General features: G+C 37.8%; 1 long non-coding RNA gene across 1 annotated transcript; it reads left to right on the top strand.

The window, feature by feature from the left end:
- The first annotated feature begins 21,721 nt into the window (after nucleotides 1–21,721).
- LOC113970945 lies at nucleotides 21,722–38,599 on the top strand. Its single transcript, XR_003535393.1, has 3 exons — nucleotides 21,722–21,797; nucleotides 35,942–36,017; nucleotides 38,474–38,599. It is a non-coding gene; the product is annotated as an uncharacterized LOC113970945 (long non-coding RNA).
- The last annotated feature ends 33,490 nt before the right edge of the window (nucleotides 38,600–72,089 follow it).

Here is a 72,089-nt window from a genome sequence, read left to right as displayed (position 1 = left end):
TCTTGGACAGACTCAAAATCTTGACCCCTAGGAGTCTTCCAAGCAGATGGCTGTACCAAATCTATTTAAGATATCTTAATTTATTATATAATATTTTAGTATTGATTCAGTTTGTTTAATTTCCAGAGCATTGATATGGCACTAGATCTATGGCATATGTTGAGCACAAGTTCTTGGGTCCTTCATCTGCTGAACCTGTGACAGACTTCCTTTCAGTTTCGTGTTCACTATGTGTATAAAGTGACCAGTCAATCTACATATATATATGTTTGTTTGCATTTACCTATCTTTTGCATTTCTGTCAGTATATTACACAGTATTTTGCTAAGCAATAATGTAATATTTTTACCAAGGTTCTCAACTGTGCCTCAAGGAAAAGGGAGGCTAGTCTTAATGCAGTGTCTATGAGCATTAATCTGAAGGCATTTTCAGAAGTGGAGGTAGGGGAGATTTAAATGTACACTGCAAACCCTTAGTAAAAAATCCACAGGCTGTGTTTGAGCCCTTATGTAAAAGGTAGTTTTTAGACACTAAAGGGAAAGCACACAGGTTTTTTAGACACTAAAGGGAAATATGCTGAATTGTACAATTATTTCTGTGTGCTCTGATTCTACACTGGTAGAGAAAATGAAGAGTAGTAGTTGCAAGAAGATGTTATAATTCATTATCGGAGCAGACTAGGACTACTCATGAGAACACTGGGTTTGGGATGCCCACCTTTTTTATTACAGAAATAAATACATACAATGCTGAAAATATCCTACAAATTTACAGTTTTGTCCTAAACTGTTGACATTTTGACCTCAGAGTTACTTCAGGCTTTACAAGAACTCAATTATCAGATGGTGACTACCCTTCAGAATTCCATGGGTAGTTAATAGTTGTCTGTTCTTGTGCCAGTATTGTCTTGCTGTCAGTTCCTCCTTAGCATTTATAATCCTGTAGTACTTACAGAAAGCAGCAATATATTTTTACAGCTGCTATTTTGTCAGTTTGAATACATCAGGCTGTTTTAGCTTTCATGCCATAAGGAACTCCTGAAAATGACAACAAATGGAGCTTACATTAAGTAAGTGCCATCTTAATAGTCTTGTTTTTTGGGTTGATGACATGCAATTTCATGGTGTCTATAAAGCTAGGAATGTAGCATCAACTATTAGATTGACATGATTTCTGCACAGTCCGTACTTACTAGGACATACAGGTTATGGAATGAAGCACTGGCAAGAAAGAGTTTTACAGGTAAGTAATCTTGAGATAGGAAGGAACAGTGAAAGTTACATTTCAACTGACCTCCTAATCAAAAAGAGTTAATAGTCCAAAAAAAGTAAAAGTCTTATGAATACTGAAATGTTTGTCAGGCATCCAAAGAATTTGAAAAACTAAAAAAACCCCAACAATGCAAGTAGTTTTCCAAAGCTAGGTAAAATATGAAAAAGATCTGTATTCTCAAGTCTTTCTTTGATAATTCAAGAGTCCTTCTCAGCCAGCTCTTAACTGATTGATATAAATTGGAAGGGACCTTTGGGATTGTATTTTGTAAGGCTATATCACAGAGACAAGGTTCATTTCTCAGACAGAGTTCAGATGGTGGGCTATGTATTACTCCCTAAGACATGACATTAAGTGTATGAAAGATACCTAGAACAAATAAGGAGGTTTGCTATTATTAAGTGGAGTCTAATTTTGTGTATTGATTATTGGGTGGTGTTTGTTTGTTTCTTTTCTTGGTTGGCTTTATGTTTCCAATTTGGGCAAACAACAACTTTAACCTTTTGTATTTTCTCTTTTTTTTGACATTCTTAAATTTCCAAGTGTAAGTTATGTCCCAGGTAAACTTAAACAACTGGGGTGCACTACTTCCTATAAATCAGTAAATCCCAGTCAGTCAATTTGTTTCTTTAATACCTGAACACTTGTATAACAATTGCAGTTATCATCTCTAAATGCTACTTGACCACTACAGATGTAGAGGCAGGAAGAAGTGCTTGGAGGAGGTACAAACTTGCATGGTCCCTTCATGGAGAAAGCTCCAGAAAGCAGCTGTGATTGTCCACATCCACTATCATCATCTCCTCTGAAAAAGTAGACTCCTCATTTTCTCAGTGAGCCCAACAGTTCTTGTCTGTTCCTGTTTCAGTTTGAATTTTGATTTTTTAAGTAGCACACAAAATTGTACAGTGTATCTACTGTGTACTATGCCATTAACACTGGACTGCTAGATACACTTTACATAATTCACCCTATGATCCTTTTCTCGGAACCACATAATTATTCTGTGATAGACTAATATTTCCAGCTCATGAGTTATGGCATCGCAACTGCTTGTTTATTAGTTTTCAATTTCATTGCATGCCAATATGTGAGCTCATCCAATTGTTTTTGTATTCTGGTCTGCCTGTGTTTTAATAAAGCCTCTGTTCAGGCCATCTGCAAATTTCATTAGCACACACTTTTTTATTTCCAAGCTCATAATTAAAATAGTAAGTAAGATGAAATCTTAACTGTATCTAAGACTTAGCTGGAGCTATGACTGGGTCTTAACTGCACTTTCAGGATCTCCACTAGAATATTCTTTATTTCTCCCTCTCCTGTGATCCATCTTATGCCTATTTATCTTCCCCATTTAGGACTTGAACAAACCCCCTTCTTCTTCTTCATATGTAGTAGTAACGTAACGTATATCAAATGGTTTATTAAAGGAACATAGATTTAATCTTTGTTACCTCCATCTAGAGAACAGTTTTCTTATGAAAAAGTGGTATATGCTAGCATGATCTCAGGAATGCTGATTTATGCAACTGACAGTTTTTTTCCCTTCCCTGTGCCATATGTTGCCCCTAAATGCCTTTTCCTTTCTCCTATCCTAGTTGGTATAAAAGTCAGCAAAATTGTTCCTGACCAGTTAGCACCAGGAAGACATCTTTGGGCCCAGAAATGGCCACTTCCAGCTGATTAGACTTTTGATGATGCACAGTAGAATTACAGACCAGGAAGCCAGCTGAAAGTGGTGCTAATATAGCTCAAAATTGGGACTATACTAGTGAAATAAACTCTCATGTTGCCATTTTTCATACCACATAGTGATCTGACATACAGGCTGGCAATAGCTTGTGCTGAACTGCTGTAAATAAGATACAGGAGTCACGCCTCAGTAGCCTTAGAGGCATTCTAGTCTCTGCTTCTCCACAAGAAGAAAGCCTCCTGAGATTGCCAACAGTGGCTTGTTTGTTTTCCTGTTTTCCTCCTTTGACCGATGCTTTAAAACATGTTTCAACTTACCACTTCTGTTTTGCAGGGTAGTTTAATCTAAACAGACAAGAGGAAATTCTTATCTCGTATTTTCCCTGTTTATTTTTATATATATTATGTAGACCATTAGTATATATTAGTAAAACAAACAAAGAAAAAGAGTTTTTTTAATAGCCATTGTGAGTAATATTGGGAAAAAACCAGTTACTTATGCTTGTCAGATGAATGTGTATTTATCATTGTCAAAAAACCTTTACTGCTGCTCTCATTTCTTATTTATGTTTCATGGAACAAGGAAAAAATTTTGAGGGACATGTATTGGCTGTCACAAAGGAAGTATAATATTATTGATCATGTAGTCTTACAAAATTGTTGAATGTTCTCATCAATTAGATGATTTTGTTCATTTTCCAATGTGATATTGATGATTAAGAAAATGACATGAAGTAAGTAAGTATGAAACCTTCAGGAAGTGAAAAAGCAGTTAATATTTTCTTCTTTCAGCTGAGGCAGTAATACCAATTTTATTTTTTCTTTCTACCCTGTAATTTAAGAAATCACTGTTTTTAAGTCCACAGCTAATGTGCTGACACAGCATCAGCTTTATTTTGAGTTTGTGAAACACTGATAATAGGATAGAGACCTATCCTTGTTGAGTTTTAACTCTCCCAGTAAGAGTATGACAATGCCTTTGACACACTATGACCCTGAAGGCCTACTGTGGAATAAAAACACAGCACCATGCTGAAAAGTAACAGCCCATCATGTAGCTGAGAGCATGACTCAAAAACATGCTAATAAGCAGGTGTCTGTGTTGTTCATGCGGCATGGAAGGCTTATGCATTTGCCCTCTGAGCAGTTTTCACTGCCTTCAGTTCAGGCTATGACTGCAGCTGTGAAGGAGTGGGAAAGGCAGTTTATCTGACCTCTGTACTGAAATTCTGTGCTGAAGCTTTGTGATTTTCCCAAGCAATGTAGAACTGGACTACTGAACACAGGCTGCTTGCTTGTCATACATTTCTGTGGAGATGCAGATCCAGACTATGGAAGACAGAATTAATGACAAATATCCAAAATGCTTCATGATCCTGTTGTCTCTTGGCTAAACAGCCCAAATAGTACTGTTTAAAAACACGGTCCTGTTGCATGTGTTCAGGCAGGTCTTGGTTGTATAGGTGAGACCAATTTAAGAGATTTCCATCCCTACTGTGAGCTCCACAGCTTTTGTGAGTCTCTGGAAAAGTGATGGTAGGGTGAATTTGGAGTTCAGGCTGTGAACTAAAGCAGAAAAGGTGATGATTCAGATCTGCTACAGCTGACTCAGCTCCTGAAGCAGTGCACACAGCAAAAAGAACAATATTAAGTGTGAACTTCTTATATCTCCCTGACACGAATGACCAAAGCTCATTTGAAGGCATCTGAAGTGCATTACTTGCCAACTGGATCTTCTGACTTGTATTAAGGATCAAGTGGTACACACAGGAAAGGAGCCTTCTATTTCCGTCTCTTTGGGAATAGGCAGTAAAACAAGGAATATTAGTATACTTGTACTATACTTTGCCCATATCCCATCAGAAGAGCTTGTTTCCCAAGTTAAGTAGGATATAGTAGAGTTCAGGTTCAGAGAAGTGTGACTGGTGTGAGTAGAGGTACGTGATAGATTCCGTATAGTTTAGTGGGCCTCAAAATGGCCTGAAAAACAGCCAAGTGGGAGTGGTTGGGGATGTGAGTGTGTAAAAAGGGGTGACCTGGAGAGTGATACTGGGGAGAGGCTGTTCACTCTCTCTTCCCAATGAAGAAGAGTTCAGTAGAAGGCATATTCATAACAAAAAGAAAATGTGAGTTTTTTTCCACACAAGAGAACTTAAACTGTAGAACTCCTGGCAGCTGGTTGTTGTGGCTGACAGAAGTGGTCGCAGAATTCTGGTGGGTTACTAGATACTTCACAGTTATGCCTAGTTCAGGAAATCCTGAAACCATAAATAGGTTGAGACTCTATCTGAGATATGTTACTGGATTAGGTAAACTCTGGCTGAGAATATATATTTTTATGTTTCTAAAGTTCCAAGTTGTGAGAGCCTTGATGCTGTAAGAAAGGAATTGATTAAGTTTGGGAATGACTCCAACTGGAGGGCAATGTCAGTACTCCTGTGTTTAAGACTGCCATTGAAATGGACCTGAATGTGCCAATAGGAACCTCATTAAATTCAACAAGGATATATCCAAAGTCCTACATCTGGACAAGAAGGATACCTGGCAATAATAAAGTGTGGTTTGGGTTCTTCCTGTACAAGAAAGACATGAGGAGACTGGAGTAAGTTCAGTTAAGGGCCATCAGGATGGCTGGAATATGTGGCCTTTGAGGAGAGACTGAGGGAGTGGAACAGGTTGCCCAGAGGGGTTGTGGTATATCCATTCTTGGAAGTTTTCAAGAGCCAAATGCACAAAGATCCAAGCAAATATTGTCTGAGTTCAGTGTTGTACCTGACTAGACAAACTCCCAAGATCCCTTCCAACTGGATATACTCTTTAATTCTATGAATTTTCAGCCAGATTGCCTCCCTGGCCTAGGTCAGCGCATGACCTCTGAGAAACAGTGCCTGTGCGAAGCAGGGGACAGGGCCACGTTATGGAAGGAGGGGCTGAAGCTCATCTGACTTGTGCTGTAGATCAGGACAGTGTTCTAAAGGTGGAAAAAAACACTTGGAACAAAACCACCTGCAACCTGATCTTGTAGAGAACAGGTCTGCTGCCTTCCTTGGACCTGAGTAAAGATGTGATGAGATCTGTTATTGATTTTTCATGTAGGAAACAGTGAAGTTGCAACGAGAAGTCCGAGGGCAATCAGGAGAGACTTCAGGGCCTTGGGACAACTGATTAAGGGATCAGAAGCACAAGTAGTGTTCTCTGTCTGTCCAGTTGCAGGAAATGATGAGGGAAGAAACTGGAAGAGCCAACAGATCAGTAACCTGGCTCTGAGCCTGGTGTACCTGACAGAATTTTGGGTTTTTTGATCATGGGTCAGTCTACATGACATCAAGCCTGTTGGCAACAGATGGGTTACACCTGTCTCAAAGGGGAAATGATCTTTGCATAGGAGTTAGCAGAGCTAATTGAACCAGGCTCCCTACAGATAAGTCTGAGGGTGGTATGCCAATGGACCACATTTGAAATGTCCTCATACAAATGTGTACAGCCTGAGGAATATGAAAGAAGAGCTAGAAGCTTTGGCCCTGTCCCAGAGCTATGACATCATTGGCTGAAACAAAACCTGGTGGGATGAGCCCCATGACTGTGATGGACAGGATGGTTAGGCAGGGCAAGCAATTTCAAAATATCAGAAGTCAAACAAGTGGTACAGAAGACTGGCTTGGATGAGCAGGGATTTTCTTCTAGAACTTAGGCAGAGGATGAAAGTATATGGACATTGGAGACAAGGGAGTAGTACAGAGATTCTGTTCACCACTGTAGGGAGAAAATTCTCATGGCCAACACTTGATTAGATTTGTGAAGCACAACAAAAAGGGCTTTTTAACATATGTTAATAACAAAAAGAGAATCAGAAGTAATGTTGGTCTGTTGCTTAAATAGGGACACAGACAAAGTGGAAACGTTTAATGCCTTTTTGCCTCTGTTTTCAACACTGATGATGGTCCCTGGAACCCCTGGAGCTCAGTGTTGGAAGGGCATGACTGGCGGATGATGAACTGCCAGCCAGTGATGACTTCCTGCTCCAGCTGGATATGCATAGATCTATGAAGCCTGATGGGATTCATCCCAGAGTACTGAAAGAGCTGGTTGATGTCATGTGGGACCTCTCTCCCAATGGTCTTGGGAGTCTGGAGATGTTGCAGTCAACTGGAAGCTGGCAAATGTCCCACTTTTCAAAAAGGGCAAGAAGGAAGAGCCTGGTAGTTACAAGCCTGTCAGCCTCACTTCAGAGTCTGATAAAATTATAGAGAAGGTTATTCTGGGAGTTATTGAAAAGCACTTCAGAGGCAATACAGTCATTGGTCACAGCCAACACAGGTTCATGAGGGGAAAGACCAACTTAATTTCCTTTTTTGACAAGGTCATCCATCTAGTTGACCCAGGGAAGCCAGTAGATATGGTGGTTTGAGATTTTAGCAAGGCTTTTGATACGTCTCTCACAGTGTCCTTCTGAATACAATCTCCAACATAGAGCATAGTAGTCCATAATAGGTTGAGTAAGCAATTGGCTCATGAGTCAGCGTGAAAGTTATAGTAAATGGGGTTACATCAGTCCGGCAACCAGTCACCAGTGGGGTTCTTCAGGGGTCAATTTTAGGGACAGTGCTCTTTAATGTTTTTATAAATAATCTGAATGCATGAATCAAACATACATTGTTTGACAACTATACTAAATTAGAAAGAGCTGTGGACTCCCTCAAGGGTCTGGAGAGTAGCCCAGAGTAAAGAGATCTGGGGATTTGGTTGATGGCAAGTTGAATATGAGTCAGCAGTGCCCTGGCAGCCAAAAGGGCCAACTGTGGCCTGGATTGCATCAGGCTCAGCATTGCCAGACGGTCAAGGGTGGTCATTTTCCTTCTCAATGCTGCAATGGTGTAGCCCTGACACTATTGTGTGCAGTTTTGGGTGCCTCAATATAAGAAGGACATAAAAGTATTAGAGTGTCCAGACAAGGGTGACCAGCATGCTGAAAGATCTTGAGGGCAAGACTTAGGAGAAGCAGGTCACTTGGCTTGTTTGGCCTGGAGAAGAGAAACCTGAGGGGTGACTTTGTGGCAGTCTACAACTTTCTCAAGGCAGCCAGCAGAGAGGGAGATGCTCATCTCTCTCTCCTGACCAGAGATAGGACACAAGGAAATGGAATGAAGCTGCGTCAGGGGAAGTTCAGATTGGAATTAGGAAAAGGTTCTTCACGGAGGGATTGATTGGTCATTGGAACAGGCTTTCCTGAGGGAAGTGGTCACAGCACAGAGCCTGTCAGAGTTCAAGGAGTGACTGGTTGATGCTCTTAGTCATATGGTTCAGTTTTAGGTAGTCCTGTGAGGAGCAGGGAGTTGCATGCAATGATCCTTCTGGGTCCTTTCCAATTTGGGATATTCTATAATTCTATGAATACTTTACCATTGGGAATGGTGTCTTCCAGGATGCTATAAAACACTTAGTTTTTAGTGCAATATTTATAAAAATTACTGGATAGAGTCACCTGGAGTTCTCATTATTTAGTATTTTTTTGTGCTGCATTTTCTAATAAAATTATTGATCTGGAAAATTGGTTGGTTGGTTTGTTTTAATTCTGCTTGTCGGTTTCCCCCTATATGTGCAGAGACCTTTGGAAGAAATGGTGAGGAGGGAAAGGGTAACACGTGCTCAAAGAAACTTTTGCTGCCATGAAAGGGCTTTAACTGGGAAGGAATTCATTCTCATGCAGGATGCTGTGTATCTTTATTTGTCTGCCGAGAGGTAACTCCCTTGCTACAAGTGATAAAATTCTCACAGACATGCCTGGGGGCACCTGCAGGTGGGCCAGGCAGGCCATAGAGCACAGGGGGAGAACATAGCCTTGGGTTTTATTGCACATGCAAAAGGTGGTGTTATAAAAGCACCAAAGTGGGTTTCCGCTTTCACCTTTTGTCTTTTTGGCCACAGCCCGGTGCCCGGGGTTACCTGTGTGCATCTCAAGCCTTACACCCCTCTCCTTTTCAAATACGTTTAAACAGCATCTAGACTAAGACCTGCAAAAAAGTTTTTCGCATGCCTCTAGCTTTGCTTAGTTAATCTGTTATCACAGTAAATTGAAGAAGTGGAAGAAGTGCAGCAGAACTAAGTGTGACTCTCAGTGCTGCTACATGTGAAAGCAGATTGTAGGCAAGCAGAAAAGGAACAAATGACAAATGTTAGATAGATGTCCATTTATGTTCAAATAGAGCAAACCCATTTTGATTTCTTTGATTGCTCACCGTATGTTTTTGGTTATTGAGGATGAAACTAATCTTTTATGCAATTCTAGTGAAGCCAGTAGTGAATATGGTCCATCTAATATTAAATGGAATAAAATTCAGGAATGGATTATAAGGAAGAAGTTAAATGGCAGATGGGAGACTTGAGAGTGCTAAAGATTAACCCATTTGCTTTTCAGCTGTTTGAATTTGGGTTCTAATTTCTCTTTCATCAAGGCAGAGATAGAATATATTTGGATCATCACGATACAGTGAAACCTATCAGAAGAGTAAGCAACTCTGTCAGACTGTTCAAAACATAACAAAACAAGATAAAAGGGTGCTCTGCAGTTAAGAGTGAGCTACAGATACAGAGATCACTTAGTGGGGATTTGCAATATGAACTGTATTTGTTATGCAATAACCCAATGGATGCGAAAATTTAAAGTGACATATAGATCTGCTGGAAAAGCTGTAGAGATCCACAGACTGGAAAATACTGAAACCCACAGACAGATAACAGGCCTGTTATTTGACATTTATAAGACATCCTAAAGTTTTAGATCAAAGATTGTTTTGTACTAAGTCCAAGAATGGGATCACCTTGAGGTGGCTATCTAACTACTTTAGTTTCTCTATTCTTTCACATAATGCAGTTCTGATATAGTGCAACACAAAGCTAGACACTATATGAACTAAGAGATTACCTTGTTCTTGCTGTATTATGTTAATTTGCCACATGTATATTACATTTCCATATACCTGTTGATAAAGTTGAAAAACCATTCTTTTGTGAAGCCCAGCAGCTCTACATAACATTTCCAAAACTGATTTCTGTTCATCTAGTTGAAGTTTTCACATAAGTTTTTGTTGACTGGAAATTAGGGCCTGAGACTCACAAGCATTTGGCTAGCTGTTAAAACAGTTTTGGCATGAGTAGTAGGCTCCAGACCAATGATTAGCCTTTTTATGATAATTTTGGGTGCCTAACTTTAAGTGTGGCTACTATACAAAACATTTTTGTTGATAAAGTATGGACCTATAGAGCAGTCATTATAGAATACATCTGTTAATTTATAGCATAGCAGCTTGTTCAATAGCTGTCAAAAAGAAACTGCTCTTACCTAGGAGCAAGTGAATGATTGATTACCCTTTCTCACTGACCCTCGAGAAAAAGTTTACAAGAGGCAAAGTATGCACATGAGTTTTTACAGCCGAATGACAAATTCATTGCTTGCTTATGGCCTATGTTAACTTCTTTTATCTTGGTAAGTTGCTGATAGTCTTAGAAAATATCATCTGCCTCTGAAACAAGACTTGTAGGGAAGTTTGGATTGAACATCTCAAACTGTTAATTGGTTTGGAAAAATGAGACCTACACCTAACATTTTCAAAAATGGCAAAACATTGGGGCGAAGAAATAGCTTGTTACACTCTCATGTAGGACTTGCAGATAGTGTCTGACAAAATTGTGTCACACAAAAAAGAAGTGAATATATTAGTAGGAAAAAAAGTTGCATCACTATGCTTGCTTGAATAAAAAGTACTATATAAAGTCTCAAATGGGATTGTAAAAGGATTCATACACTAGGAATATAGTCAGTGATGTGGAATTCATCTGCTTTGCCTTCCAGTTGGAACAAGGAGTTCTTACTGGCAATGTCTTGGATCATAAAAAGGATTTTAATGTCTCTTAAGGCTGAGGAAGAGACAAAGTGTTCTTACAGAAAGAAACTTCAGGAGCGGCAAAGCTCAGGAAAAACAATAGGATGAGTGAGGTCAGTGTATTTTTGATTGAGGTCTACGTCTTTTTCACTTCATATAAGGGAAACACTTTGGATCCTGTATGTGTATGTCTTATTAGAAGCATAGAAAAAATATTACTGGGATGTATATGCTTCTTTCCAACAGTTTAACAAGTCTACTACAAATTAGACTCATCATAATTCTCAGTATAATAAATGTCAAGGGCATTTTGAATTTCGCAACACTACCAAGGATAACATTTGCCTCCTCTTGTTTTAAATGCAGAGACCTTAAGTATTTGGGCACACAGTTTTCATGCAGTACATCCGTGATAAAATATCTTTGAAGGTGAAACAGGCTTAAAAAATTATCCCTTCTATACACACACGGTAATGCCATTGTTGTTTGCTGTCCCCTCTTAGTGGCAGTAAGCTGTCAGATTTTCATGATGCATAGTTGGCTGCATTCCGGTTAGTGGGACTTCTCCTCCAAGACCCATTTTTTTGAACAATGTCACTTCATTTTAGTAATCTGATTGAGAAAAATAGGTGGGGCCCAAAGGAACTCTTGAGGATGAGAAACTTCTTAAACATGCTTGCTTGTTAAAGACAGCATATTATCAACTACTGCCTCATTTTTGACAGCGATGTTATCCATGGCTTCTCTTCTTTGCATTATCCAGTGATGATCTTTGCTTTTTCTGGACTGTGACTCTATGTTGTGTGAGAAAAGAATTCAGGACTTTATTAATATCTGGCCTCAGAGAGTAAAAGGAAATCATGTCCAAGTCCCAGACTTGTCTGTGGTCATAACATCAGGATAACTACACCCTGACTATGAAGCCAGGCTATGGCATGTATTGCTGCAAAAGCTGTGTTTGATTGCTGAACATAGAAAATGTACGTATTTGATGGGGAGGGGGCAGGGTGGAGCAAGAATGAAGAAAAAAACTTCTATTTGCTAGTAAACAAGCATATAGAGTTTTAGAAAATTAGGTTGTATCCATCACATCACAAGAAAGAAGCACTCCAGAAGATGATCTTTACATGAATCAAGGCTGATCAATGCTTCTGGTTACAAAGAGAAAATCAGAAACATAATTAAACTGAAATGCTGCAGGGAAAGCAGTTTCTTCATTTTTAAAAAACTATTCTTACATGACTTTTCAATCTCAGCTGAATTTCTAAAGTCACCTAAAAACTAAAAAGGAAACACAGCTAGCAATTTTTGTAGTAGTTTTATTTTATATCATAGGAACGTTGCTCTTGCTCTCTTGATCTGAAAGTAGGCTATCTGACCAACAGAGATGAAGACAAATTCAAGGCTGTGGCAGGATAGACCCACCCTGATAAGACCTAAAATCCAATCAAGCAATCATGCAAACCATCATGCAAGATCAACTGCTGGAATCAGGGTGTTGTCTTGATGTTAATTACGCTAAAATCATCCTGGTTCACCAGACTTCAAATCAGATAAGCTGATAGCTGGCCTGTGAATGTGTGACTAGCAGTCAATCACTTTATACTATAAAAGTCCAGTCCCCTCTCATGCAATCAGGTTCTTCTGACATAACCCTTCTTGGAGTGTAGGTGTGGAGATTCCTCCCTTGGCTGGGGATGCCCTCCAAGGATATTCCTGGAAGCTGAGAGAAAGAGATCTCCCCACGAGTGTTGGTATGGGTGAGTTACATGAGATCTCTACTTAATAGTTATTTCTTTTTGCTAGCTTCAATATAATTGTTTCAATAATTGCTTTGTTACTGTGCACTATACTACTTTATGCTATATTATACTCTACTAGTAGATTTATAGTGTTCATGTTGTTTAGTAAATAATTCTAATTAAGATCTTTTGTCTGTTCACCTGTTTGTTAATTTGTCATAATAGATAATTCATTTATATTTTTAGATATATTCATTAAAATCTGCGGGGCAGAGTGGTTTAATCATACCTCTATAATTCCTTAAATTTAAACCACTAACAGTCCAAGGCTAAGATAGGATTCAGCTGCACCTAAACCCTTCTCTGAGAAGGAGTTTAGAAAGCAAGGGAGTCCTTTCTATATCTTGAGACTCTCCAGCAAGGCTTTGCTTTGTAATAATTTTGTCTAAACCTTCCACTCCCACACAATACAAAGGGTAACCAAAGTGTTTCATAGATAATGACCAAAGGGTTTCATTTCTGAATATAAATATATATGAAAAAGTAGGATGGAGTTCATGTAAACGTTTTCACTTTTTAATGTGAGAATGATATATTTTCAAGCTGTCAGGAGAGGCTTCTGTTTTCTTAGTCTGATTTAATCCTTCCTACTTCTCTGAAGCATAGGAATGCTGTAAGAATTAATTTGTTAGTGTTTGTTCCTTGCTTTTTTCCTAGGTGCCCTTATGTCCTGTAATACGCAGCAGAAACATTTCAAGTTTCATTGTTTCAAGAGGCTGTAATTTATTGCAATAAAGTGGTGCAGCTCTGCTGTTTTGACCAGGAGGTCAGTCTGAGTGTGGAGTAAACAGGATGGAATTGTATGTATTTTTAAGGAGAGAGCTTTACTCTCTCACATCAGTATTAGCAACAGAGAAAGAGGAAGCAGAGAGAGCAAGACAGTTTCAGTGAAATGAGAGGAGTAGCATGAGGGAAGGAACATGGCTGAGGTCCAGATAAGGTTGCTAGGAAGGAAGCAGGTCTTTGACAATGACATTTTACTACTACACTTCTTGACAAACATTAAAAAAAAGAAAAATCTTTAGGGAAAAAGTAATGTTACTAGAATCATCAGCCATATAATTCACTTACTGAATTGGCCAACCACATTTACAAAGCAAAACCACTGCTTGTTGACTGCACGAGTTCTCATAGAATCATAGAATGGCCTCGGTTGGAAGGGACCTTAAAGATCATCTAGTTCCAAACCCCCTCTGTGGGCAGGGACACCTTCCACTAGATCAGGTTCATCAGAGTTCCATCCAGCCTGGCTTAAATGTCTATTACACAAAGGAGATAAAATTTATTACTATTTATAGTAATGGAAATGAAAAGTATTAAACTGTGTGTGCTAGTATTATCAGGAACCAGCAATCATGCCCTGGATGCTTCCTGCCCACCAGCAACACCACCTCTCTCTCTCACCTGAAAAGAGGTCCGTCTCTGCTCACAGAAATGTATACCTTAGGTCTAAACTGAATCTGTCCTTAAACAAACATTGTAGCTGTAAACCGTAAGTAAGTAGGGATTTGTAAAAATAATAAAAAAACCCCACCCAAACTCAGAAATCAACCAAAAATTTTAGTGTTGCTCCCTGACAGAGTAGACAATCCTCCACTGCCAGAATGTTGAGTGTACTTTCCTTTTACGCACTATCATAACACAGCCCTTACTGCTGTTTTGACCTCACCATTGTCCTGCCTTTTCCCTCTTGAAAAACAAATGGAAAAAGAAAAAAAAGCGTGGAAACTTCACTTTGGACCAGGAACAGCAGCTGCAGAAATGCCAATATCTGCAGATACTTGCCCCTTGGTTCTCGGCCAGCAGCTGACTGGGGCATTAGAAGAGGAAGGTATGGGAGTGAGTAGGTCAGTTCTAGAGCATTCAGTCTTCTTGCCCAGGCTGTTTCTGTGGACTCAAGAGAAAATAGCAGCTTGCAGCTGTCCACATCATGTGAACAAAAAGTGAGACGCTTGTGGTGAGTGTAACTTAGGTAGAAAACTGTAGCCCTAGCCATAGCTAACCACTATGTGACAGTTCTAATCTTTCACTATGAATAAAGACTGGGAGTGAAACAAAGTGGGACATTACCATGCTGGATTTTGCTTCTCTCTAGACAGAGCTCTCTTGGGGCTTAGACTCTTTCTCAACTTTCCCCAGTTTCACAAATAACCTCTTTTTTTACATACTGACACAATGTGGTCAGTGTGGCTGGTGAAAGACAGGAGCATCTGGGACAGTAAAGTGAATCAACTATTCTGTGAGGTATAGACAAAAAGGGGTCTCAAAAAGCAATAGGAAGGCCCTTCTGCATATTACAGATATCTGTGAAAGAGATTGCTTGTAAAAGGACACCTCACTCCATAGGATTAAGTCAGGACTTGTTTCATGGATGCAGAAAGCACAAAGTGATCTGGAGCACCATAGCTGGGCTGGTCATCAAGAGCAAGTGTTGGCTAACATTCTAGGTCTTCCCAAGAAGCAGAGCATCGTAACCATTTTTGGTTTTATTTAGATGGTCTCTGTTCCTACAGAGATTGTTTGTTATGATATATGACTTTGCTGGGTATGTTCCAGCTGTTATCTTGGAGATTTGCCAGTGGCTGTTTTAATATTCTGACACACTGTTCCACTTCCAGTGAGGGTGGCAGACTGATATAGATATTGAAGTATTTCCTCTGTTTATTTTTCTGGCTCTTTTTAACTTATTCAGGGTTACCAGACTTTGATTTAAGAAACATAGTAGGTGTTGGCACAATGGTCCTAATACAGTTCTATAGAATGTATTGGGTATTTTAACTTTTCTATATGTGAAATTATTAACGCTTCTATATTTGTGTTTATTTTTATTTGATTTGTTTATTTTAATTTGTACTTATCTGACAGGTCAGGATAATTTTCAGGATCCAGATTATGAAAGTTCAGGAGATTTCCAGGAGCCGAATAGAAAATGAGATGCCATCTGCTGTTTTAAAGCATTTTTTTCTGTCAGACTCTGCAGTTTCTCTAGCTTACTGGTTCCTAGAGAAACAAAGCCAACAAAGCACTACCATTAGCACTAGTTCATGAAAATGTATTTTGAAGATTTTAGCTTTACATTTTCTTTTCCAGTATTAGAATGCTTTAGCTCATTTCATATTAAATCTGACCTCATTAGGAGTCATGGGAAGCTGCATCTAACAGTTCTTTCAAAGAATTGAATTTGTAGCATCCATCTGTTTCCCAGGGTGCCAACTTCTAAAAATGAATTATGTAGTAGGATGAGACAAACTTCTACTTTGAGTGAGGTAGAGTGTTGTTTGTCTTTGTGCTTTTCCTTGCTTCCCATAGCAACTTCCTCATTAAGTCTATTCTCCACCTTTAGTTTACTTGTATGCTGCTGTCTCCAAGAATAGGGGATTTTGTTCATCCCAGTCCAATGATTGAGCCTGTTTAGTTTGTAACTTAAAATTTTTTTCTAAAAGCCAAGGACAAAGAAATAGGCCTGTTGCAGGAGTAAGTTTTCCTTCTGTGTATTACAGTCTTCCTGGATTTATTAAATTGATGTCGAGAATATAGTGTAGATCTCCAAGTGCCTTTGGATATTCAACCTTAGAAGGTTTTTAAGTGTGAAGATAATTTGTACTTGGGAAACTGTAAAAATGATACAATGACCTTCTTAGTTCTCCTGCCAGACTCTTTTATAGGCAGGCTTATATAGATCTCTTTAGGTATTAGGTTTTAGCCAAGTACTTATTTTCTTATGGTGCTAATACATATACTGCATGGAAGCATGCTGACAAACAATAGAATTCATAGGTAAAATTATCCATTTTAAATTTTTAGTGGATAGTCTGCAGTATTAGTCTGCAGGTGAGCTGATTACAGCAAAGATCCTGACTCTGCATTTTCTTGCAGTCTGCATAAAATATTTCTGCTCTATTCAATAAGGAGAATGCTGCTGAAATTGGGACTAAAAATCCTGATTGTGTTCCCTCAAACACAATGTGTATTCCTATAAAAAATAGTACAGTTAAAAGCGAAAAAGCTAAACCCCCCTGAGTGATAGGTGGGTTTACTTTAGGAAAGGCTGAAGAGCGGTGGGTGTGTATCCTGCATTAGCAAACCATATCTTATTGATCTGCTACTTTCCCCTTTGCTGAGGACTTTGACAGAGACTGTGCTAGCAGGTCTCACTCACATCTCTGAGAACAGGGCAAAGGAATTCCTGAGATCATTCCTGCTGATGCACCATGCTGAAGTGTCCTCTGTCTAGCCACCAAATCCTACTTGAAACACACACGATAGAGCCAAGCAAATGAAGTAGGTAAATTCTTAGTTGTTTGAATATCTTGCATTTATGTAGAAATAAATATTAAACAGGACAAAGGGAGTTCATGCTTAAATATACCTAATTATGATTTTTTAAAATCTTGTTGTTAATAAAAATGTTTGAAAAGTATACTGTCAAAACCAGTACATACTTTTAAGAAAAGGGCAGCAGCTTTGATATAGAAACAACTAGATGGTGCTCCTCTGCTTTGGAAATTGTCAGGGCCGCAAGGCAAGAGAATTAGAGAAGCAAGATATGATCTCTAGAAAAAAATATGTAATCAGAATCATGCTGTTCCTAATGTTTGTTACAGATGCATAGAAACAGTTGTAGAGTAACAGGTTGTAACAGAGGTTGTAATTTAGGAAAGATTGAACAATTGCTTTCCAAAACATTACAGCCTTTTCTTATTGTAAATCAAATGCTTAGTAGGGTATTTATATCCACATATATATGATTTGTAACATAAATATGATACATACAATACATACAGTAGCATTCCTTTTAAAAAACATTAAAACATCTAAAAATTATTTACTCTTAAGAGATTTTAGCAAATAATTTATGCTACATTTTAAAAACAATCCTTGTTGTAATGATAGCCACAAAGAGGGGCAAAGTCCTAGAACAGTGACAATAACTGAATGAAGACCAAAGGCTAAACTATCTTTAAGTGAAATGCCATATTTGAAAGGATGCCATTAACTTGGCAGTCACAGCTGCAATGTAAAATTATGTAACTTCAAGCATCTCCTAAAGTGCTAGGACATTGTTGGATGAGAAAACAGATTTTTCTAATAATTAATAATAATTTACTTTGTGCTCCTGATCACATGCTATATGTAGTCCATGTTATGACTTGGGAGGTTGTGCTTACTCTGTCAGATTTCGCTAGGTCTGGTATTTAGTGGCAAGATTAACAACCAAGATAAAAACCTATGGGCCAGGATAATTAAACAGACTGATGGAAGCCAATAGAAATGGCCAGAGGTTCACGTTATTTCTTAGTAATGCATAAACCACATTTTCTTTTACACAGTCGAAAAAAAATAAAGTCTTTTGAAGCAAATATTAAAGAGAAATTTGCAAGGCACTTCTCATCTTTTTTTTTTCCAGAAAGCCGAAATGTTTTGAACAAGTGAATGGAAGTTAATATGTCAGTGTAGATATCTTAGGGCATGTAGAAAATTATGGTAATGTGCTTGATTTATGAGGTATTACCTCTTTCTCCTTTCACTCATATATATGAAAATAATTTAGTTTGTATAAATTTTATAGCACTGAAAATTGCCTTATCTTCTTCATGTTTTACCACTTACTTATGTACCAATAATAAAATATATAGTTCCTGAAAATACTTTGAAGTATCATACATTTTATCTATTTATATTCTTGTAATATGAACCAGCATTGCCGCTTTTATGCTCTGGCATCATTTAATGTGCACATTTCTGTAGAACTTGTTATTTATCATGCTGAAAGATAAATACATCCCCAGTATAAAACACAAAAAAGACAAAATGCTGCTGTATTGCTGCATGTGCTTGAGAAGTGTGTTATTTTCCAATGGAAAAGTGTAACTTTGTATAATTTTACTAAAAGCAGAAGATGGAGAATATTTTAAGCAGCTACTAAGGTTGTTTCCTGTTTTTACTGATGACCATGTCAAGTAATCATGTCCATAAATAGACCAAACTAAAATTAAAACCTTTTCCTTAGTGACCCCAGAGTAATGGCTTATAGGTATTTGTGATTAAGTACTACATTAAGTTTTTCTAGCCATACTGGTCATTTATCACTGCCAAATGTAGAGAATAAGGTGAACTTCAATTTTGGAGACCACTATCTTGGTATTGGGGTCCAGCATTTTCTTACAAATTGAGAATCTGAGATATTATGCTAAGAGCTTTGAAATTAACACATAAAGAATGGGCATGCTTTCTTTTGACACTTGACCGCATTACCGCTGATCAAATGACTTCTTTGTTAAGTAGTTTATTGAATAACTAAGAGGCTTTTCAACTGACCAGGTAATTTTTACGCAAAACACTTCCTCTGCCTTTTCCATGGTGATAGGATGCACCAGGGCATTATGCAGCTACTCCCCTCACTCCAGACTTTGCCATACTCTCTATTCCACTTGTAATCTTCTGGTGCAGTCAGACCCTATCTTTTCCCCCATTTCTTTACTTAGTCTCAAGTCTGTCTTTGCTTCCCATTAGTCTTCCTGTTCTTCCTGTACCTGCATTCCTGCAGCCACGGCACAATAAGTGCCTTGCAATGTGTCCCTCTAATACCACAGCTCTTCCTAAAATCCGAGATCCCACTGCCTCACCATATGTCCTTTCCAGATCCCTTCCCAATCTCAATGCCCCTATGCCTTGACAGCTAATTTTGCTCACTAACCTCTTCAGTTCTTTCTATTTTGCATCCTGTGCCTTGGCTCTTGTTTTTCTGTCTGTCTTGCTGGTTTTGCCAACCCAGTTGTGGTTTCACTTTCTAGTTTCTACTGTTATGTGGTTGTTGTTACCCACAGCACTTCTAGTTCCAATTTTGTACTGCCTTCCCTCACGTGGGTTTATTTTTTTGTCCTAGTTCACTCTCATACCTATTCAGGTTCAGCCTGGTTTTTTTCCCGTTTTAAATGTCCACAGTTCCTCAGTGCTCAGTGAATGCAGGGGAGAGCACTTGTGCTCAGAATTTGGTCCTGGACTCCTCATGGCCCACAGCCACCCAAATTATCAGCTGCATAGCTGCATGTAGATAAGTAATTTGGCATATATGTTATTAGTTTAGTCTTCTATCCCCCACCCAAATGTTATCTGTCTTCCTTGTCTTGTGAAGATATTGAACACTGTTGAACAGTCTGACAGTGCCCTCAGGGTTCAGTGGTAATGCTAATATTAGATAATAATGATAAATCTGTAAATCACTTGGGGCATCCTAGAAAATGCATTCCCTAGTCCTTATTTTGAAGTTCAAGACTGGCAGGTGTGAGTAACTATTTATTTTCCATTCCACTTTAATCTATCTGGATATAACCTTAGGGTTTTTTTCCCTCTCTTTTTCAGACTTAATGATAATTAATTTAAAGTTTTGCACCATCAGGTAATAACCTTTCAGCAGCTATAGTTCCAATTTTATACTGACAGAGGCGGATGTTCTTAGTGCTTAGGTTTCCCAAGTTGCCCTAGGCTTTTGTTATAGCTAATTGGAAGGCTCTTTAACGGATGGTTCAGAGTTCAACCCTAATTAAACTGTTCAGTTTTTTTCACTTGAGAACTTTATTTTCTCCACTGATTTGAGACAGATCCATAAGGATTTTTCTCACAAAACTTTTAAATTCACCTCTTATATGAGTAAGTCATCCTCTATTTGATTTTGAGTGAATTCCATGCTGTAATATGGTGATTGTCTAGGGCATATTAGAGATTATTTAAAATAGTAAGTAAATACTGGCCATTGCATTTTTTACCTCTTGTTCATTTACTTAATTGTTGGCTTATCCCAGTGATAAATTCCTAAATATTTACAGCATTATAATTGCCTTAGAGCATGCATAAGAAGCAAAATAAACTTTTCTGTCCTGTAAATTTGATGGAGTTGTGTACAATTACTCACTAAGGTATCCCTAAATCTTTACAGGTTTGAAATCTTCTGCACTGTCATAATTCCTAAAGACAAAGGCACAGCCTTTGAAATAGTGCAATATTGAATCAATTGCTGAGCTTAAACACTTTGTAATGTTTTAATATCAATATTTTTGTACAAAATGTTGCACTAAGGATACTGACATTTCAACATTTATTTTTTTGTCTTTATATTTTGAAACCAACGACATTTCTATAATATGGATGCTGGTTATTCTGTTGGTTTTCCTTTCTAAAAATCGTTCTGCATATCAAGCTGTAATAGATATTTTGCAAGAGTCCGTACAAAATTGCAGAAACAAGATATCTTTACTAAATATCTTTTCAATTCTAAGCAGAAAAATTTAATTTACATTGAAAGAGTAAAACCTCTATTTGCTACTGATTTTATCTTTGTAGATTCATTGTAGTTCATGAAAGGTCTCAGACACAGTCATAAGTTAACTGTTATTTACATATTGGTTTTATTTGCCATCTGTCTATTTAGTCTTATCTGACTTGCATTTATTTATTTATTTATGCTCAAATGAGGTATTATGGGATTGTTTTTAAATTTCTTTTGATCATACCTTATCCAAGTCTTTTTCTCTTTTGATCATGAAGAAAAGTATAAAACAATCTATTTATGAAATCCTTTCAAATAAAGATAAAACAGATACACATCCAAAATACCTTCCCAATATGGAAAGCACAGAGGGAATGCATCACCTCTTTCAAAGTGAACCTTGTACATATTCAAGGCATGTAAATAGAAGAAAAACCCCACAGAGTAAGCAAAAAATTGTCTTCCAACTGTCATCTATAGGGTGATATTAAGTGTTTTAGACTGGTGCTGTGACGCACATACAAAACATCTATATTTTTATAATAGTGCTGTGTAAACAACTTTCATTAAACATTTCTCTAACTTGTCTTACATCCAGCAGAATTTTTTTTCTGCTTTAAATTCTGACTTACAAAGAATCTGATCCTGCAGTTTGTACCCAAGCAAATTTTAGTTATGTATTTCTTGCCTTCATAAGTATCCTAAAATGAGTTCATCCTAGATGTTGTTCCTTGCACAAATGAAATGATTAACGGTAAAGAAAGGTAAGAAAAGAAGACTCTACTTTTTTAAAGTAAACAAAGTTAATATTTAAATATTAGCATTAGTCTTTTTTCCTTTATTTATTAGTTCAGGATTCCAACTAATGGTCAGAGAGAAATGGAGGTAAGATAAATCCATATTCTGCTTTTACTTTTCCAACCACAGGGATTCTTTCTGATTTAGTTTAATATCATCACTAATCTCTTGAAATTCAAAATTCAGATTTATATTAGAGAAACCTTTCTTATCTGCACAAGTACCTTTGCCATATTTTTATGATAGTGCAATTATTTGATCTACTTTTCTATAAACACCTAGTATCAAGCAGGACACCGGGGATATTTACAATGACTACCTTCAGGCACAGGAGGCTAATTTCTCTAGACTTCCTCAGTATTAGTAGAGATCCCTTTGTGAAATATTTCAGAGTAGCAGCCTAGTCAACAAGCTATGACATACCTTGTTGAGAAAATGTTCTTCCTCTACTGTATACAACAAACCTAGAGAAGTAACATTCCTTGCTTAGTCTTCTGGCTCCTATATAGCCTGCCCTACCCAGTGCCAGTACTTGTTAATTTGAGGTTATGTTTCCAAATCTGTACTTTACAAGGGATAGACTCTCCAAAAATTTTAAACCCCCCAGATTCACTTTCATGAACATTTACACGTGTTATATCTTCCTAACAGGCTTCCCACCTTGGTATACACGGTTGTATGTGTAGTTAGGGCCCAATGATAACACATACATTTTTTTTAATTCTCATACATATATTAGATGTTCATTATATAAAATATGTGCATTATATAATCCATATTGTCTGTATTGCTTATATCACATATCTTATGCAAATGTTAACCACCACTTAGTCTTCATATTTATACTCTAGCATAGTCTTCTAATGTCAGCTCACATTTTTGAAGAGCTGAGTATATGGTGATCAATGATTCTCTCTGTACTATTATCCCTATAGTGAAAGTATTGCATAGTGAAAGAACATTGTATAGTAGAAGTTGCATGAATGTATAAGTATTTTGAAAAGTAAGTAGCTGCCTCCCCAAGTTTCAGTTTTTGTTTCAAAATGTCTCTCATGGGATCCTGCCAAGCAGGTTCCTGAACTGCTGGAATTTGTTTTCCTTAGGTCTAGGGTTGTGATTCTACTCTTTGTCTTGCTCACTTTTCTCAGAATTTTGAACTCCACAGTCTTAAGGTTACTGCAGCCAAGGCTACCCTTTACCTTCACATCCTTGGCCACTTCTTAGCTATGTTAGAACAATAGGTCAAACAGAGCATCTCCCTAGTCGGTTGACCCCTTCATTAGGAGGAACTCAGCTTTTTGTCCACACAGCCCAAAAATCTCCCGGATCACTTGCACCCAGCAAATATGTTCTCCCAGCAGATGTCAGAGTGGCTGAAGTCCACAAGTGTACCAGGGCATGTGTAAGTGTTGTGTCTAAAGAAGCTTTCATCTTGATATTTCTGATCAGGTGATATGTGACAGCTACATATCACAGTGTCACCCATGTTGGTCTGTCCTCTGATGTAAAAACCTTTGACTAAAAGCCATTGCAACTCTTAGTTATGTGAGCTGTTCCACCACATTTCTCTATCCCAGTGATATTACTTCTCTAAAGTTATGCAAGAACTTGTAGTTTCTCTCTTGAAGTTTGCCTCTTGAAGTTTTCCACACTTCATCCATTTGTGTAAAGGACTTGTTGTGTGCTCCTGCTCATGCTAGATTTAGCAGCAGAGTGCAAGTACCTCCTCCTTCATGTTTTCCCCTGAACACATCCTCATCTTCCCCCTGGCTTTCACTTCTCTTTAGATTATAATAAATTTAGTCACATGTTTAGTCATGGACCAGAAGGGGAAAATGTTGTTCTTTAGATGAAAGCATTAAAGAGAGAATTAAAATAGCACATTTGTGTTCCTATGAAGTAAGCAAGCACAGGGGCCCTGATGCAGCAAATTACATGTTCCTGGAAAGAATATTTTATACACATATTCCTGTAAGGAGTTTGACTGTAGGTGTAGAATATTTAAAGATACTCAAAAGTATGGGTTGGAAAGTCCATAGTAAGGAATAGAATCTCTTCTTTGGAGAGGGATTTGTAAACTGTGCTATCACCCTTCCTGTGATAAGGCCATAAAACACATAAGGTGGTGTATCTGTCCTTGGAAAGTCCAAGGTTTTGAGCAAGTCAATAGTTGATAGGGTTTTTTTTTCCTGTATAAAATATTAAATTCTGAAAATATATACAGTTCAGGATTAAAATTCTAAATTGTGAAAGGTACTTGAATCAATACTTGATATACCAAGGTGCTACAAATGCTGTTTCAATTCAGTGTTTATTTGTGACATGTCTCCAGGCATAATATTATTACCTGGCAACTTTGAAAGCTGTTATTGCACTTGTACTCTGTGCAGGAGAACCAGAGTAACTGCACTTTCAGAGTAGACTTCAGGAGAGGATATGCACCAAATTTAAGTACCTGCTCAAATCTCAGCTCATCTATTGACACAGGCTCTAAATGAGCATAAAGGTCAGACAGGCATTTTGTTTTTTTTGCTTCTGTGTCTGTGTGCAGGGTTTGTTTTCATTCTATGCAGGTTTATAGGTATATCACTGAGTCTTCTGTGTATCTGGTGTGTTTCCACATAACCTTCTTTTTTAATTACTTCAACAGAAAAAAGTTCTTTTTTGTCTGACTCACTGATCTGGACAGGAGTGAGATAAGTAAGAACTGGTCTAGCAATTTAAACCAAGGTCTGTAAAACAAAGAACTCAGCCATTGTAATTCTGAAGATTGATTCCTGTTTGGTGTGAAACCATTAAACCAGCAGAAAAAAATGTGACCTAAGGACCTCAACCTTTCCTTCCTCAAAATCAGAATACCCTTCTCTAAGGACCTGTCCCAGCTACCCTCGCAGGAATAGCAGAGCATGGAAGAAGGTACGCTACGGCAGACTGTTGGCTGCCATGACATTTGGCAGAAGCCAGAATGAATTGCTAGGTCTCTGATCAGGAGAAATTAAATAACCTTAGGAAAGAACCAGCAGAAGACAGAAAGTCACTTCTATCTTCAGCTGAACAAAGCACAATTTCAGAATGTTGTTCTCCTTTTTCTCAGCATTACAAATAAAACTGGGAATAATTTTTTCAGTGTAGCATATTGGAAGGCATTGTCTTCCCCGAGGTTACTGAACTGGTTGTGGGTACCATGGGAGAAGAAGACTTGTGATCATGGCTAAGTGTTCAAACGAATCTCCAGTTTCAGTTTCCTCTCTTCAAGTCTATTTTCTTTCTTTTCTGTGTTTTCCTTAGGCATGTGGTTTTTCTTTGTTTATGTACAATGACTTCTTCTGTCCTCTTCCCTGCTCTGCCTACACAACAGCATTTTCCTTTTTATGTTCAGTGCTTTCACCTCTCCAGCCCCTCACCTCCTCCAAATGTGTTGCTTCTACATTAAGACAGAGGAGCAAAACCACAGGGGAAAAAATAAAGCAGTTAGTTCTTCAAAGAACTAGACTGCAGCCTCATTCCCAAACCTGCATACATATTTCTGGGTATGAAAGAAAAGCAGATGAAAGGCTGGTGAGATTTTTTGGGCTGTTGTGTTGTTAAGGCAGAAAAGTCATAGGAGAAAAGAAGGGAGCTACCAGCGAAGTACCAGGCATAGCCTGAACCATTCTTGGGAATGTGGTCCTCAGAAAAGAAGTTTTTGGACTGAGAATTCCAGGACAGAGCTGCAAACTAAGAGACTTATTTTTTTCTCTGATCACAGAAAGAGGATTTTCTATTTTTTTAATGTTGATGTAAATAAACAAGATTACATTATCAGTATCTCCTCACACAAACAACCTGCAAGTCCCAAAATCTGGCTGAGATCCAAAAAAGGGTGACTATATATTTATGTAGAGTGAATAATACATGAATCCCTTGTTCTCCAAGTGCAATACTGTGTTCTTTACAATGTCATTCATTAACCTATATGGCACAAACAGTGAGAGGAGGTCAATATGTTATTTAATATGTTTGACTAATTAGGAATTGATTAGCACACAAGAAGCCAAATGAAAGGACACATTTCCCCCAATGACTGAAGTTGTTGAATGAATTGATAAAACCCAGAATCTCTATTTGAGTTCAATTCTGTTACTCTTCACACTTAGATTTTTTTTCCTACAGTTTGATGTTGACATGTATCAGCGATGTTGCACAGTGACTTTGTTTGTCTGCTATTCCACTCAGAAGTGAATCCCATAACAATCTGTTGCGTTTTTTCTTGTATGAATATCCATCCCATATTTGGAATAAATCACACAATCTATGTAATTTTTTCATATAATCATGAATTGTTTAGGTTGGAAAACACTCTGAAGATCATGGAGTCCAACTGTTACCCTAGCACTGCCACATCCACCACTAAGCCATGTCCCTACGTGTCTACATGTGTCTACGTGTGTTCTAAATACCTTCAGGAGTGGTGACTCAACCACTTCCTTAGGTAGCCTGGTCCAATGCTTGACAACTCCTTCCGCAAAGAAAATTCTCTTAATATTCAATCTAAACTTTCCCTGGTGCAGCTTGAGGCCATTTCTTCTTGTCTTATGGCTTGTTACCTTGGGAGAAGAGACTGACCCCCACCTGGCTACGCCCTCCTTTCAGGTAGTTATAGGCAGTGATAAGGTTCCCCCTGAGCCTTCTTTTCTTCAGGCTCAACAACCCCAGCTCTCTCAGCTGCTCCTCGTGTGACTTGTGCTCCAGACCCTCCACCAGCTCTGTTGTCCTTCACTGGATGTGCTCCAGCACCTTAATGTCCAGCAACAAAGCTGGTGAATGGGCTGGAAAGAATGTCCTATGAGGAGCAGCTGAGGACTTTTTGTTTGTCTTGTTTGGAGATGTGGAATTAAAGGGGTGATCTCATTGCTCTCTAAAGCTTCCTGGGGAGGGGAACCGCAGAGGGAGGTGTTAGTCTCTTGCCCCTGGCATCCAGTGACAGGATGCATGGGAATGGCTCAAAGCTATGCCAGGGGAGGTTTAGACTGGATATCAGGAAGCATTTCTTTACTGAGAGGGTAGTCAGACACTGGAACAGGCTTCTTAAAGTGTGGTCAAAGCCCCAAACCTGTCGGTGTTTAAGAGACGTTTGGGTGATGCTTTAACTTTTGGTCAACCGTCATGTAGTCAGACAGTTGGACAAGGTGATTGTTGTAGGTCCCTTCCAATTGCAAATATTTTGTTCTATTCTATTCTAATCTAGTCTAGTCTAAATGTTGCTTTCAACAGTAATTCTTTACTTTGTTTGCACTTCAGATGTTTCCACTGGCTTTCTTTTAAGGTTTAAATACATATTTTTTTAGTCTGTCGTATACCTAAGATGATGATATGGTTGTAATATCCATCTGATACCTATTTCTTTTACTCTTCTTTGCCCATAAAGTTCTGCTGGTATTTCTTTTAACATTCTAAGTTAGTTCGTGACTAGTTTCAAGATGCACTGTCTCTTTTGAAAACTAAGGGAAATAAATATCCTGCTAGAGAAATATTTCATTCTTTCTGCTTCCTCCACAAATGCTGAATTTCTTTCAATATGGCCTGAAGCCCAGGACAAGCAATATTCTGTACCAGTGACAGGATTAAAATCCAGTATTTTGTGATCCATCAGTGTTGAAATGGGAGCTGTATACCATTGGTAGGGTAGATCATTGGAAAGGAAATGGAATGTGTGCAGTACTGTCTATTAGTCAAGTCATTGCTGAAATATCAGACCTCGCACTTGTCATATTATGTGTGAAAATGCTATTTATATATAATTATTGCATTTCTACAGTGTGTTAGTGATCGTTTCACTCTTCTTTAAATGCTTATACAGTTATACTCCTGATTTTAGAGGATTTATTCTACTGCTGAAGAAAGTGACACTACTAGTATTTCTTAAATACAAAAAAATATTTGCATAATCTTTCTTGGTAAAGTGTAAGAAATACAGGGCATGTCTGACAGATGATAGAGAGATTACGTCATTTGTTTGGCATGCATAAATTTAAGGCCAAAATTACTAGATCATCTAGTTGTTTAGAACATTGCATTTCCCATTGTTTTGCAAAGTTACATCTTTTGAAAATGGATCAAATCTGTAATTTAAGCTTTTTGCCAGTAATGGAAAAAATTCAGAGATTGCACATTCTCATAATTTCATTTATCGTTGAAATCTTGTACCTTAGTTTTTACACAAGTTTTTGGGAATACAGCTTCAAGCCACTAGTTTCTGCTTTGCTCTCTCCTGGTAAGATTAAATAGCTTTAACACCTGGTGTTTTCTCCCTGCAAATGCACTTTTATTCTGTAATCATCTCATAGCTATAGCTTCATGTTTTTGGTAAAATAGACGGATCTATTTTTTCTCTCACTGAAAGGCATTTTCTACAACCCTTGAGATATTCTGTATATTTTCTATACTGCTGAATTTTCAGCAACTTTTTCTATACATAACTCCTAGACCTACGTTCAATCTCCCTGGATTACTTTCACCAGTACTCTATACAGCACAGTGATAGCAATGCACCAGGTGTTTATGTTTAGTTGGTAGTCTACTATAATTCATACACGCTTTTTGGTCACTGCTTTTCAGGATACAATCTGTCATGCTTGTGGATTTTACCTCTAGTCTTGCTTTCTACAAATAGAACTTTGCATTTTACATTAGTAAATTAAATGCTGTTTAAATAGAGGCCAAACTTAGCCAGTGAGAGAGACTGTTCTGCACGATTCCTTTTCCTTATAATTATTTATCATTTTGCTAACTGTATGGTCATGTGTAATAATTTTTAACTAGCTCACTAATGAAAATGTTGAATAGAATCAAGCCTTGAACCTGTGCTTTTGGGACTACCTGAAAAACATTCCCAATAAATGGAAAACTTTTCAGTGAGAAGAGTGTCCTTCTGGACAAGATGTCCAGCACACAGCTGCATAAACACATCACGTTGTAGGTCGTGGGTTGAGCACAGAGGGTAACAGTGAATGGGGTAACATCAAACTGGCCACCTGTCACTAGTGAGGTTCCACAGAGCTCCATCTTGGGCCCTGAGCCCTTCAACATCTTCATAAATGACTTGGACGCAGGACTGGAAGGGATACTAAGCAAATTTGCAGATGACACCAAACTGAGAGGAACTGTTGACTCCCTCTAATGCAGGGAGGCCCTGCAGAGAGACCATGACAGAGAACTGGACGATCACCAAGCATATGAAGTTCAACAAAAGGGAGAGTGCTGGATTCTGCACCTTGGATGGGGCAACCCCTGGATGTTCAGACAGACAGGGGAATGAGATGCTGGAAAGCAGTGCCATGGAAAGGGACCTGGGCATGCTGGTCGATGGCAAGTTGAATATGAGTCAGCAGTGCCCTGGCAGCCAGGAGGGCCAACTATGTCCTGAGAGGCATCAGGCAAATCATTGCCAGCCAATCGAGGGAGATGTTGTCCCTCTGTGCTCTGCACTGGGGCGGCCTCAGCTTGAATATTGTGGCAGTTTTAGGCACTGCAATATCAGAAGATATTAAGCCATTAGAGAGTGCCCAAAGGAGGGCAATGAAGATGGTGAAGGGCCTTGAGGGGAAGCCATTATGAAGAGTGGCTGAGGTCACTTGGTCTGTTCAACCTGGAGAAGAGGAGACCGAGGGGAGATTCCAGTGCAGTCTACAACTTCCTTGTGAGGGGAAGAGGAGGGGCAGGCACTGATCTATTCTCTGTGGTGACCAGTGATAGGACGTGAGGGAATGGCCTGAAGTTGTGTCAGGGAGGTTGGATATTAGAAAAAGGTTCTTCTCCCAGAGGGTGTTTGGGCATTGGAAGAGGCTCCCTGGGGGAATGGTCACAGCACCAAGGCTGACGCAGTTAAAGAAGCATTTGGACAATGCTCTCAGGCACATAGTGTGACTCTTGGAGATGGTCCTGTGCAGGGCCAGGAGTTGGACTTGATGATCCCATCCAACTCAACATATTCTGTGATTCTGTGAGTTCTTGAAGGTATTTCAGTAAGGTAGTGTCTCAGTTGAAGAGAGTGGAAGGTTTGCTAAAGAGGATGAGTTATGGGACAAAACAAACTCCTCTCTCTCAGCAATTGTGGATTAAAAATTGCAGGGCTTTAATCGAGGAAGTGTGGAAAACAGAAGAGATAACAACTCTTTATTAAAAGATATATGTATGTTAGCAAAAAAAACCAGTAACAGAACACAAAAAACTAGACAGTAGTCCTAGAAAAAAAAGTCTGAAGAAATACTTCTCTGTCCTTTAGCACAGTCCTAATCGTGGCCTGCAGGGGGTGCTGTTGAATCACTGGAGGTGTAGGGTCTGCAATTCTCTGTTGCGGTCGGCAGGGGGCGCTGTTGGGCTCTGGCGGTCACCACGCAGGGAGAGGGGTCTGGGCGGTTGCTCTCGGTTGCGGGAGGAGATGAAAAGAAGATGGGGGACCCTACCCCCAATGGAGGGAAGGGGTAGGGAAGGCAGTTCACCCCCAACAGGACTCACTGTGGTTCTCAGTTGATGGTGCCCCCCAAAAGCTCCTCTTTTTCTCCCAGTGAGCACAGAGACTTTCCGATGAAACACAGCAGAACTGGGCTGGGGACAAGAGACAGCTCCCAGGCCAAGCTGAAGTCAGCAGTCCGGGCTGACCAGGGCGGGCAGTCAGACAAGCAGGCTTCCAGGCCTTCTCTCCAAATGCTCCGCACACAGACCCTGTCTCTGTCCTCAGAAGAGAACCCAGCAAAACTGAATCCCTCCTGTCCGAGCAGAGCCAGCCTTCGAAATGGGCCATCAGCTAGGAATGTAGCCAGGCTGGCTAAATCTTTTGTAAAGCTAATGGCCTCCTCTTCCCCCTTCCCTGTTTGAGCTCTGTTTCGCTTACAGGGAAGCAGGGAAAGAAAACTTCCTCTCTCAGATTATAACCTATAACAGGTAGGATCTTGTACTGGATCTTAACTACATTGACATTGTGTCCAAGTTCTTAGCTTCCTTGTCTGTCAGTCTTTTAGCTTGATCACAGAGATGGTGTAGCACCATTTCAGGGAGTCTCTTGAATTTCCAGGATGAATCTGACTTTACGTGCATAGTAAGTTCATGTATTTTCAAAAGGTATTTCAAGCTCACTTGCATATGCAAGCTTTGTGTGTTAAGAAATTCCAAATAAGAATGATTTCTGGCATTTTTGCACCCCACTTCATCTCTCTTCCTCTCTCTGATTCCACTCCATGAAATATAAAAACAACAGAAAAAGAAAGGCCACTCCTGGGTGGCTTTGCTGGGTGGTTCAGAATATAATACACACCAGAGAGGACAGTGAACATCTTTTTGGGTGACTCCAGGGTCAATCTAGGATACAAGGTATATACTGCCCGTGGTAACTTTTACCCTATTTATCACATGCTTCATCAATATCATATGATGCTTCTTTATTAATCACCGTGTAATGTGCATGTAAAATCCTTTTCAAGTTTATGTATTAAGTGTATATAATTCTATTCACCAGTCTTATGAAAAAATGAAATCACTTTTGTTTGATGAGGCCTATTTTCCCTAAAATCAGAATTCTTGTCATTAATTGTATTCCTATCTTAAGTTTTTGGGTTTCTCCACGATTTTGCTTGGTTATGATGACAGCCTAGTCATTTAGGTGTTGAAAACATTTGTTGCTTTAAAGATGTTTCCTGAGATGATCACATCTCTATTCTGAAATAGTGTTTGTAATATGAACATGAATCATATTAGCTTTGCCAACTAACCATTTTAAGACTCCTAACTGTGAGATATGCCAATGTTAACCTCTTTATCAGTCTTAGATGATTTGAAAATCCAGTCTATCTGATCTTCATTTGAGCGTTCAGTATTTGGGAAGATACTAGTCAAAATGAAGAATAGCAAAAAATGGATAGAAATACAGGAGAACTGGCTGCAAACATATGCCAATGCATTGGTTGAAAGAAGAATTGTGATGAAAAAAGATTACCTGTAGATTTCATCAAGGATTCTTTTTGGAGGTTGATTTCATTTAATAGTTTAATTAATGACCTTGGCAGAAATGGTGGAAATGTGGTAATGAAATTTGCTGATGACAAAATTTGGGAAGTATTATCAATACAAAGAAGAAATTAGATGACCTAAAGGACTCCCGTAATAGAATAGGATTACATTTAATAATGAAAAGTGTCAGGTCATGCATTTAGGGACTAATAATAAGAATTTCTTCCAGAAGCTGGGGACTTATCAGTTGGAAATGACAGCAAAGGATAATGATCTGGGTCACCCAGGGTGTGACAATAGGGCAGGTCTGTGAAAAGGGAACTTAACACAAGGATGTATATTTCTAGTAGCAAAAGGTGATTATTAGTGCCATTGTACACTATACTGGTGAGACCTTCCTTTGGAATCCTCCTAAACAGCTCTATCTATGTTCAGATCTTCCTGAGCTTTGTAAAGTTAGCCTTTTTGAAGGATATAATATACCGGTTTGTCTACCTTGTTCACCTACTGAATCCAAATAATTTCAGGCTTGTTGTTTATGCTTCTGTTTTTTGTCCAGTGGGTCCAAGTGAAGAGACAGTTAGCCTTGTTGTTCCCAGTGTAAGAATTGTTTATCTCTATCCATCATAAGGTGATACCTTGTTGAATGATGAGTTTTACTCTCTTTAGAGGCTATGTACACTTTTATATGTAATTGTGCTGCATGGAATTCAGTATATTATTTATATTTATATAGGTTCCAGCCTGTAAAGTCTTTGTCCATGCACAATCATGACTTTTAACCATATCCCTTGAAGAGTGTAGAGGGCAACAAAAGGGGATTAAGGAGAATTTCTATCCTTTACTGCATGCGAGGTGAAACATAGTGACATAGTATGAGGAAAAGGATGAGGTACTTCATGTCTTCTTTGCCTCAGTCTTCAATAGTAAGGACAGTTATTCTCTGGGTACCAGTCCCCTGAGCGGGAAGACAGGGATGGGGAGCAGAATAAAACCCCCATATTCCAAGGGAAAATGGTCAGCTCCCTGCTACATCACTTAGAAACACACGGGTCACAGAATCCCAGAACCAACCAGGTTGGAAAAGACCTCTGAGATCATTGAGTTCAACCTATGACCATGGTCAACTAGACCATGGCACTAAGTGCCACATTCATTCTATTCTTAAACACCTCCAGTGTTGGTGACTCCACCACCTCCCTAGGGAGCCCATTCCAATACCCAGTCACTCTTTCTGTGAAGAACTTCTTCCTAATGTCCAACCTAAACCTTCCCTGACACAGCTTAAGACTATGCCTTCTTATCCTGTTGCTGATTGCCTGGGAGAAGAGACTGACCCCCACCTGGCTACAACAACCTTTCACGTAGTTGTAGAGAGTGATAAGGTCTGCCCTGAACCTCCTCTTCTCCAGACTAAACAACCCCAGCTCCCTCAGCCTCTCCTCACAGGACTTGTGCTTCAGACATTTCACCAGCCTCATTGCCCTTCTTTGGACACCTTCCAGCACCTCAACATCCTTCCTGAACTGAGAGGCCCAGAACTGGACACAGTACCCAAACCTGAATACACAACGAGGTCTTCTGCAGTTCCAGAATTTGAAACAGTCGAATTTCCAGTTTTCATAAACATATTGCTGACCTCTTAAAATCATGAAACTTGTGATTCAAGGTCCAAGTTGCCTTCCAGATTAGCTAGGAAGAGAATAGATATCAGAGATGGGTATTTTTCTTCTCAAATGCCTGCCTATGTTTTTTCTGTGCATTTCTGCAACCAAAATGCTTATATAAAAATATTTTTATTTCATTGGATCAGCATTTTTTTACAAAATCCTTGCTTTGCATTAGAAATTTTTCATATGAAACTTCTGATGAAACTTCTGCGGGACTGGGCCGTAGGTTTCTAAGGACGCAGGGAACTAACATGGTGTCAGGCTTTCTGACATCATCATATTTCAAAGGAAAGTTGCCATGCAGTTTTGAACTGCCATTACATATCCACTAAAGAGTGATAAGACACTGATGAAATGTTGCAACACCACATGGACATTTTGCTTTATGTGATAGAACACCACAGGTAGCAATCACAACCCTATTCACATTGTTCCTAAGGGAGAAAAAAAAATGCTTCCTACATGCCTTTACAGCTGAGCTGGCAGGTAGCTTTATCACTTGCTCATAGCTGTATATTGGGTTTTTTAGCCATAGGATTTACTCCATCATTGGATGAGAATATGGGGTTTTTTTTGTGTGTGTGACTGTGCATGAAAGGATGGATTGAGTAGCACATCTTTAACAGAACAAAATAAAATAAAGCACTAGTGAGGGCTGCATGGTCTGATTTCTGACACCCATTCAAAGGCTTCACAACTCCAGCTGAAGTTTTTAATTTTCTGCTTTCAAAAACAATATTTCATATACAGTACATCTAATGCTTATCACTGAGTTTCTGGCTCTCCACTCCTAACAGGAGCCAAAGAGAAATAGATATGCCAGATGCATGCCTTTGTCTGCTCCCTAACAGATCTTTCCTTGTAAGTTCATGTAGTGCAGGGAAATGAAGGGCAAATGGAAGTAATAGCTAATGCAGTTTTTGTGTAAATGGTCACAACAGATATTTGATACACGATAGTAAAAGGGTTTTACAGGAAAAGGGGCAAGGAAAGTTAGGCAATGGTAATTCTGAATTAAAAGTATCTTTGCAATATTTAAAACTCCACAGAGGTTTTTTTGGAAGCAGCTACAAAAGATGTAAATCAGTGATGAGAAGTAATTCAAAAGAGGATGAAATACTTCCACAAATGTTTTAAGAAATTATTCACAAAATTATTTTATATAGAAAGACAAGTTGAGGCATATATTTGAAGTGAAACATCAGTTAACTAACTGATGTATTCATGGAGTGTTCAGGTTGCATTCAGCTTGCATTCACTGAGCAGCATATGGAGAAAACAGAGCTTTGATTCATCCAAAAGGTTAACTTATCCACTGTTGTCTACACAAGGCTTTCTTTCAACTTCATTGCCTGGATAATTTTGTCTAAAGTATGGAACTAAAAGTGATCCAGCCATTTATCCTGTCCCCGTCCATGTGCAAAGGGGGAGCCAATGGAGATGGCGTTCTGGGTGAGAAGAGGCTTGTTGTGCCTGCATCTGCCTTCTCTCCCTGCTGTGGCACCTGAGGGAATACAGTCGATAGACAGTGGAGACATTCTCAACTAAACCTGAAGAACTCAGCATGGAACTCAGAACACGCCATAACACATTTGTAAGGCAAAAATGGCCTTTTCTGGTAACCCTGAGAAGTACTCTGCTAAGAAGCACTGCTACCCCAGCTTCACTTGGGTTTCATACTAGGCAGAAAGGTGCATGACAGAAACTCCTATTTTTTAGTGGAATGAAGCCAGTAGTGTGTCCTTCAAAGGAAAAGTCTTGATCAGAGCAGCCGTATTGGTATTTTAATCTACCTTTTGTATGTCCAATCAGTCCCATGGAGTACGAAGAAAAAACTATGCTTGTCTTAAATATTGTGTATCGGAGCTAATCACACTATTAGCAGTGGATTACTTTTTCAGCTATTCTCTCATCTTGCTTAAATTGCAAATTAATTTGTCTGACCAGCAAAAGAAAAATGAGAAATACCTTTGGAAAAGTTTAAAAACCCTTATTGTCATTTGCAATAGAATGTTATGCAAATAGTTGCTGGCTAGAAAGGGAAAGGGAAATGTACCAAGATAAAGTGACAAGGGAGACAAGCAGAAAGAAAGATTTGCTTTTTGCAGACCTGACTACCTGACTGAGTTGACCAGAAAAATAATTACAAATCTCCTAACTCTTAAGGAGACAGTACTACAGCATCTTGCATCACAAATGCTGCTTTTGGAAAACAGTATCTGAGAAGCGATGACATTTAACTATTGCAAGTTCTAAGATTTTGAAGTAGCTTTGCATTCTCTTTTTATTGTCGATACTCTTCACCACAATTACTTCTGTCTCTTCCCCTAATTAGTGAGGAGGCAAGTGGGCAGAATGTGTTGAGTTAAACAGTGTCCTGCTCATATCTCTGTTAACATTGTCATTAAAATAATGTATAATATCACAAGTACAGGTTTATAGTTTTGCCCGATTACCTACAAGAGAGGAACATAAAAACTGTGCATAGTTTAGTATGCTGAATGTGGAAATAAAATGATAAACATGCCATAAATTTATGGTGGATGTTTATAACTGTATGTTGATTTTCTGATTCAGGTTATGACCACTGCAGAAGATTATGGTTTCAATATTTTGCTCTGCCAAATTCCAGAAAGCAGCTATTTTATTGATGGTAAGTTATTTACTGAAGTTGATTTCAGTTCCGTATTGTGGCCAGACTGAAAATAATATTTAAATAGACAAGAAAAAGAAGACACTTGTTACTTAAGAGAGAACAGTATTTGCAAGCATAGAGACAACCTCAAAAAATTGAATAGTAATGTCTATTGAACAGTAATTAAAATAAATTTTTGCATGCTTTGCATGCTTTCTGAGATAATTAAACAGAGAATTTTGTTTTCCTGGAGTTGTTCAGGCATACAGTGGGCAAAGCTCCAAGGAGATGAAAACTCTTATTTTAGCAGATGTTTTAGCAAACAGCATTCCTGATGAAATTTCTGGAGGACTTTTTCAGTCTACCAAAATGACTACCTTACCTCATATGTTTACATTCTTTTCTTAAATTTTCTCCCCTCATGCACACCCCAGATTTAGTTTTATTTAACAAGCTTGATGTCCATAGACAATAATACATTATGGTTGGTGACACACCATTATTTTTTCAATATTTTTGCTATATCATCACAAATTAAAGGTTTGGAATTTCTTGTAATGTCATGTTCCAAAAGAAGTGTTGATGTTTTGGACATATCAGAGATTTTCAAGATTATCATGACTTTTAATGATGAAAAATTGTTCAGATTCCAGAATCTGAACAGAACCAGATCTACATGCTTTCTTGATGTTCTGTACCAATTTTAGGAAGCAAAGTTCTTTCATCTTTATCTTGCTGTGTAAAAAATATTATGAATTACCTAAGAGGAGTGCTTTTGTCTAAACCTTTTGTAAGTGCTTGTACACAAAAGCAGGCCTTTCCTATGAGAACTTGAATAAAGCAAAAAAATTGCACTTGACTACAAAGTGCATGTGTGCTTTGCATTCTGAGTGGAGTACAAAGCTCAGTGTACTTATGTGTTATAAAATCAAAATCAAGTCATGATGAAGTTTGGGTTATAGGATCAGCAATGTTTTCGTCTCATTTTTTTTCTTTTTATATTCTTGCACAGTTCCAGACACAGTGATTTTCTGGTCCAAGTGTGAGGTTCCCAAATGCTACCGTAATAAACAAAAGAAAAAAACCCTATTATTTTTCTTATTCGTTATTCCCTCTAATGCTGCCCTCAAATATTATTTTTGCTTTCTGTAAAGAATGCTTGATTTTTAGAATGTTCCATTTAGAAAAAAGACACAACCAAACAAGGAATCAATTCTATTATTTCTGTAGAACAATCTGTATAACATACATGCAAACTAGGTCTCATGGGAAGTAAACATTGTAGCACATCCAGCTTCCTATTATGGACCATCATATGTCTGATGTACACTAATGTTATAAGATATATTGCTCTGATAAGCTCCATATTTAATTATAGTATTTTCTTCAGTGCAGTTGAAACCAGTTAAATATTGCACAGAAGTAGTTCTGCACATAGTTTTTTATCGTTTTTTCTGACATTTTATACCCAATTTTCTGCTATGCAGGCGTAGCACTGTTTTTAGGGAAGAATATTTAACACTAATCTCAGCAAGTGAGTTTATACAGTGAGTTTATGAATTTTTAAACACTATAAACAACAATGGCTGTATTAAATGAGCTCTTTATGTTCCAGGTTGTTTGGTATAAATGTGCAATGACCATTGCAGAAAATTTGAGATTCTTATGGTGGAGATGTATGTTAGATAAAAAAAAGAATTCTTTTTAAAAAATAAACTCCACCCATTTTGTTTCTTCTACCTTGCTTTCTTGACATTTTCCCCCCTCGTATTTTGTAGTTTACCTGACTTAAGTTGAATGATTACCGAAAAAAGACTCTTGGATGCTTTTAATAACTCGTCTGTATTACCAACTTAGTAGGTGGCATTCTTCTTTTGGGGTAGATACTGATCAAAAGCCTCAGTGGTGCATTGTGAAGTACTGCTCTTTTACGAATGCCTCTCATCTTGATGTTCCTCACAAAAATTACTATTACTATTTTTTATCCTATATTATCTTTCTATCTGCACATAGGAAGGCTAGTTATAACCTGTTTCTCAGGTAGTATACATTTACAGTTTATGCACAGGACAGGATAACGGTTGCTTAAAATGTGTGAGCATTGAAGACACAGTGACATATTGGTTAGCATCGCTGACAGTGATCTTTGCCGTAAATCATAGTGATTTGAAGGCAGAGAAATAAAATCTGCAATGCTTAGTAATAATTCTACGAGTTTGCATGGGACAAGGTGAAAATGTTGTTAGAAAATGGAGTAAGTAGACAGTGGAGTCTGACCTCATGGAACAAGCAGAGGTGAAAGTTAACCCCAACTGAATGAGAGCTGTTAGGTTAGGAGTGGGCTGGAGCTTGAAATGGAAACATATCCTTTGCTTGATGTGTTACAAAAATACAAGAATGAAGAAGGGCAGTCAGTTATCAGTGTGACACAGGCAGTGTTCAAGCCATAATTGGTCTTTTACTTTTGTTTGCAGGCAACACTACAAACCGCTGCAGGGTGAGACAACATGCAGTTTCAGTTGTATTCTTAATGGCCTTTTATGTCTGAAGACTTTGCAAACGCTACAGAAACCACTTAAAGCAAAGATGTGACTTTCAGAAAAAAACTGCAGGTAACATTTCTGGGAAAAAGTACCTGTTCTGTGAATAACTACTTTAAATAAATGTTTATGTTTATTTGGAAACATTTCTATGGGACTTGCTCTGTCATCTGCAGAGGAATATATGAAAGCTTGGACCAGATCTATACTACCTTTTTGATGTAGCTGCTGTTATGTTAAGCATAAAAGTGGATATAAACCACATATTTAATTTTATGCAAATGGATCTACAAAAAAATAAGTCCCAGTGCCGGGTACTGTTGCAGATCTGTGGCTTGCTGCTGGAGAAATATTTTAATGAGAAAAATGTCATTTTAGTTTGTTATGTACTGTGACATTACAAATGGAATAAAACATGTAACATATTCTGACTTTAGTATTATGAGACATTTAACCATGAAAATTTGAGGAGACCATATTAGGAGATATATCCCTGAACAAGTTCAAGAAAATGTCAGCAGTATTTGTACTGATACAATACACGGGCCATGGACGGTTCCAAGTCTAGGCTCAAAGTGTACTGGCAAGGTCATTAGCTGTCTTTCTGAGTGCTCAGGAGAATGCTAAAGCAGTGGTCTGCCTCTTCTGCCTGCTCTCTTTGTTTTTCCCTGTTCCCTCCATGTTCATTTTTTGACAAACCAGGCTTTTGTGTTACATTTAGAATTCTTAACAGTTCTTCAATAAATGCTGCTACTGCAATCAGTGAGACCAAGCATCATCATAATTCCAAGAGATCAACTAGACATGATTGTGTCAATAGGTACTTTGTTTTCTCGGCACTGAGGATTTCTTTGAGCTTCACAGACTGCAAAGCAAATATGCTTCCTGCCCTGAAGAAAGGAATATATATGTATATGTATGTGTACGTGTATATGTATATGTATATGTATATGTATATGTATATGTATATGTATTTTGAACAAGGGTTTTACTGCATGATAATGTTTTAGAGAAGATTATCAATTCAAGAGAATGAATTCTGGATTATTTGTTATTGGGAGGACACAGTTTGCCTAATCATGGCTTATTCATTGTACGTGCCAATGGTTTTAAACATAATTCTTAATATTTCAGAATGGTCAAAAAGCATTAATATCAGTTTGTGTAGGCCTAGAATAGTGTTTTCTTCCTTTGGCAATTCATAAACACAGTCTGGTATGCAGACCGTGACTGGTCAGCCAAACCTATCTTCCTGTTTCCAATTCACTTTGAAGCATATAATGATTCTCCACTTCTACTTCCACTTAAGACAATTATTGTTTTGGAACCAAACTACAACATGTGAGTTTTATGGATTCAGAAATGGCTTTCTCTGGGCACTTGAATAGATGAAGCTTTGCTTACTCAAATGTTCAGAAAAGGCAGTTGTACACGCAATGTGAAGCTATGTGAAGCAGAATTTAATTTCTAAATAGCACCATTTTTTTTCATTTTGAGTTAAAACTCTGCAAGTTTGCATACCTAAGCGGGAGTCAGTGTACCCAGGATCTGTCTGGAACCTGTCTCTCCATTAGGAAAAAGAGCTCTCTATGAACAATACTGCCCTGGAATGAGCTTTCTTTTAACTGGTATAGTAAGATGACTCTGTCACAAAATGAACTACTTGCTGATGAACTGGAATGGTAAGACATATTATCGATTTTATATCACAATGTAAAAATCATGGTGTTAATTGATTACCAAAGATAATGTTAATTGATTACCAAAGGTATCAAAGTTATTACTGCCATGATTAAATTATGACTGTGCATCATATCTGGGATTTCGCAACAATGTATTAAAACGGTAGCTGTAGTTCTGGTCTTATCAGTAGGTTTTCATATTCAAGTATTAGGTGACTTTAAATATACTGACTAAAAATAACATTATTTTCTTTTCCCACATGAATAAATGAACTTTTCATGCCTTCTTTTGCATCTTGAACTCTTACATAGTGAGAAGTATCACAAGACCAGATGAAGACCCAGCAGGGATAAGTCTGCTGGAGGATAAAGCTCCAGACCAAAAGCAGAGCTTTAAATGTCTCTGTTCCCTGACTTGTCTAGTCATTAGGGGTCCAGGCCTAGCCTGGCCCACCTGACTATTTTCTGGTTTTGGGAGATCAGTTTTGAAGGCAGGTGGCATATCTTGCCCCTCACAATAACTGAAAGCCATACGCTTAATCCCACATCTCCTGGGATGAGCTCAGGCTGCTCTGTCTTCTAACCATTATGTGAGTTCTCTAAGAGCTAACCATTATACAAACGATGTGCATCCTACCATCACAGCAGACTAAATTATTTGTGGCGTTGACTGCAACTGATTTTTCAGTCTTCCCACAGCATGGGCAGAGTCTGAGTTCCCATGTGCTAAACCTGATTAGCAATGGCTCATTACAGAAAAGAGGGGTGCATGTATTTCTGAAAAAGGCACTCTGCACATGTCTTAGTGACTTGAATGGTGCATCTGGAAAATCAGGCAAGCAGAGATAGGTATTCAGTAAAGAAAGACTAGAATGCTTTTGAGGACTTTCTATTTGGCACTTAGAAATGGGTATTAAGGAATTATGTTGGAGCTTAAACAAGACTGAATAAGCATTCTTGTATGCAACTTTAAGACTGTTTATCTATGTATGAGAATTATTTCAGTATGTATGAAAGGTGACTGAGTAATAAGATTGATTTGAGAGTAACTTAGAAATATTAAAAGATAACTTTTTAAGCATTCTGCTGGACAACAGCAGTTTTGCTGAATATAGATGTCATTACTATATACTGAATTCTAGTGAGTTGTCTTGCAAATGATCAAGACTCACGATAGGAGAAATGACAATTCATGTTCCTGCTAGTGGTGAGATAGAAGAATTCAAACAAAAGGAGTGTAGCACTACCATCTTAACTGTCATAGCAAAGTCAAGACTACTTGGAAGACATTTTAGTGAGAAACCAATTCCTGGCTCTTTTCAGTTCAGATGAGGGAGTAGGACTCATGTTTTTGAGGTTGGTACTCTCGTTCAGTGGTCTCTAAAGTAGGGTGTGCACACACCTCAGGATGCTCAAAACAATCGCTTGGGGAGCAGGAAGAAAACACAAACTAGAGAAGTGGGCCCATGACAACCTTGTGAAGTTCAACAAGTCTGAGTGCAAGCTGCTGCACATGGGTTGGAGCAGTCCCAGACATGAGTACAGGCTGGGAGAAGAATTCATTGAGAGCAGCCCTGCTGAGATGGACTTCAGGTTCTTGTGGATGAAAAGCTGGACATGAGCAAACAGTGTGCGCTCACAGCCCAGAAAGCCACCCTGGGCTTCATCAAAAGAGGAGTGGCCATCAGGTCAAGAAAGGTGATTCTGCCCCTCTACTCTGCCCTCATGAGACCCCACTTGAAGTGCTGCATCCAAGTCTGGGGTCCTCAACACAAGAAAGGCAGGACCTGTTAGAGCAAGTCCAGAAGGCTACAAAAATGATCATAGGGATGGAGCACTTCTCCTACAAAGACAGGCTGAGGCTGGGGTTGTTCAGCCTGGGGAGCAGAAGACTTCAGGGAGACTACATTGAAGACTTCTAGTGCCTAAAGGGGGATTATGAAAAGGAGAGAGAGGGACTTTTTATATTGACACATGGTGACAGAACAAGAGGCAGTGGTTTTAAACTGAAAGATGGCAGGTTTAAGTTAGATGTTAGGAAGAAATTCTTTACTCAAAGGGTGGTGAAGCACTTCTGAGGCTGCCCAGAGAGGTTGTGGATGCCTTGTGTTCAAGGGCAGTTTGGGTGGGGCCTTGAGCAACCTGCTGTAGTGGGTGGCATCCCTGCCCATGGCAGAGAGGTTGGAGCTAAATGATCTTTAAGGTCCCTTCCAACCCAGACCATTGTATAATTCTATGATTTTTGTACCATTAATAAATAAAATAAACTATAAAATAGTGTTTATCTCATACTTTTTAATTTCTATTTTTGTATATGTTTTATAATCTTTTAATATAATAGTACAGAAGTAAATACATATATTTTATAAATAAATAAACATATATTGGGTATATGTTCAGAAATTTTTAACTGAGAGGATGAGACCACCCCTCTAGGATATGTCTAATAGCTTTTCTTTCTCTTTGGACTATTAAATAGTTAATTGCAGATATAAGAAAAGTACCACCCACAGAAAAAAAATATCATGAGAAAGAAGGACTCCTAAGAGTTTGGTACATCAAAAGACCTCCTGCAAATTATGAGTTCTTCTGTTGCCTGCATTTCTTTTTGTATTTCTAGCATGTCCATATTAGAGATCTGAAACCTTTCCCAGTAAGTGTCACTCCTACTAATCCCACAAAAACCTTTGATAAATGGTCTCTCCCAAATAATAAAAGTTTCACTGAAAAATTCTAACAAGCCCTTGCCTGAAGTTCCCTGATTTATTTCATTTTAAAGTATTTATTTACTTAGAAGTCATTACAATGTATTGCATTACATAAAAATGATGGGCACTGCAGTGGTGAATATAAATCGTATCTGTGAGGCAAAGGAATACATTTATCATTCTTGTACTCGTGAGCTTACTCTTACACTCTCAAAGCTTTGTGCAGGAATATGACTGGATGGCTTTTAAAATTAATGATAGTTACTGTTCAAACCATAGTTTAAAGGACCATGTACATACACATACCAAGAGTGTTCTCCATTAATAATGTCCAACAAATACAAATTTTATTCATGGAGTGGTTGATGCTGCATTTTATATAATCCTAATATATTCAGAGCATACAGAAATAGCATTAAGTGTCAGAAGCTCATTTTGTCTCTGGCATGATTAATATATCTATCATGTTTACAAGAGTGATGCATGTGCAGGAATCTTGTTTGAGGTATGCAGTCTCATGTTTAGAAGAAATACTTTGTGCTGATTTGCCTTTGATGTTACTTGTATACCAGGTTTATGAAATATACTTTTGCCAGTACAAGCAAGTTGGCTTTGAATATGGGCATGAAAAATGTCAGCTCTTGTATGAGCAAAAAACAATCTAATGGACTTTATATAATTTAAAGAGGAAGTAAATTTACACCAATAGGAAGACTCCTTCTGCATTTATGGACAATATGGACATAGTGTTTTAGTCCAGGAGTGAACTTTTGGACTGAATCTCCTGACATTCCCTACTTCCTTCCTTCCATTCACACTGTGGGGTGGCCTTAGTACACATGAATTGGTTTTTAGATTATATAAAATCTAGAAGATGAGGTCCACCTGCAAATAAACATTTGGGAAACAGAACTAGATTAAGGCAAGTGGAATATATAAAAAAGCCATGGATATCCACTCTCTAACACTGACTGTTTCACTCTTAATGACTGTATTTTTCTTAAAGGCTTGCTAATTTGGACGTAGTTTTTGTATTTCCTTTAGAAGAGGATTAGTGCTGTTGTGCCAGTATAACGATGATGGTACAGTCTGTGAAATAAAGCAGCCTTCAATAAGAAAAAAAAATCCTTAAATGTGACTTGGAGGCATTGCTGCTGTAAAAAGAAGCTTCTTATCCCACATTACAGGTCAAGCAACGAGCCACGTAACAGACCTTTCAGTAGTATCAGTCATTAAAGAACTGCTCTTCTGTTTGCTCTTGTCTTAGTGAAACAATGGCTTAAGACCTTTTTGTAAACTCAGGTCATATTTATAGTAAATACATGAAAGCTGAGGGACACTTCTTGCTTAAATGAATGTAATCTGTTTCTCACTGCTTGGTCGCTAGGTAGTGGCAGTTTCAGCCAATTCTGAAAGCAGTCTGATTTCTTGTTAGATAGATCCTGCTGAAGTAGTCTAATAAATAAGATATTTTTCATAATGTTTTACAGGGTTCCAATTAATTATATTTTCTTTTTGCTGGACCATAGGGAACATGAGTGGGTCATTTTGATAGTGCTCTTTGTGATGCATTAGGACAATATAGATTGCCTTCAGTGACTTTGGTTGCTTTGTATGCTCAGTTTAGAGAAATAACCCACATTTTCTAGCCTCATATCTGATTTGTAGCACTTCAAATAGGGGCAAGACCTGGATGTAGTACATACTACTAAATGCTAGGACCAGTTCCTTTAAGCAGAACATTTTTACAGTTACTTATAGCAACATAGGAGTTGTTGTTAGGTCCTTTGGAGGAAGAAATCATAATTATACAAAGTGTGTACATTACATTTGAGGAGATGAGAGTAACAAAGACCAATATGGGTTTTGTCTTTCAGCCTTTGCTGTTGCCAAGTGTTTCACTGATCATTAAACTTTGTATACTTCTGGGGACTGAGAAAAGCTGCAGATAAAATTGTAGATAAAAATTTTGTCTTTTTCCCTACTAAAAGTGGATTTGGAAGGAGCAGATCATTGAAAAGCTAATTTTTCTGTTCTTTATTATTAGCTTTTACTGCTAGCATATCAAAGAGATTTCTTGGTGCTGGGTAATGGCTGTCATCTCCAGGGCACATGTGATCCCTACTCTGCTTTAATTTAAAGGCACAGAACCTCTAAGGCTGTAGTCCAGTAGTCCACTTCAAAGTACAGGTAACTTTGCAAGTAAAGGTGTGGTTAACTAAACAATGAGATAGTCAAATGTCATAGTTAACCATACCATGGTATGGTATAGTAACCATGTAAATACACCCTGAATAAGGAAAATAATCAGTCTGCAGAACCTTCATTCTTCCCTTTGTTGGATGTCACACAGCCCAGGAAGAAGTGATGGTATTCATTCTGTCACTGCCTCTCTCACTGATTTTGCAGAAGATCAGAAAAGATTGAGGAACACAAGTGTTTTGGGTTTTAGTGCTTTTAATTGTTTTCAAATAGTGAAATTTCTATTTATTTTTAAAATAATAATAAAAGCCCACTACCTATCAAATACCAGTGACTGATGGAAACTGTTTCTGAATCTGAGTGTTTTTTGTCACTATTAGACTTTTCTGTAAGGAAACACATAAAATAAAAAAAAAAACAAACCTGCATTTCTTTCAGATCTGCTTTATAAAACTACCTGGGCCAAACTATTGGAGCTACACTAATGGTCATGGAATTTTATATCAGTATTGTAAGCACAGTGGTAGCAGCAGGGGCTCTGTCTTACAAGTCAAAGTGTTATCTCTGCCTGCAGAGTCCTACCTGGAACAGGTGAGCAAGTGTATCAAGAGCTAAGAGTCTGCTACCAGAATAGATCTAATTTTCTTTCTCCCATGAACTAGGAGAGAAGGAAAGAGAACAACTTGAGTCACAGTGTTTATGCTCTTCTGCACACTCATTTAAGGGCTTAGGGCTTCAGTGTCTGTGCTGTACATAGTTATTAATAGCAAAAGTGATGCCATGGTAAGCTCTAGAAAACCTGAAAAAATTTTTACTTTAGATCTTTTCCATCACCCTGTCTTATATCAAAAGAATGCCTATTTTAGCAGCCACTTTTAACTTCAACTTTTAAAATTCTGGAGTGAAATAGAGAGTTATCCTAGGTACAAAACTCATATTAGCTTTTATTTGAAACTTCATGCATCTTCTTTTTTTTCTTTGTTTTGTCTATTTTTTCCCACAGTATAAATAGAGCTGTTAATAATGCTTGACACCACTGTCACTGAACAGGGGTAGTAGTTTTTCATTATAAGCCTACCTTCCATGTCTTACCCTAAGAAATCCTTAGAAATCGTTCTTTCTTCTTCAAAATTTGCATGCAAGTTCTGTAGCCAGAGGTTAGCTTTTGACCAAGTTTTATAACATTTAAGTCAGTCTTCTAATTTAGTTTTTAATAAAGGTGATAGCGAAATGGTGACATAATGATGGATGCCTGCACTATGGAGTGTCAGGGCTTTTCAGTTGCCTGTCTTTCTGCCAGCAATTGGACATGCTGTGATCATAAGTGCCAAGGAGCTAAAACAAAATGACATTTCTATTTCCTAGTACTGCCAAAACTGAAGTTTGGATGCTCAGAAAACATGACCATTGTCTTCCTTAAAACTTGTTTTATTCTAGTAACTAGCTTTCTGACACCTTTCATTTGAAAATGCAGCAAAATGGAGCCCCATAAACTTAGACAAATGAAAACCAATTCCATTTTCCTACTGCAGGCTATAGAAAGAAAATATGGTGTTTTTTTACACCAGAAGGCGCTGATTTCTTACGGTCCTAGAATGAAAGGCACTCGGAGTCTGTCAAGGTATCACTTAAAATCCCATTTTTTTGGTATTAACACTATAAAGTAAAAGAGGATCATGTAGATAATCTTATATTCCTTCAGATGCTGTGAATCCCTAGATGCCCAGCATCAAACAGGTCTCCAACCAGGGCATAACACACTGTGTGGATCCTATCCATGGAAAGTTTACTCATTTTTTTGCCATTTGAGATCTTACACATCTTTCTTAAAAGAAAACAATTGCATTAATAATTTCTACTGTCAGAAAAAAAGGGTGTTCACGAGACCATCTTGCTGCACTTTTTAGAGCCAGGTCATACAGGTGGTGTAACTGCTGAGCTGTGTATGAGTTGTGCACAGGCTCTGCTGTGACAATGAGGTGACCCTGCAGCCAATGGGTACATGCAGCAAAACAGTCTGAAGGCCAGGCTCTACATGCATAGACCTGCACTCAGTCTGGAAAACTCCTGTTTGGATCACTAATTCTGTGAGTTACATTCTGTGAGTATTGCCCCAGGGATGTGCTCTCAAACACCAAGAGCTCCAAAAGGCTGGTTGGTAACTCTAAGTTTGTGCTGTTTTATGTAACTATGACATAGAATCATAGAATCATTTGTGTTGGAACGGATCTTAAAGATCATCTAGTCCCCAGCACAGGCAATTCCCTTTTGGAAGTGGGTTGTGGTCAGTGTTTCAGCTACCTCAGATTACTCCTTGTGTATGGATAAGGTTCTTGTCATTGGACTACTTCTTTTTGTAGCATTTAGTAATCCCAAGCCAAATGCAACTGTCCCTAGACAAAATATACAAGTTAGGACTATCTCCCATAGGTTGGCGTCATCTGTGATGTCACAGCAGGAGAATTACACCGGACCTATCCTTAAAAATAGATATATGCTTATCCCCGAAAAAAACAACAATAATTTTGCTAGTTTTTGTGTGATGTTCACAAATGAAAGATACCCATGTGTTATGATTCATAAACTGTTTAAAAAGTCCTCTATGATGCTACATTTTCTTGCCTTTTTCACATCTCTCTGTGATGACATCAATACTTGCTCTGGAACTTATGTCTGAATTTCTGGAACTGAATCACAGCAACACGCAGAATTAATAGCTTTTAGGAATTTGCCTATTATGCATTGCTGGAGAACTATCTGTCTTTCAGTGTCTCAATTACTGCTTTTTTTACTCCAGAAGTTCCTCAAAGAGTTTGTGCTACACAGCCAAACTCGGGACTCAACAGATGATCTAGTTAGTCGTCCTAGGATGGCATTATAATTATGTATCAATTCATGGTTCTTGGACTTGTACTTGGGCAAGTACATGCTAGTATGTTAATGTGGTGATCTTAAAAGCTGTATTTGGGATCACAGCCTCAGCTGCCCAGAATTAGGACTATGTAGTGGTCTGCAATACTAAATAGAATGGGAACAGAACACAGCAATATGAAGTGCCTGTCACAGGACTGAAAGACAGGGTAATAAGAAGCTCTTGGAAATGTCATTAAGGAACTCATGCCTGGAGTGTACTCAGCTAACATAGTTGTAGCCATAAAAATTTCTTCAAGGGATGGAGTAGTCCAAGGATACTAAAGTTAACTTCATTCACTATAAAATACCTTGGAAGCTGTAACTTCTACCTGGTGCCAAGAGAAAAAGGCCAAGTGATTCCTTTGTTACATATAATAATGTGTTGTTTGATTTCCAGTGACTGGCAGTGATGATGCTCAGATACAGAGGAAGGTACTTAGATCTCAGCTGTGGCCAATACCAGTGTCTAAGCTCTATTTACATTTGATTATCTCTGATGCTTCACCATCAGTAACAAATCCCAAAGTATTCTAAAATTTGAAACCGTTTCCTTGTATTTTAGTTGTTTATGAGTCTTTAAAGAACACAGAGTTACATCCATATCAAGCATGAGTAGAAAAGATAAAATGTTGCTTCTGTTGAAGTAAATGAAGAATTTTCCAGTGAAAGCACTTCACAATTAAAGTCTGTCAAGTTCTTTTCAGTGTTTAAATGTGTTGAATACCTGTTTAGTTATCCTGAGACATTGTCACACTCGGCAATGGTACTTGAATTTCACTCACTTATGTGAGGTGAAACATAATGTGGAAGGTTTGATTTATGGAGGTTGATAGACTGAGGTTACACTTGAAGTTATTCCTTGGATTAAGAGTATAGTATATACAAGGCCTGAGACATATGCAGTTGTAGTTATTGTCAGCAAAATTATCTTTCAACAGCATCAAAGTAAAAACATTGCTCAATCTGAGTGTTAGAGAGGGAAGAAATTATAATTAATTTGTAGCTCTCTGCTCTGACATCATACAAGTCCCAGTGCTATTATGGAAATACTAGGAATTTCAGGCCAGGGATGATGGTAACATGCTTTGAAACTTATTCAGACTCAAAGGTCTGAAAATGGTAGTACCTCATCTGGAAATTTGATCTGATCAAAAGCTGGTCAAAGAATCCCAGATTAAGATAGGGTGATAACATATGCATACTTGGTTATGGAGGAAGAAGAACACATAGATATATCATAATTCTAGGTATATTTATTGCTGCATAGAAAGTATAAAGGGCATGCTGCTTTATATTTCAGCTAAGCTTTCAAAATAGCAGCTATGTTGACTTATGTAATACACAAATCTGCTAGGCAGGTGGTTTTGGTGAATGTAATCCAGAAATGAAACACTGAAATGGTGCAGATGTAACTCAAAACTTTTAAAATTTGTGTAAATAGTCATGGAATTAATTCAAAATATTTAGTTAGTTCTAGCCACTGTTCCTGCCATTGAAGTTTATGATTACTTCAAAACATGAGTAGTAAGATAATAATGTTGCTAATGCAATGAAGTTTTGTTCTGTACATTAACCTAGGAGGAATTTAATTTGCTCTCACTGAATTCAGCTTCACTTACTGCTAAACAAGCAGAAAATGTGTAGCTTAGTTATAATATCCCAGTTGTGCCTGTTAATTGATAAACATCTGCCCCGAAAGATACTAGTTTTCAGACAAATTGCACAGTTGCTTGATATCCTTGTATTGAATTTCAATGTGACTGAACTAATGGCATATATGGAAAGCATGTGAAATAACAGTGTTATATCTTCAAAATGTGGCTCGTGTTCTGCTTCAGTATGAAGGAAATAGTGGTTTTATAACATTTCTTGAAGGCTTGAGTGATCAAGGGGTAAGGCACTGTCAGAAATAAACCAGTGGAGTGTCTTGTAAGTATGAATGTGCAGAGTTCATCCCAGGGAGGTTTAGTTACAAATGTATAACTGCCCTTTGACTGAAAGGGATTTTCATTGTACAGGACAAACCAGAAATTTTTAGTAGAGTAAAACAGAGCCTTGCATTTCAGTAAACAGAGAAAGGATAGTTTTGCCAGTCCTCTATGTACATTCTACCTTCCCCTGGGTACCTCTGCACTATCAGTGTGACCAGAGCCTTGACACTGAAATAGATCCATGGTGAAGAACATGGATATGACACTAACATGGCACTAAGTGACCTATTCCTGAGAAGGTCACCTTGTCTTTAATGACTGTTTTATAGTAGTCCGTATGATGATGTGTTATATGATAAGGCTGCTAACATGATGATGGCATGGTCTCTCCTGGGTAAGACATGTTAAACCAAATCAGTTAAGTAACTCATAGGAATAACACATCTTCCAGGCTTTCTTCAATCGACAAAGATTTTTTTTTCCAAATTATCACTTACAGACAGATTTACTGATGTTAATACTCTTAGATTTAATTTTTTACTGGTGCACAATTTAAACTGTACTGTTGCCTCAGATTCAGTCAAGGTTAATTTGTATTTGTAAATCTTAATGCAAGAAACAAAGTGTATCTGTCCATCTGTGAAATGCCCATTATGCATTTTCTACTCTGTTCTAGCAGCAGAAACACTTAGCTGTCTGAAGTGACTTACTCCAAATAGAATGTCTTTGTGATAATATTGTGTATTACAGCTGTAGGTTACCTAAATAGGCATTATATCCATTACTGTTCTTTTACATTGTTCAATACAGCTATTATGTTCCATCAAAAGTAGGAAAACGTATATTATAAGTAGCAAGAAAACCAGCAGGTTGTTAATTGCTCTATACTCACTAATGTGAATTACTAGGTGGCTCATCTATAATTGTAATTAACACCTCCTGCCTCTGCTTTGCAATTAACTGATGTTGCTACAAATTTTTGTTATATATTTAATCTTTATGTTGTTTCTCTGGCCTGCTCGTATATTGAATTTATCAGTAAACCTACAAACTATACACGGAGCTGCCATGGCAGCTACTCAGTCACATGAGGCCCTTGTACAGAGGCTGGTTGCATCTCCAAGGAATTCACAGTCAACATGCTCCATTCTGGTTTAGTAAATGTTCCTGCTGTGTATCCTTTCACATTTGCTGAATCTCTTCTGCCTTAATTTGAATTCATGTTGTGAGCTTTCTGTGCCTGTAGTCACTTCACAAACTTTTCTTCTAGATAGTGTGTTTTTGGGAAGTCCCAAACAGAGTGGGTAAGGAATTCTGGGGCAAACCCACTTTCCCTTGGAAAGGTTTTGAGGGGAGAGATCCCAAAAGCCCTGGTTAGGCTGAGTAAGGTACAACCTGTCACCATGCCAGCCTACCCGGTTCCCAGCTGCCAGGCTCAGGAGCTGCCCAACTCTTTTGGAACCCCCAGACTGGGTGGCCACCAAATCTATCTCTCTCTGCTTCCCACTCCTCTGGCATGGGGCCTTAGGAACACAGGGCTGTCCTGCCCCCACAGCCTGCCAGCTGCCTGGGAGCCCCCTGCTCCAGAGGGACTGCCAGATGCCAATCTTTGGCAGGTGGGCAGCTCTCCTGCCTTGGCAGGCAGGCAGGCACGTTGACTCCAGGGCTGCCCAGCTCTCCTGCTCCTGTGCCCTGCAAGATTCCCTGCCAGATGGGCAGGCAGGAGGCAGGCTCCCTGCATGGCCACCTCCCTAGGCAATCTGGGAACCTGGGATCTAGAGGAGAACATTTGATTTTGAAAGAAAATATATACAGGGAAATAAACATGTGGAGAGCAGGAGGATGAATTTTCAGGGTGTTGCTGGAGCTGCTGGCTCTCTGGCGTGCAGGCGGTGCCTCTCTTAGCAAGTTCTCTGATTCCACTCTAGGCTTGTCCACAGATGCAAAGCAGTGCTCGGACTGAGCCACCACAGCCTCGCTCACTGTAGTCTTTCTCCCACTTTCACTTCAGAGAAACCCTACAGCATTTTTGCTACTTCACGCTGTGGAAAAAAATTAACCATACTTAAAGTTGTGCATAATATTGGGGGAACTTTTACCTCCTGTCCCAAAAACCTGAACGCCTTTTCGGCCCAAAATTCTGTTTTAATAAAGCAAGCAGAAGTACGAAAGACTATTCCTTGGGCTTGACATCATGAAAGAGGCCTTCTGGGCACCCTTCCTGCATAGTCTGGTTGTTGAGGACAGAGGAAATAAAGGAGCATAGATGGAGTTCAATCCAGTTCTTTTCAGCTTGGAGGTAAGCGTTTTTGACACTAGGTGGTACTACAGACAAAGGCCAATATTTGCAATCTTTGACAGTAAGGAATCGGCAACTCTAACCCTGGCATCTGATTTGATGGCCTGATTATTGGCTTCCACATCTCATATTATTACTGAAATAAATATATTCTATTAGATGTGTTTCTGCAGCGTTGTGCTATGTGAATTCTAGCTCCCTGCAAAATTTGTCTCTATTATCAGTTAGGATTTAATCAGTCAGATAATCTTGCAAAAATCCATGAAATTATTTAATATAACTTAGGGGTATATCTAACACCAGATATCACTTGCCAATACAAAAAGGCACATATAATATTTTGAGCCTTCTGTATTCAATTTTGAAAATATATTTCTCATGAGCGACAAGAAATATTTTGCTGTTTCAGGTGTTCCCTCAATACTTTTCACTGTATAATATGTTTTATGGTTTTATTTAGAGCATGGGAATCCATCTATCAAGGGCATTTCTAAATATATTCTCTTTTCATTTAACATCAACTTTAACTCTCAGGTAGATCAGCATGCTATTTCCTTGAATTTTCACTCCTGTTTCTCAATTTCTGAGTTTTTTCCCTTTCCATTTCTCTGCAGCTACCTCTGCTTCAGTCACTGCTAGATCAATGTTCTCTACTCCTTCTTGTAATGTGCTGTGCTTGTTTAGGAATGCAGAGTCTTTAATTTGTTATCCTATATTGTAGAAGCAATTAGTTGGGATTTTTGCTAACAGGTAAAGCAGAAGTGAAACTTTGTATGACGAAATACATTTGATGCCAGAAGCAAGGAACTCTAGCCTTAAAAAAAATCTATAATTAGTTTTCGAACTTTATTTTATACTTTTTTTCTGTAGTATCCTGGCTTTTAACAATCCAGTTTTTTACTGTCTTTATTACTGCAGAAGTTCAGATCAATGTGTACTAGCTATCTCTTCACAGGCATTTCAATGAACTGCCTGCTGGTCCCATGTGATTCAAATCACCCTTAAAAATACTTTACCTATAAGGCAAAACAAAAGTGGTTACAACAATACAAGACAGCTGTTCTTTTTCTGAAGAATATATAAGCTGCACTAAAACTGCACTATTACACGTACCAAATCTGTCATCTACAGTGGATTTAATGGTGAGGAGATTGATTTTTAAATAAATAAAAGTATTGGCAAGCAACTGAAGAGCAGAGAGTGCACTTTTGTACACTGTGTAAATAAATACCAACAAGAGAACTGCTTTGTTCAAATAATGTCAAAAAATAAGAAAGAACGATAACAATTATTCTTTTTTTCCTGAACTGGTAAGCTTCTCAGATGTAGCTTTGCTTAGTTGGATATATACGAGGATATACACTTTGTTAACAGTTATCTTGTACTGAGGTAAAATGGAAATGAATGCAGTTCGATTTTGTTTTAATTGTCTTTGTATTACATAAGTATTTTCAACAGTACATATGAAAAAAGGATAAATAGAAGTGGACATGACATTAAAAATATTACTTCAGTGCACAACTATGTGCTCCACCATGACTTGTTTATCTTAAGAATGCAAATCATCAATATTATATCCAAATGAGTTAGAAAAATATTTATTCCAGGTTTTAAAAATGAAAGGGAGGTGGAGCTAGCTGAGGTCACATTTCAGGAAAATAGGCTGAAGGTTTGAATTCTTTCCTGTCCAGGAAAGGCATGTGAGGCTGCAAGATGAGGTATAGCTTGAGCTGGTGAGGTTTTGTGTGAATCCCAAGCATATGTAGCAGGCCTAAATATTACTGGTCATAGGCTGGAATTACTAAGTGATAAGATTGACTCATTAAGGTTCATTTTGACTCATCATTTTCAGATGAAACCTAAGCTCAAAAATACTTAGCAATAAATTGTAACTTTACAACTTTTCCAGGTTGCTATGCATTGCATGAAGAGAAGCTCTTGTGGCAGCTGATGGAAGCGTTATCTGGAATCAAATGCAATGTTCCTGAAGGAAAGAACAGAGCAGTGGCAGCTGCCACAAGCCTTCACAGCCAGCACTATGCTCTGTGGGCTGACGAGGTAGGGCAGGTGGAACCATAGTGTCACTCCTTTGCTCAGGGTGTCCAAGCATTTCTGCTGGTTTTGAGCTCACTGGGTTTTATTTGCTGAGAGCATAGACTATGTTCATTTTTGTCCAGATGCTAGGATTTGGGGGGCAGAAACACGTAACCATGTAGGAAAATCCTTGATATGCTTCTCTTATAGCTATTGAGGTCATCCTGATCGTACCTTGATTAGTTTTACTGCATAAATGGTTAGTGTATGCTTTTATATGTATTGTACTCATTTTCTCTTTTCATTTTATTTAAAAAGAGATTGAATGTCTCCTAAATACATGTAGTAATAAAAAGTAGTATCTGGGAAAAGAGTCAAAAGAGATATTAAAACAATTAAAACTTTAACAGAAGATTATAAATCAAGTCAATATTGCAGGAGGGCAGTAGTCTAATTGCATGACAAAATACCTACCCCAAATTAATGCAAAACTGTAGTGCTAAACTCTGCTTTTATAGGCAGAAAACACATTGCAAACTCATAACATCAGCTGTCTTCTCTGTGTGCTTCCTGTTCCTAAACAGGTTCTGCACAAGGACATGGCTGAAGAGGGCAACCCTGCCAGGCTGGGGCTCCAGCAAGGCCAGTGCTCTTGGTACCACAGTGTGGGGCACATCAGTTAGTTAGAGACTGTCAGACTAGCACCCAAACTGTTTCTCTAAAGCTTGGCATGGGGATGACTTGGATTATTAGTACATTCTAACAAAAAATTGGTAAAATATTCAGAGTAATAATGACCTTGTTGTGGGCACTACTGCTGGAGTTTCCAATATTTGGATTGTGATTGTTCCTCTTCCCCTGTTTGAGAGATGTGGGGAAGACCCTATGCTGCTGGCAGTATAACTGGAGGAGGTACATCTTGAGGAAACTTCTGAACAAAGCTTGGTCCATCTGCCAAACAGAAACTTAGAGACTGCATTTTGGAGAGCCTTTGAATGTCTCCATATCTTGGCTACTGTGCTGCTGTGGCCTCCTCCCTTTCCGTTCTGATTATTTTGCAAAGTGATGAAGAGGGAATCATGGAAGATAAGGGACTCAGAGCTGGGACCCCAAATGAATGCTTTATCAGGCTCTTCAAACATGGCAGTAGGGTGGTTAGTTTTGGTTAGTTTTTGCTGGTTTTGGCTTCCACCAAATGGTATACACATTTCATATGCTTATTCTTTATGGGACAATGAGCTGTGTCTGCTGAATGCCCGCTTCTGGTATTACCTATTAAGAAATGCTGTGGTGATGCATTTTTTTCAAAGTAAAGCTGAAATTTTAACAATAGCATACTATTTACATATAAAATAACTGGAATGAATCTGTATAGCTTTTATAAAGAGGACAGATACACCTGGATGGATAAATCAAGTTTCCTTTGTCATCTTTCAATGTCAACCTTATTTCCTTTTCTCCATTCTATTTTCCTTTAACACTGTGAAATTGTGATATCTCTCTACAAATGGTGCACATAAAAAAATTAATTGTCTGGGCTTATTACTAAGGGTCTTTCCCCTCCCAGCTTATTGCTTCCTTGGAAGTTATAAATATGTTGCAGAAGATGGCAGACATGCAAATCCATCAGTATATCCTTCAGATATTATGAATGCTTACGCTGGAGCCAGGCATCATGGCACTGCACTCTGCAAAGTGAAAACTCTGAGCTTCAAATGCACTTAGGAAGCTGACTCCATTGATTTCAAGAACTGAAATATTTTAGAGACACTGAGTTTTAGGTAACTAACTCTCATTGACTTTCAATTAGGATCTTCAGAGTTAAATCTTGCAAAATGCTGAGTATTCCTAAAATTCAGTGAGTCGCCACAGCTTTCCCTAAAAACAATTGGGTTTGAGGCTGTCCAACACTTTAGAAAACTGCTCAGCACTTTGCCAGGTCAAGCTTTTAAAAATGTTTCTGTCAGGTTGCTATAATCAGTTTGAAAATTCATGGCCACTTTTGGAAATGCTTGCAGATCCTGAGTGTGCAGCTTCAGTATGAGATATTAAAAGTGGTTCAGTAACAGGAAGATTTTATAATAGACAGCCAGACATAATCACTTTATTATGAGGCTCTCCTAACAGCTCGGAGAAAGCTTTGTTGTTCTGCAACCATTTATTCACATTTAAAAAGTGATCATTCTGTCTCTCAGAGAACTACAGCCTTCCACTATATGAATAGTGCTTTCAGTGTTAGAGACTGTTGACTCCACATACCATAATACAGTATGATGTCAACCCAGGTGCCAACTGCAGTGTTTGTCACATTTTTGGTATGATAAAGATACTTATGAAATCTTTTCTATCTGGATGCAAAAAACCCAGTGATTTAAATGAGAAAGTTATTTCATCCTATGAGGAATATTTTCTCTTTTGTCAGGCAAATGATCTCATTTAAAAACAAAAAAGAACTGAGTTAGTGGGTTCTGAAGAGCCTGACTTTTAGTCTGCTCCCTGAAGTGGACACCAGAGTTGTGCCTCAAGGCTCCCTGAGAGGAGCAGGGCAAGGGTTAGGTATGGCAGGACAGGATTCCAGGACATGGTGTGCCTAGTAGGTTAGGGTTTCTAGCTCTAAAGGAGCACAAGAAGTATGAGAAACCAAAAGGGTTTCAGTGTCTGAATCCCATTCTCTTCTGGGGATCATTTATTTTTTTTCAGATTCAGGGAAAGAAAAAAAGCAACCTGCAAAGCATATAGATAGATAGTCTCTTAGCTACATTTAAGGATACCCTGAGAATACTTTGTTAATGAATATAAGCAAAGGAATGCTTCCTTGTCAGGCATGAGTGTTGTACCAGACTGAATGAAATGCTAATGATGATGTCCAGAAAAATAATTCAGGAAATTTTTAATTAAAATGTGAGATGCATTGACAATTTCTTTAGGATTTTGTAATTTTATGATTGTGCGTCATCATCCACACAGTTTTCAGGACTGCAGCTTTCAGTTAATTCTATTATAGACATTTCATCTTTTTTCAAAACATGCCAGCAGGCATCAGACTGTGTTAAACAATCATGGCACAGAATAATCAATTTAAAAGTGTAAAGTTTGCTTAATCAATGAATAATTTTAAAAGTAAAAATAAGGTGGTTTTATTATTAAATATTTAAAAAAGTATTTTTAATTAATGTTCTAAAGACATATTTTAAAAATAATTGAAAATTTGACCCATTATAGATTTCCAAGTTACTATGTCATTCTTGTCAATTCATTTTTATTGATTAAGAAAACATTTAAGGGTGGTTTAATCCCAAAATATTGCCTGGATGTGGATTTACACAGACGAAAGTAATGCAACGAGAACAGAAATTGCTATCTTGACAGAAATATACAAGTAAATCTAACTTTGCAGTGTTTTGTTGTTTTTTCAAAGTTCCTAAAGGAATACAAAATATATTTCCAACTTCTGCTTCCATTTTCAGTCTAAAGCTTTTGTTTCCTGTTGGCTTCTGTAGAGAAGAAAAATTCTTATCGTCAGTATAATTAATATCAGTTCTACTTTCTAGTTTCCTATGACAGCAATTTTTAAACTGCCAATGTTAGTAATTTTTTAATGTATTTGGTTATTCCTTGAATTACTTTGCAAATGTTCTTTAATTACTTCTGAATTAATTTGTGATAGATTTCTATATGGCAATCGATTTGAATTTCTAAACTAAGCATTAAAGAAATTCTAACAGAAATTCTAGCTTAGCTGTTGTCATGAATAACTGGAATGAGTTCACATAATTTTTGGAGCACCAGAGGTTATTCTAAATGTTATAGTTAAGGCCTGTTTGGTTAGGCAATGAACAGTAATTGCATAGTAATACAATAGTAATATTTATAGAGAAGTCAAGTATATTTCAGACGATCTTACTAATATCACTTTAAAATTGCATTACTTTGGGAGGTACTGCCTTAATATCAGACACATTTTAATAACAACCTAGTTCAGCTTCTCCATCTCTACTGGGAATCAGACAAGCCCCTTTCTTTGAATTAGTGTTAATAAGTCTTCAATAGATTCAACTGTGGGATAATTAATGACTCACTTGTTCTTGCCAAAAGAGTTCAAGTGGGCTTCATGCAACATGCTGAGCTATTATCCTCTGGTGGGGTCATGCATCATGTCAGCCAGTTAACAGCAGTGGCTGCACAACACATTTGGAAGTTATATAATCAGAATAACTCAAACATTTAGACCCTGCTTTTGAAGGTGTCACAATATACTTACAGTGATAAGTATACATGAAAATTGACTCCTTAATTCAGCTTCCTTTTCTGCAAAGTACAGTGATTTATGATGATGCTGGTTACTTTTTTATATTTGTAATCACCATACAAGCATCTACAAACATTTGGCACATGCATCACTGTGCTAATTCCTACCCAACTGGTAGGTATTAGGTGGGAAAGCAGGTGGGAAAACCCTTCTGCTATTGCAATAACATTTGCTGTTATGTAGGTGTGGCTTTCTTGGACCAGGAAAGAGCTGTAAGGGGAGACAGTAAAACTGCTCCCATTTAGTCCTTTTTTGTTATGGTGTATGTGGATGAAGAATCTGCATGGCCATCTAGTTCCCCCCCCTTTCTCCTTCCATTCGGTTGCTGACAGCATTTGATACTGTTAGTTAGTACTGGTATCACACTAACACTGAGAGGGTCTACCTAGCAATCAAGGCCTCTGAGCGAGATGTTACATATACACAAAATAAAAACATGTTCTCTGCTCAGATAACCATGTAGGCTGTGTTAACAAATGTACCTACAATTTCAAAGGAAGTTCTTTGTAAGGGCAGTAGTGTTATGCCCTGGAGATTGATTCACTTGACACCACCTGTATTTGTCTCCATCAATGGGTTCCTTCTCTATCCATTAAGCTCTTCCTGCATGAAAATCTCTTATCGACACTTGATGTATGCTCTTATTAGAGAGTTGGTACAATTGCTGTTCCTCCTCTTGGCTGGGCTGCCATTACCTTTTCCAAGACCTATTTCTGTCTTTTGGGCTTTTCCTTCTCTCAGGCTACTCCTGTCTGCTACTTTTCTTCTGATCCTCTTCACCCTCTCTGTCTCTCCTTGAACAACTACCTTTTCTGCATAGCTCCCGTATTTCTCTTCTTGCAGTTTCCCTTAGATTTTAGCGGTTTGTGCTCCCATTCTCTAGAATCCCTCAGCTGGGATTTCTTTTAGGGAATAATAAAGCCCATGCTTTAATTCCTTTACGCATACTATATTAGCAATGAGTCACGAGTGGTTTTGTAAAGAGCAGGTACAAACATATGCACAGAAGTAGCTTTTAGATCTACCTCTTTCATAATCTTTTTCTGGCAATATTTTACTTATCTACAATTTTAGGAAAAGCTTCTTTGTCCCTGTCTGCTCCCCGTCTCCTGAATTTTCTTGAGGGACAAGAAAAAAAAAGAAAGAAAACTGCATCTTTACCAGCTATTTATGAACAATCTAGGCCAAAGTATATCATATCAACAATATGTTACCCCCAAAGACTTTCTTGCCAAGCACTGTAGGCCCAAATCTGTGACGAACTCACTGATTTTCTCAACAGTGTGTTCTCTTACGCATCTTTTGAGCTGAACAGGAGACTACACTTGGTGAATTCTTCCTGACCTGTTGCTGGCAAGCTGCAGGTTCCATGCAAACAAGGCTGCATTTACACCTGTTTAGGGCAGTGACTGAAAATATTTAAATAGCTGTTCAGATTACTCACTGTCTTAGGTGCAATGAGAAATACAAAAAAATATGTGCATTTACTGAACAGTTCTGTAACAAAGCTCACAGAATAGTCTGCCAGCTGAAGAGCAATTTAACTAGAAGGCTGCTGCCAGCTACATCAAATACATGCTTTTCTTTTAAACTGCTGAGATCAATAATTTTATATCTGATAGCAGAATGGAATCATTGTCCTAAGCTGAGCCTATCCCGTTCATTTTATGTCACTGAACCTCATCACTGACTCATCAGCAGAGCTTGACTTCCCTTGTTGGATTGCCAGTTGTGGCAATTTTCTAGCATATGTGTTGTACTCAGTATCCACAGAAGGTGCGGGTGACATATCAAACACAATTGATTTAAACCAAGATTTGAGTGAAAGTCTTTGATGGAAAAAGTGTCTTGTATTAAAACACTTATCTACACAAATATTTCAATGTAAACCATTTACAAAACAGTGTTGATCACTAACTGCTCACCTAGGAGCAGAAATATTAAATAAACACTTTTCAGAGGTACATGAGACTATGAGGTGTCTCATGTATCACACTCTTACACTTACTATGCACCTGGAGATACTGTGCAATTGTTGATGAATTTTATTTTGGTAATATCATTGGGATTATGCCTCTATATAACTTAACACATGATGAAGCAGAATAAATGCATCCTTCATCCTTGTTGTGAATCTTCCCTCTGTCTCTTCAAGCATGCTATCAGTGTAAAACAGACATCTCTTAACTCTCTCTGTGCTTTTTTCCTCTATGCTCATCATACAGTGCTATAGTAACTAATGGACAGGCCATTTAGATTAGATAGAAGAAAGGAAGGTTACTTGAATCATATGATATCATAATGCTTCCAGTTGTTATATGTTCAGTAGATGTAAAAGTGATTGAAAGCACAGAGGGATGGGCAATTACTTGGTTTCCTTTATACTCAGTACAAAGAAATGTCTGCTTTTGTATGTCATTTGACCTAGATATCAATACGCAAAATAAATAGTGAGAATTATATCCTGAAGTGTTTACTTCTTCCCATTCTCTATAAAGAGACATTAATGAAACAGTTCGGACTTAAATAATACTTAGCTAATGCTAATACTGATTGTAATAAATATTTTTGAAAGTAGAATTCTGTTGTCTAAACTTAGGTGCTGAATGTCATCTCTAGTCCAAGACATCTCGTCTCCAGTTGCTTGTAGAGAAAGATACAGAGGTTTCTATTAGGTTCCATGTCATTCTTACTAATTCCATGTAGGTGGCTTAGATATCCTGGAAGATCTCAAATAACTTGAGACACCCTTGTTTAGACACTTTGATTACTTAATTCTCATCTAAAATGAAGTCAATGAATTATACCTACAATGTTCAAAATTGTCTTTAGGATTTAAAAAAAAAGTCAGAAATACTTTTAGCTTTGAAATAAATGGTAGTGCATTCTGTCTCTCAGATTTAACTAATGGAATTCCATTACATAATGAATGCAACTTTTTAGGGGCTGATTTTATTATCACAGTTGAATACCATTGAAGTTGGTTTAACTACAGTGGTAGAGGCTGAAGTCAGAATCAGATCCCACAGAAAATATTCAAAACTTCAGTGATAAAATGCAAATTCCTTTCTCTGAGGTTACAGAAATTTATGACTTACTATTTGTGAATACAGAGTAATGGTCCATGAAATTGTTTACATTTAAAAAAAAACAAACAAAAAACCAGTACTGTTACTACTGTTCTCATAAAACCTCTTAATTGATCAAGTATATTTAAAGATGTGATTTTGTTGCTGTCATTCCATATCATTATTTAGACTATATAACCAAGTTTTCAAACTATGAAAAGCATTTTATGTTTCATTAATCATAGACTGTCAAATTAAACATAGACATGCGTGTTATAGCTTGTCTATGTATAATCTATAGCCTTTATGAAAGAAAATGTTGCTCCTCCAGAATGAAGTTCCTGGCAGATTTTTAGTGTACTTACAAGATTTGGGGATTATATAATTTTTTTAAAGTCTTCAGATGACTAATTAACCCAAGCTCAAGGTTTTACTTTTAGACTAAGTAGCATTTGTGTACAGGAATATACACTGGATATAGATTTTTCTTTGCATTTTTCTGAACTGTCCTTTTGAAAAAATGACAAGAAAGATAACTTAAAGGAAGTGAGTAGAAAAGAAATAAGCCTAATCAAGACAATTACAAAATTTGGAGAGTTCTGATAGAAGTACCTATAAATTAAATGTTGGCATGAGGACCATCTTTCTATTTGCAAGAAGAACAGAAACAGCAGTTGAAATAAGTTTTGTATTTTGACGTTGTGTGTGGACATGCAACAAAAGCATGGTTTTGTGATTTTTTTTAGGATTTTTTTTGCAATATCACCTTCAGTGTAAGACAGAAGGAAAAGTAGCGTAAGAGAGAGTTCTTATATTCAATTGCCCATAGGTGTTACATATTTGTCCCTATTTCATTTAGAAGATTTGCACTATGGATTATTCCTTAAAAATCAAAAATTTATATTAATAAATATTAATCAATTGATAGCCGATATAATTAATTTTCTATAGATGTGCATATTTGAAAGACTCACATGCACACAGAATCATATAGGTTGGAAAAGACTGTGGAAATTTAATTAGTCCCATCAGTCTTGAAAACCAGAGCTAGCACTACTCCTCTGGTGAACTTGCCCCACTGTTTGGCTGCCGCCAAAGCTCCTCTTTCCCTACTAGCTAACTGAATGTCCCACCCACAACAGAGGAATAGGTTCCAGCCAGCAGGCATTCAGGCTCTGCCTACCTTTTAGCAGATGTGCATGTGTGGCATTGGATTTAAGAATCAAGGCAAACATTTATTTACATTGTGCTGAAATATTTAAATAAAATTCATATATTATTGAATGTTTTGGGGTTTGGTTATGCTGGCCTAACAGAGCAAGAGAAATTCAAAGGAATGTATTTGAAATCTTTAGTGATATCAAATATTTTCTTTTCACAGTTTTCAAATAGAAATCAAGAAGGAAGTGTCCCTTCCCTTTCTGGTATATGGTCTTTATTTCTCATATCTGGTTGTACAATGTTTATTCCAGCTACTTATTATGGATTCTGTCTCACCATTCCAAGTTGTGTCCATACATTTTACCAGGTTGTGGCTGCCAGCATAAGCTAATAAGCTAATTTTTGAAGTTGATTTTTGATAATATAATGAGACATAGTTCAGAACTTACAGGAGATTTGATTATGGTAATTTCTTAGCCACTGATCCTGAAAATTTAAGTTATTTTTCTAACCTACTTCTTCAATATGCTCTTTTTATCCTATATTTGCCTTAAGATACATCACATTCCTCTTCAAGAACATATTTAGGGTGGGTTTCTTCTGAACAAATGTAGATACCTATAGTACTTTGTGAATTAGTCACCTGAAGCTCCCTTTACAGTCATTGCAGAGAAATAGACCTCCCCAGGGTGTGATGTGTTATCCTACACTACACATTGGAAACAGATCAAACAAATGACTCCCTCAACGTGCCTGTTGCTCTGCATCAATTACATGGGAAGGCCAGAGTGAAAAGCTCAGATGTAAATGCCCACACTGCAACTGTTTGAACTTATGAAAAATAAATTCTACCCCGAAGTCAGCTGCTAAGTTTATTATTAGAATTTGTTTTCACAAAAGAATTTTTTAATACAATTTAAATGTTCTTTATTTTTTATTTATGCCCCTACATGTAGTGAAATGAAATTTTGACACTTGGATAAATCATTCTATAACTCTGAAGCATCCTTTTTTAATATTACTGCTTTGAGTCAGGTTGAACACTCTACTTGCAGCATGTGCATTACTCTTGTTTCACATGGTATCAACATATGCGTGTATTAGTCCTGTTTCTCCAAGCAATGATTTAGGACAGAATCGTGTAAATGTTTTGAGACCAAATTCTCTAGTGCCTTTTCAGAATACATAATAATAATGATAAAATATAAAAAATTATAATATTGATTTATAATGATAAATTTTAATAGGTATGAACATTTGTGCTGTAAAATAAACATTGATTAGGCTACTACTTAATTTTTTTTTTCTAGAATCTGTTCTCACTTACATGTGCTGAAAACAACAGAATAGAACTTGGTTAGGTCACCTTCAAGATCTTCTGACAAGATATATATACTTTTGACAGCTCATAAAATCCTGCACTTCCATTTGTTAATAGTAACCATATCTGTAGGAACGTGCAAATAAAGTATTTCAAGAGACAACTCATTCCATCTGAGTTCTGATGCTTGTTGTCCTGGATGTTAAGGTGCAGACATTTTTTGACCTAGGTAAAATTGTTTTCATTATGTTTCTTCACCTGAACTGGAAAACACATTCCCTCTAAATTCCATCTTAGTTTGTGAGCCCTGCAATGCATGACTTATAAAAGCAGGTCTCACTCTTTGGGATCAGCCTTTTGTGCAGCCATCGTCTTTGTTTTATAGATATTTATATAATTTGTATTTATTCCTATATTCTTTTAGAGAAGACACTAATTTGCTTGATTATTTTATTTAACTTCAGTCCACACTCAAAATTTGCTTTATATACCGAGTTTTTATGAGGTGTTAATGTTTAAGTTTTTGGGGCAATTTATAGCAAAACAAAGAAAATAAAATAAACTGGCTGGTGACTTATTTAATGATGATAAGTAATCCAGGCAGTGTTATTATAAATTTGCAATTTGTTTGTTCTTGCTGTATGATATAGTCCCTATTGAGTTCTAAATGCACTGTGTGTTCTGTCCTAATTGTTCCTTCCTCATACTTGTAATTCTTTAGGCACTGACTGCTCATCTGAGCTTGTGTAGAACTTCATGCACTGTGCTGAGCAGATCAGCGTGCTCCTTAGGACTAAATGTGATTAGGATTCAGAATCAGATGGAACAGATTGCAAAGTCCTCAATGGGCCTGGTTTGATAGGCACTTGCAAAGCCTCTATATCATGCACTCTCAGTGCATGGGTAGCAGTGCCCACCTCATGTGATAGCTTTATGATCAGAGTGCTTATCTCAGGTTAGTGCCTACTAACCTGACCATTGATTTTCTCTTGCTTTGAAGATAGCACTAACTCCATGTGTCTTGCATACTGGAAGAACTTTTTGTTATTGGATTTTCATCACTGGATGTTTATGACTGGATTTTTTCCAGTTGCTATTGGGAAAAACAGATTACAAACAGACTAGCCCAACCAACCAACAACAACAACAAAAAACCCCTAACGCCTGAAGGCACAAATTAAAACCCACAAAAAACCCCACTAAGTGAAAGGAAAAAGGGTACAGAGTCTCTCTCCCTCCTACCATTCCCTACAGTGATAGTGTGCAAAACTGTTTTGCTCTAGCTTCCTTTTGATGGGACTGCCCTCACAGATAGGACAAGCATGTACATGTAACAAGTAATTTTGAAAGACACTAGGACAGCCAGATAAAGAAGACATTGAATTTAGGGTTCCCTACCCCAGATAAGCACTCCAGCCTTAGGACAGTTATATTATGTGAAATGTGAAGCCACCAAGTGCCCCTTTGATATGTGAGCTCCCAGGGCTGCATGGGAGAGCCAGTGTGTCATTCCCTAGCTCTGGGCTCTGTTCTTAGCACAAATATGTGTGATATTTCAACCAGCCGTCCTACAAGTCCTTTGCTGCATCTGAATATAAAATCCTTCAAGGACTTGCAGCTCTCTACCTCCTAGTAAGATTCAGCAAGAATGACACATATTCTTCAGTTGCTTGCTGATGAGATGATTTTGGTGTTGATAGATGGTATTTTTAATATTTTACTATAAAGTGCTTTGCAACCCTTTAAAAATGTAATTGTAAAATAAAGTAAAATGCAGTGCATATTTTGCACGGTGCTTTCCTGAGCATCCATCCTGCGTTATGCACAACTGAGAATCCTGCAGTCAACAGGAGTACTGAATTCCCCTCACTGCTTTTGTCCATGTGGTGCATTCTCCATTCACACATACTGCCTGCAAAAGTGAAAAGGTGCTCAATTTTCCGTGCCATAGGTTCACAGAATCATGTAATGGTTTGGGTTGGAAGGAACGTTAAAGATCATCTTGTTCCAACTCCCCTGCCATTGGCAAGGACACCTTCCACTACATCTGGTTGCCCAGGGCCCCATCCAACCTGTCCTTGAACAATTTCAGGGATAGAGCATCCACAACTTCTCTGGACAACCTTTTCCAGTGCCTCACCATCCTCACAGTAAAGAATTTCTTCCAATTATTTAGTGCAAACCTACCCTCTTCCAGTTTAAAGCCATTTCCCATTGTCCTACCACTACATGCCCTTGTAAAAAGCCTCCAGCTTTCTGTTTGATCTGTCTAGTTAGTCTTTATTCTTTTCTGACCCTGTCTACAGGCATAAAGAAATTATGAGTACAGATTTACTCTGTTGACTTTGGGCTATTGTCTCGTGACCATGAGGAATTTGTTTGTGTCAACATAGCTGTATACCAATGGGTACTGAGCAGTAACAAGCTTTACCTACTGCCACCTTAGGCTAACTTTTCTGGTGTTACATGTTGTCCGTCTTCATTGTTTTGTTTTCCATTCTGTATCTGTAAATGAGACAAATAATTTCCATATCCATAAAAAAAAGAGAAAACTACTGTTTTTCTCATTTTTAGATAGTTGCTGAGACATTGCTTATACTTTCCTGCAGGTTCTTCTTCTCATCTTATTGTATTTACTTATTTCTCCTGGCATATGCATCTCTTCTTTAAACCATACCTTTCAGTCAGTGCCATAATTAGTATTCTGTGCTGCTGAACCACATTTTGTTGCCACTTTGGCAACTCTTTGTAACTTAGCTAGACTATGTTAAAATTTTTGATACCATCATTAGAGTTTTGACCAAATTCTTCCCCCTTGTTCCTTTGTATTCTGTTTGTTGTGGAATGGCTCCATCCCGGGGCTCTGCAGAACAATTGTTATATTTTCTTGTCTTTATATGCTGTCTCCTAGTTAAATTTTTCACAATCACAATATAAAGGTTCTTTTGCTTTGCTGATGGCTTCCAGCTCCCTCTCTCTCTTTCCTGATGCTTCAGCTGCAGCCTGTGTTTTGTCGCAGTGTTTGGCAGAAATTCAGAACTGAACACCTTAATTTTAAAGTGAATTTGAACAAGATGGAAGTAAAACTAATTATCTCATGGCAAAAGCTTGCAACAGCCCATTCTGCAACCATGTAATTTAATAGTCCAGTGTTCTCTCTGCACTTAAAGATTTCAATATTATTTTTGGATCAATGTCTTTAAAATAAAGCCTAAGTAATGTATACATTCTGATGAGAGAGAGGTTTATCACTTAAAGAATCCTACTGAAGAGAAACCATTTGTATTCTGCTGCCAGAGTGATGATGTTTTAGTCACTGACAATGTTAATCCTGTATTACTCAAAGAATGTGATTGTGCTGATGTTAGGAGTATACTTATTCCAAATGCTTCTTTGCAATTTATTAAGTTACTCCAAATTACTAAACGCCAGTACTGCTTTTCTCTAGATCACTCAGTGTTTTAATTTTAAATGCAATTTTAAATTTAAAAGTTATTGTTGACTTAGTTCTTAAGCTAATCAGTGACACTTTTAATGACCTTGCCATTGCAGTTATTCTCTCGAGGAGGGCAGGAAATCATATCTTTTCCTCATGGAATTTGTCAGTCTCCAATGTTTGTCTTAATCATTTTGGCTGCAAGTTTATTAATACTCATGAGAACTAGTATTTAACCGTCCCCCCCTTCCCCACCCTGACAAAGTCAATGTCATTAAAATTAGAGTTGAAAGCTTGCATCATTTATTGTGTTACAAAGAAATGGTGGTGATATAACACACTCAAAATTGCAAAGGAAAGAATTAATTAGGAAAATATTGATTCTTCACTAGTTACTGCAGTACAATTTTTCCTTTAAAAAGTTCAAACAGCTGCTGAAGCCTGGCTTTCCTTGTCTCTGGCTAGTACATTCTGTCATCTTGTTGCAACAACAGCTCTTATGCTCAAAACACTTCTCTGCGTGTTTGACTTAATTCTTTTGAGTAATTGCTTTGATCACAGTTGGCTTATTCAAACTGATGGGGCCTAAATGCATACAGTGCTTTATACTGTGTTTGCTTCAGAGGGAACCTGGGACATTTGCAAAGGTCACCTCCCTCCTCTTTTCTTCCATCTTTTCTCTTCCTTTCATGTACCTTTAGCTTAGATTCTTAACTTTTTCCTCTATTCCCTCATGGTCAAACAAACCTTTTGTTTGATAAAGGTGAATCCTTTATCTCTTATTAGTCAGATTTTGAAATTTAGCTGGGGACCTACTTACTGTCCTACCAGATTGAGCAGTTTATGTTGTTTGAACAGAAAACCCATGCTGAAGTTATTAGTCCTTGAACATTTAATAAGTAAAACTTTTTTATTATCTTGCTAAAGAGGGGATAGGAAGCACTGAGGAGCTAAATGAGCTTGTTGACAAAATTGGAGAAGCTGCCTATATAATAATTTGTTACTCTTTGAAGAAAGGAAAGTGCAGAAAGGGAGAGAAAGTAGCCTGGCAGCTCCTTATATGTAGTCTGCTGCTTGTTTGTGTGCTGTTGTAGTTGCTCCCATTTCATGTTCTTTGTCTGCCTTTATTTTCCAATTTCTTAAATTTCGAAGAGTATAATGATTGTATTGGTGGCACTGTTTCTTATCAGCCAATAGACCCCTAAAGATGTTTAAATGTGCTGTATCCAGTGTACATGACACATAAAATGGCAGAGTAAAACTACTGTTTCAGATTTTGTATTAATAAAATACAATTAAGGAAGATAAAAATTCTCTTTTTCACATAAAGATGGAAAAAATAAAGGTTATTTCCTTTCTATTTTGGAGATTTTTCATTATAGTATCTATGGATTGGGGAATTAGTCAAGTAAAAGATCTAAGTGCGCTAGAAATCAGAGACTATTGTGGCTTCCTGAGAGGAATGTGCACTCCAGACTTAGGCTTCTGTCTCCAGTTGAGTGAACAGGGAGTACTAAGCCAATGGTAAGAAAAGCCCCAACGTGCTACCCAAAGGTGTTGGTGTCTCCCTAAAGCACAGCTCTTGCTAGTATCCTTTTTCAGAGTTCAAAAAATTAACAAGTTGTTCTCTGTTCCAGTTTTCAGCTACAGTACCCTAGGGCTCTGGGAAAAGAATTTTGGATATCATACAGAGAGTGTGAAAAGCCAAACAAAACTCCTGGGACTAGAGAAAGAGGAAGATTGGAAGGCAACAAATTACTGCAGAGCAACTCATGAGAGTAATTATCAGTGCACGAATCAGTAATTGTCAGTGAATAGATGAGTAAGTCATACTTATTCAAGGAGTGTAAGTATATAATACTTGAACTGAAACAAAGGCCTTCAGTAAAACACTTGCTTATCCAAGCCCATGCAGAATATTCATGAGCCTGTGACAGAAACAGAATCTCCTGAGCACCCCTGTCCATACCTATTGATAACCAGTAGGATTCTGGTTTTCTAAATTCTGGGCATTTAGATAAAAGAGGATGGAACATGAGGAAGCTGAATTGCGCAACACTTCTTATACCTGCTTAAAGATATTTGAAGCATGAGCGACCCATACCAGAGGGAGGCTAAAGCTAAATATGAAGCAAGTCCTTTGGAAGAAGAAGTCTGTGTACCTCTACATATGTTGCCTTTGGCCCTCAGAAAATAGCAAGAAAATGTCAACTGTTGGGAAAAAAAGGACTGCTCTGTGTCCCAAACAGTAAAGTCATTAGGTGCACTGATAAGTCCACTGGTTTTAAAAGTACTAGTGTCTTGTTTAAAGGCAATAGAATACATATTTTTATATATGCTGTATATATTTATATGCAATGTAGTGCATATTTATGTGCACTATAAGGCTGGGATCTAGTATTCAATCCGACCTGAACACGTTCTGTTTGGATCCTATTCAGTATTACTAAAATGTGGTATCTTTGGAAAAAGTTGCTGTGTCCTCTAGTCCGTGTCCTCACACTTGCCTCCATTATGTGCAAGGGCCTGAAATTAGTTCAAGAAATAGGAAATATGTTTAAAATATAACCTGGAAGTCAACAGGGGCATCACATTAGGCTGATCTAATGGAAATTAATCCCTTTGTGAGCAAGTTGCAGACAATTCATTTTCTATATATATTTGACTGCAGGCAACTTGATTTTATGAAAAACCTTCCATATATTTTGTCAGCCACAAAAGGATATTGTTGCTTGGATAAAGCATGATATATGTTTTTCTATTTTATACTTTAGTCTTTTGAAAAGAAAATTAAACAAGTATGTTTATTCTGTTGTTATGGTTTCAGGCTACTTTTAGTAAGTTACCATTTACCAAAGGATACCTCGAGGTACCTTCAAAAACAGCACTAAAATTTTGCTCAAAGTTAAATACATTACATATTGATTAATTTTGCTGTAGTGTTTTGACTACTTAGTACTCTAATGTGGTGGCATACATAGATGGGTTTGTTATTGGAAGATACTGAGATGCCATTAATACTCCTTTTGACATAGTATGGAGTGACCTTGTTCAATTTTTTTGTATTAAAACAACTGCTTGTTCTATATCTGTCATGCTTCCTTGGGAGAACTCATACAAGACAAAAGTGAAAAGTAAAGTTAATGCAGGTCAGTACAATATGCAGTATAGAAAGCCGCTGAAATACTGCATGACAGACTCAGCTAAACCTTTTAGGTATGCTTTGCTCAGTCAGGTATCTCCCTTTGAGTTTTAAATTACCTTATTCATATGCTTTCAGATAGTTCTGCTTTTGCCAAGTCCTCCTTTCAATGCTGAGACCCTACTCTCACAAAGTTGCTATCAGTGTGAGTTTCCTACAATTTGTTTGCTTGCAAAATCAGCAGCACTAATTTTGGCAGAGATCAGAATGCTTCAGTCTCCTATAAAATCCTGAAGGACTTTTGGATATATTTTCTGTACCCAGTTTTCTCTCAAGCTTACAAAGTGTTAATTAACATAGATATTTTGACACCTCATGACCTATCTGCTACTTTCCTGTTGGTTGCCTTCACCGAGCTTTGATTTCTGCTTTGTGATCAGAACGACTTCCTTACTGAGCAATACTTTGGGTTTTGGATTCTTTTTGTCTGTTTTTCTTTTATAGAGGGTTGTGCCTACCTCCCAAGACAGTGCTATGTAGCACTTCAGAAAGTCACTGAAGAGCATTAGGCCTTTTAGTTTCCTTTGTTTTGGCTGTACTATGTACTGAACCTGATTTTTTGTCCCTGTGTACTTAGTAGAGACTCCTTCTGATTTGAAGTGTATGTATGCTATCTGTGCTAGGCTTTATTACTGCAATTTGCGTGCTTGTTTGATCTTGTTGCCACTGGAACATCTGTGCAGCTACTGGAAATGTTTGCAAGTTTTCTTTTACTTTCTCTACTTTTCTAGTCAACTTGCTACTACTTACACAAGTAAATGTAAGCGTATGCAGAAGTGTGTGCATTGTTTTGTTAGTCTAAAGGACTGGAGCTTTCAAAATTAATTCTGTTTGTTTCCTGAATATTCCCTATTGTGATGCTGATTACTTGCCGCTGAAGCCACTTGTTTTTACTATTTCATGCTAGCTTGCTTGTGATTCCTCTGATATTACCTGTTTACAAAGATGCCGGTGGCTGCTAACTACAGAGTTTGAGTGGCTCCTATTCCTGTACTTTAACTGTGGCCCAGGCATTTTACAACTTCTGTCTGTTGAGAGAAAATCTTATGAAATAAAATTCATTTCCCTTGTATTAAAGTTTGAGGGCAGTAATGTTGTTTGCCAATCTGCTTCATGAAGGGGGAAGTCTGAACACAGACGTTAAATCCATGACTGCAGTTTTCCTTTTTAATCTTTGGAGAGTGTAATAAAAAACAGCAGGAAGGAAAAAAAGCAACAATGCAAACCTAGTAAAAATGTGTCTCCTTTCATATTGCAGTGCAATTTGATTTTAATGGTCATCGG

Source organism: Neopelma chrysocephalum, unplaced genomic scaffold (assembly GCF_003984885.1).
Source record: "Neopelma chrysocephalum unplaced genomic scaffold, ASM398488v2 Primary Assembly neopelma1_80b, whole genome shotgun sequence".
NCBI classification, from domain to species: Eukaryota; Metazoa; Chordata; class Aves; order Passeriformes; family Pipridae; genus Neopelma; species Neopelma chrysocephalum.
The sequence above is the reverse complement of the archived record's forward strand: the minus strand, read 5'-3'. Positions and strand labels throughout refer to the sequence as shown.